General features: G+C 41.1%; 1 protein-coding gene and 1 long non-coding RNA gene across 3 annotated transcripts in view; both read left to right on the forward strand.

Annotated features, from left to right (window-relative positions):
* Positions 1 to 11,351, forward strand: part of LOC308672276 — a 21,143-nt gene extending 9,792 nt beyond the window's left edge. Inside the window, exons 3-7 of one of the 2 annotated variants that reach the window (XR_014027382.1) lie at positions 2,346 to 2,400; positions 3,237 to 3,319; positions 7,115 to 7,174; positions 10,244 to 10,355; positions 11,140 to 11,351. This is a non-coding gene — a long non-coding RNA (uncharacterized lncRNA). Of the gene's footprint in view, positions 1 to 2,345; positions 2,401 to 3,236; positions 3,320 to 7,114; positions 7,175 to 7,840; positions 8,294 to 10,243; positions 10,356 to 11,139 lie in introns of those variants that run through there. The other variant, XR_014027383.1, reaches the window with a different exon arrangement.
* A 10,234-nt stretch (positions 11,352 to 21,585) lies between these two features.
* Positions 21,586 to 54,706, forward strand: LIN28A (lin-28 homolog A; the record flags this gene model as incomplete). The annotated part of the gene is made up of 4 exons (XM_081335045.1): positions 21,586 to 21,616; positions 22,792 to 22,982; positions 50,739 to 50,923; positions 54,493 to 54,706. The coding sequence occupies 4 exons, from the start codon at positions 21,586 to 21,588 to the stop codon at positions 54,704 to 54,706; spliced, it is 621 nt and encodes a 206-aa protein (XP_081191171.1).
* Between the last annotated feature and the right edge of the window lie 17,383 nt (positions 54,707 to 72,089).

The raw sequence follows: 72,089 nt of genomic DNA on the forward strand, positions 1-72,089 counted from the left end.
GATCACTGCAGATGGGGACTGTAGCCAAGAAATTAAAAGACGCTTGCTCCTGGGGAGGAAAGCCATGGCAAATCTAGACAGCACACTAAAAAGCAGAGACATCACCCTGTCAACAAAAGTGCGTATAGTCAAGGCTATGGTCTTCCCAGTTGCAATGTATGGCAGTGAAAGTTGGACCATAAGAAAGGCTGAGCGCCAAAGAATTGAGGCCTTTGAACTCTGGTTATGGAGAAGACTCCTGTGAGTCCCTTGGACTGCAAAGTGATCAAACCGGTCAGTCCTAGAGGAGATCAACCCTGACTGCTCTTTAGAAGGCCAGATCCTGAAGTTGAAACTCAAATACTTTGGCCACCTAATGAGAAGGAAGGACTCACTGGAGAAGAGCCTAATGCTGGGAAAGATTGAGGGCAAGAGAAGAAGGGGACGACAGAGAATGAGGTGGCTGGATGGAGTCACTGAAGCAGTAGGCGTGAGCTTAAATGGACTCCAGAAGATGGTAGAGGACAGGAAGGCCTGGAGGAACGTCGTCCATGGGGTCGCGATGGGTCGGACACGACTTCGCAGCTTACAACAACAAAAACCTTCCTTTCCTAGTCCCTTCCATAGACATATATGATAGGGAATATGAGAGTTGAATCTCAACATTTCTTGAGGGTATCAGGTGAGGGAAAACTTTTTTAAGCCTTTGAGGATTATCATCTGCAAATATTTATGTGCTAGCAAGACATTTTCTGTTGAGTAAACCCTATTAAGCTTAATGGAATTGGACTGTTGTATTAAGCCAATCAAAACAATACAAACAGAACCTGGCACTATATTTTTTGTATAAGTTTTGGTTTGAAACTTAGAGGAAACAAAGAGTTGTGATTTTGAATGCAGCATAAGACTTGATTACATATTAAGGAACTCAAGTTGAAGAATGACTTCATCTCAAAGGGACTGTATATGTGTGTTAAGGAGAGGGGAGATAACAAGATTGATCAATTTCAGTTGTGCATTTGGTACTTTCAGTGAGGGTTAATTGTGATTTAGTTCATCTTCAGGGAACCAGAGACAACATCACAGTTGAGATTGGTGCCCAAAAGCTAGCACTGGACACCGAACTTCCCCAGATAAAAGAGGAGGCACGATAAAGGAGGAGGCATGATCTCCAGATGGAAGTTCCCTGTGAGTTGACTGCAAAAATGGAACCTTTTGTGGTTTGCTTGCAAGTTGAGTCACTGGGAAGCACAGGATTCTATCTTCATTCAAGGCTGTGGTGCAACCAATACATACACTAGAATCAACCAATCCTCATTTCTTAAACACATTTGTATATACTGTAATTATTCTTTCACCTGATGGCGATTTTCTTTTGCTACAGATAAATAGATGGAACTTGATCATATGAAAATTTCTGTAAAACAAATGACTGGAATATAAATTAATGGACATTTTAGGAGAGTAAATAGAATGGACATTTTAAGTTAGGGATAGAAAATTGGAGAGAGAGATGGATAATGTAGCTTTGCTGCAACTCATAAAGAAGATACTCTGTTTGAAATTTAGAAGTATTCCAGAAAGTTCTGATGAAGATATTAGACTAAATGTCTAATTTAAAAGAGATTTGGAAGAGGTTCAAATGGAGGCTGACTGCTCCAAAAATGTAACAGCTATAAAAGGAGTCTGAAAAAAAATAGTTCTGAATTGGGTGCAACAGGCACTGATTTTCTAATCTATTGGCCTAATTATGGATTATAAATATTTAATGTGAAATATAAATAGAGCAAGTGCTCCTCAGAAGGAAAAGCTGGGTGTTTTTTTTTTAAGCCCGGGTTGGGTTAAGTGGTAGCAAGGGAATGAAGGAATGAAAATAGGAAGCCTCTTGTATTTCTTCCCATTTCTTTCATCAGTTCTCTCCAAAATTGGTGTTTTTCAGTAGCTTGATCTGAGCCTTTCCTATAGCATGGGGAAGTTAGAGGTGGAAAGAGCGATCTCAGACACCTCCTCACTCTCCTATGGAAAAAGAACAAATGCCCCGAATGTACAACTGAACGTTAGCCATTTTGCTGTTGAATCAGGCCTGCAAGTGGGGTGTTAAGAAATGTTTTGTCTAATTTATAGTCTAATTTCTTTTTAAGGCTGCCCAAATTGGGTGCCACTACAGTGCGTAAATCAGCTATGAAAAGGAGGAAAGGTGGCAGTGAACCCTTTTGCAAAACTCACCTTGAAGCTGGATTCCAGGTGGAAAGTTTACTTAAGGGACTTTTTGTCCTTTTGTGAGCAAGCCTAAGGCAGAAATCCAGTAGAACATTTTGCATAGTGCAGATATTCTGTGTGAGTAATCTATATCCATTTTGTTCAAGGGTTTGGGAGCGAGGCCCTGCCAGGAAACTTTTTAGCAACATGAGGAAGAAGAAGGTTCTCTGCCCTTTTCTTATAAACTACACATTCTATCTTTATTTATTGTCTCCTCTACTACTCCTTAACATCTGCCCTCAGTGCCTTTGCCCACAGCCACATTGACAGGAAAAGCAGAAGTAAAGCCCTCCCAGCAGCAAAATAACCCATAGTGAGAAACCACAATAATTCAGAGCAGAATAGTGAAAGATCAGAAATCTTGCAAGCAAATGTGTCCAGAGCTCCTTACTATACCAGTTTTACTAAAAGAGATGTACCTAAGCAATGTGCAACCTTCCGTGCTAGCTTCTGCATTGACTTTTTCCCTTCCACCATTTTTTAACCACCCCTGGTAATTCTGTTGACTTGTTTAGGTACGTTAATATCTCCAAAATGTTGACACAACTGAAATGATGATTCGGTGGCCCATGGGTTGTGTAGTAATTTATAAAATATGTCTATCTAATTTTAATATTCACTCTGCATGCTTAACCACATCACTTACAAATTTAGCACCTACACCTACATATATCACATGCAAAGCTTTTAACTTTGATTAGTTTTTTGGAGTCTTAGTATATATGAACTAAGCCAAAGTAATGAGCTTACAGTTCAGTATATTATACAAACCCACAAAAACAGATTAGTTCAGGTTAATTAGGTTAATTAAATGAAAATCACATCCCCTGTCTGTCCATTCTGTCAAAGCCTGAACTTTTATTCTTCTACTTTTGAGTGGGTACAACTGTCTCTAAAATACCTGAATGCTTACTTCATTGTTATAAGTGTGAAGTTTCACAGCAGATATTTATCTTTTTTTCCCTAATCAATTTCCCTTTTGATGTTTTTGCTCTTAGGTTAACACCTTAGAGCATCATCTGGTCATGATAGAAGATACAGGTTCCAATTGAATCATGAATCATGAACCGGATGTATGAAGGTAACACAGCAAAGATAGTTGTGGTACAGTGGTATCTCATTGTGGTCTTGCTTTGCAAAGTTGCAATATCTCAACAACAAAAAAAGCACACACAAAACTAAGCTATCTAAACTATGCAAACTTTGAGGGTGGAAGTTCATTCTCCGAGCTTGTGGGTTGGTTTCCAAACATTTCCCTTACCAGGTTAGGAAACATCTTCAGTGGAGTTTAGGGGCTGTTTTTTCTGTTTTTCTGTTCATAAAGACTTTGTGTGGTCAGCAGGTCTTGTGATGAGTCAGGTTTGGGTGTGTCAAGGGAGGGTCTTGTGATGGGGAGCTCAGGTCAGGTGAGGTTCAATGGGAGGTGAAGTGCTGATGGGGAGGGTTGGGTGGGTTGGTTGAGGGTCAATGTCATCGCTGGTTGTGTGGCTGATTTGAATTCTGAGGGGTTCATAGGTTGGTTTTAGGTTGATGTGTCTGTTGAAAGTGCAAACTTTGCTGCTTGGCCTCCCATCACCAGTGCAGCTTTTTTACGAAATAGTGTAAGCCAATAAATCCATAATCCAAAACTGTTTCCACCACAAGTTTTATAGGTAGATGTGTACACGATTTGTGGTTGTTTTATCTTACTTTGGAGTTTTATGTTACCTTTCACTGACTGTGGTCGCCAGGCCCATTGAACACAATGATTTTCTGGATTCACATATCCATTGAGCAATAAATTACCCAAGCAAGTTGAATCCACACACACAAAAAAAGATTCAAAGAGCTACAGACCCAACCAAGTTTAAACAATCTAAACTTTATCCATTGGCTCATGGTTCCTTCATGAAGAGCAGGTGGAAGTGATGGTGAAAAGGGGCTTCTGCACAACTTCACCTTGTGTGCTAGTTGCAGTCGTATCTTGATAGGGAGCCCTGCTCATAGTCAGTCATGCCTTGATCACCTCCTACTTGGACTATTGTAATGCACTCTAAATGGGTGCAGACCATCTGGAAACTACAGTTGGTCCAAAATCTTATAGTGTGGATAGTAATGGGCATATCCTGATACACTCATGTAACACCATTATTTTACTGCACTAATTTCCTGTAAATTTTGGCTGTGCTCCAGAGTGCTGGTTACTACGTATAAAGCCAGTTTTGAGTGGGTTAGTGATTCTCAACCTTTTCTTCATCACATACCCCCTTTAACTACATTTTGTTGCCAGGAACCCCCCAAGATGTAACTCAAAATTTAAATCATAACATTTCTTCAAGCCTTTGCAGACCCCCTGGGACAACATTGCAGCCCTCCCAGGGGTCTGCAGCCACAGGTTGAGAGCCACTGGATAGGTTACTTCCCAAGGTTTGGCCCCAAGCTTCTTGGCTTGCTTTCAATTCCTAATTTTCTCTCAGGTACTGGACTAGGACTTTAGATGAGTTTGACTGTTAAATGATTTTGTATTGTGAGTATGTTATCATTGGTGTTGTGCTTAAATAAACAACAATGCTCATGCATCTGGTAAGTCTTTAACTGATTTGGATGTGTTTCTGCAGACATAATAATTATGTTTACGGTACATGTATTTATGGTGTTTTTTAAAAATCATTTGTGAATGCGCCAGGAAATTTATATCATTACCCAAAATTAAGACTGTTGTTTATTTATTTACTATTACATTTCTGTCCCTCTGCAATTTGAAGTTCTCTCAGTAACTGATCAAGTCTTCACAAATTGAGTTGTCCAAGACAGAATGCTCTGTGTCTTTTAAGGCTTCAGAACATTTTCGTCTGGCAAAATATAGTAAGCTAGTTCTACTTCATTTAAACACCCTCTGGTTCATTTCTGCTCTCTGAGCCTTCCTGTGAGGAGCTGCAGCCAAGTCTTTTCCTTATGGCAGCAGCAACTATCATCCAGGTTGCAGATTTTTCTGTGTCTTTTCCTCTGATTTACATATTGATAGCTTTAATTTAAATAAATAGCTTCTTTTCTTTGTAAGTGCTGTACTACTATAGTAGTACTTTTACTTTAGTGCCAAAAGTTTTATGCCTTTTAGAATCAGGTGTAATGGCTTATTTTAATGTTAATGTCACAGTAGTTAGTAGGGACGTCTTCAAAGCATAGTAAGAAAACAAGATGCCTGTTTTGGCAGGGAAGTCAAAGCTCTGTCTGTTTTAGTGTGATTTTTTGACCACGCCTTATGGACACTTCTGTGGCAACGTTTAGCTAACCATTGTTGTTCTCAACCACCACCCCCCACAACCCATTTGTTATGTATTGGGGTTGTGGTGTTAAACCGCGTGCGTTGCTGGAGAGCTAACGGCTCTCCAGCAACCCAGACAGGCTGTCTCCGGTCCTGCAATTGGTTAGCCCCAGGCGGCAAGCATGGGTTCAAACCTATTGGCTGCCACCTTAGGGCTAGGCTATATATTGTGGCTGGGTGCGGCCCAAGCTCAAGTACAGTTCCAGCAAGAATAAAAGAATGAGTTTCTCTGTACTCAGCCTTGTGTCATCATTCCTGCTCACCAGAGCCCACGACTTAACACCATTAATCATGATTTGTTAATTAGTACTTGTACGATTAACTCCCAGGAAATGCCAGGCTATAGGCTAGGCCTGAACTTGAAGAAATATAGTTAAGGAAGGTAATGGTTAACCACTTCCATAATCTTGTCAAGAAAACTACTGTATATGGATATTTCTACTTAATCACCAGGAAAAAAGGTTCATTCAAACAAATCTTCATTTTTTATTTGGAAAGAAGGCACTTGAGCTACATAAGGAATAAGCTTATGAATGCTTACTATATCTACCTACTTTTAGTAGTCAGCTATTTAAAATTATTTTGTCTTGAATATATTTAAATGTTTATATTGATTGTATTGGCAAATGACTACGCTATGGTTGTCATGGTAGCCACATGGCTGGCTCTTTGTAATAACCAGAAGCCAAACTAAGGGAATCTTTATTTTTAAATTTAGGTTTTCTTAGGTTTGTTTTTTGTTACATCTAACCAGTACTGGGATACAAAGAAAAATCCTGTGTGGCTCCTAGGCTTGGCAGACAAAGGATAAAATATCAGAAAGATTAATTGGAGACACTGAAGAATTGTAATTTGGTTGGACAATAATCAACAATAAATCATAACTCAGTCTAATATCCAATCCCAGCTACAGGGACTTCAAATTAAACTTTCCTGATATGATTAGATATTTGAAGTTCCATATTTCTGCACATAATCTTCATATATTTTTACAGTATTTTTTTAAGGAGAAAAAGTCAGAACAGTGGAATGTTATTTTACTAACAAGTCTAAGAGCTGTCTATCATTGCAGACTGGAATTTTCAGGACATCGGATTGGCTTGTTTTGGATTTCGACTCCCCAAGTAGATGAAACCGTGATCTGAACAAGCTGGGTTATCTTTTTGTTATCTGGTAGTTCTCTATAGTAGGAATTGAGTAATCTGTGACCCATGGATTACAAACCTCTTTCTTGCAATGGTGAACCCTGCTGAATTTCAGTGAAAACTGTGAGATGCAGAGGTTCCTGCTGCTTTACCAAACAAACAAACAAAAAGGGTGGGGCAGGGTGAGGGAAGATGCCCAAGCCTTTGTCCAAGCCTCAGTACCCTAAAACAAAAAGAAACTAAAAATTGTAAATCCCAGCTCTGCTTTGATCTCTGATTTCACTGTCTCACATTTTAAAGTGTTACTCAAAAAAGACTGACCTACTTATTTATTTCCAGCCTGTATTATTTTTATGAATAACTCAACGTGGCAAACATACCTAATACTCTTTACTCCTCTTATTTTCTCCACAACAACCCTCTGAAGTGATTTGGGCTGAGAGAGAGGGACAGGCCTAAAGTCACCCAGCCAGCTTCCATGCCTAAGGTGAGATTAGAGCTTACCATTTCTTAGGTTCCAGATGGGTGCCTTAACCACAAAGTGAGCATTCTGCAAATCAGTCGAACAGTGATAAGCATTTAGCACTGGTAGGTGATTCTCCTTTAGATTTGGGATATGTTAAGGCACATGGCTGCATTTACACAATGCCACTTGATCATTGAATTGACCTATGTTCTGTATATGAACATATTGTAAGAATGCAACTACTACGTCTTTACCTCACCTGAAGTGTTCTATGGTATGAACAAAGTACAAGCAATGTTTTTCTCAACTGTTAGCATATTGACCTAATGAAATAGCATAGCGTGATATGAATATATATATATATGCAAGATCAGAGCAGTACCTAAAGGAGGACAGCTTTCCTTCCACCTTCCCCACACCCATCCTGTAATCATGTGAATGTAAAATATTAAATAGCCAAATGGAGGAAGTGATATCTGAATTAATTATATTCCATATTGTAAGTTTGGGGCTAAAATGGTAACCAAATGCTACAGTCAGGAGATTCTATGAAAACCCACTTCTGTTTTTGCTGAATCAATATATCCAGAGCAGGCCATATCCTCAGTGATTGGAGTGGACAGCTGCCTGACAGCTCCTCAATCACTTTTTGGGAATCATTATAGATACTGACCAGTGCAGTGGTCACTGAGGAACCCCAAGAGGTGGGGGGGAGTATTAGACCCTGACCTCCAATATTGATTTTTGCCCTTAGGCAAAGGTCATTGATGTGCAAATAAAGAGCAGCAGAGAAGACAGCAGCCTGGAACTGCACATCAATGATGAGGGGGCCAGAGTTTAAAGTTTCTGTGGAGCTGAATTAAAATTTGTTTGTTTATGTTAGATTTTCTTTAACCCTCCTTTATTATTTTTTATAAACTCAAATTGTGATGATAGTAGTAGATGTTTTTGGTATAGTGGATCTTCAGCCTACCACATCATGGATGGCCAGCTGTGCTTTGTCAGAGGTCTTTTGTTTTCCAGGCAGAAATCCTTAAAAGTGTTTCATCACACACTGAAGCATCAAGAGGAATCAAGAGCCATAATGAAGTTGGTTTGCTTATCAGCAAAGGCTTCACTGTCATGAAACACATGACTTAGGTGTAGTATGACATACAAATGACTTTTTTAGAAGGGCTTTATTCAAAAAGATAATAACATTTAAAATCCAGCAAATCATCCAAATCAAAACCAACAATGTATTGTAGGTCTGCAAGGTTTTTCCCCCAACAAGATAGTAATTGATGCTCATTTGTTTTCTCAGTTGATAAAACTTTTCTAAAATTTGTTGCAGCAGAAAATTGATTGTGACTGAAATTAATTAATTGTGACTGAAATTATTAATTAAAACAGTTATGGTTATAAAACCAATAATAAAAAAATGAATCTATTGGCTTCCACATCAGAGATTCCCATGAGCATGTTAAAATATATTAAAAGTCCAATAAAACGAACTTAATAACTCAATAACACTGTATATGTCAATTGGGGGAGATGCATACAACTGTCATTATAATGTGTTACTGATCTTTACTGGATTTTATTAATTTGTAACCAATCTTTGATTTGTACAAGCAGTTGATCACATTTCTCACTTTTATGACAGTTCTGCTTCTTTGTTTATTGTTTGTTTAATTAATTAATTAATTAATGCATGCTTTTGAATCAGTATTGTCCCTTGGTGACTGCCTGGAAGAGACCCTGCACTTTTCTTGGCAAGATTTTGCCATATGATAGGACAATGTATTCAATGAGCCACCAAGAAAGCAATGAAGCGTGAAGCTGGCATGCCTCAAAAAAAAACATTAAATCCAAAGCAAAGGATGGAGAAATGTATTTATTTGCATTTTCTCCACATTATTTTGGACAGTAGAGTGAAAGAGTCACTTTTCTCTGTTTTATGAAACTTCATCTTGAGAGAAGCTTCCTACACCTTAAAAGCAGACATGTCAAACTCGTGACGTCATGTGATGTCACGCAACATATCGGGATAGTTTTGCCATTGCCGGCAATGGGGTGGGTGCAGCTTCCGTGTCATGTGTCCAGCCCGTGGGCCAGCAGTTTGACACCCTTGCCTTAAAGCAATGATGAATCCAACCAACACAAAGTCCACTACTGATGTTAAACTGCTGATGTTGCCTAATTACAGGGATGGTCCAATGTAGCACAGCATGATGTCCTTCATGGTTATATTTTGAAGCATTGTTGGATATAGAATGCACACCTCCATTCCTCATGTTGCAGCACATACCTGGGGGAAATGGGAGGACTGGGACAGAAGATTTACAGGCTGTCAACAGCAGGGCAGAAGGTCATCAAGGGTCAGAAAGTCCATTTTAGAAAGATCACCATCCACTTCTTTCTAATGAAGCCATGATTTGAGCAAGTGACCACCATGCAAACCAACTATCATTAAAGGAACAGGGAAAACTATATTTCTTTGACATTGCCTGGATAGGACTGAGAAATGCAGACTGATGATCTCTACCAAATGCTCCTGGGCTGCTGTTGGCACATTACAAAAGCAAATTGCATAGGAACCGCTAACCTTATTGATGATTAATATCCTACCTTTCTTTGTGAAACTTAAGTATGGCTTCCAGTTTGTTCATATTTATTTATTTATAAGCCATGGTTTATGTAATAATGATTAAATAGTAGAGGTTTGATTAATATAGCATGCAAAACCATAAACTATGTTGTAGTTACAAATCATAAATGTTGGGTGCACACAATGGAGCCAAGGATGAATAAACTACATTATTCCTCCTTAATATGATGTGTAAAACAGATAATCACTTATGAAGCAACCATCCTTAAAGCTGGTGGGAGTCTCCTGTCAATATTTCTTTTTATGATCAGTAGGGGGTGCAAAACAGTTTCGCTTTGGAAGAATCTTGAATTTAAATATTTGGGAAATATTGTATTAAATCTGCAAGCATTTTGAGAAATTCAAAGTACAGAGATCAATTTTCAAAAAAGTCTTTAGAGATAGAGAGGAATGCAAACATTTGTTCTGTAAAATTGTAATGTTGCTGCCTTTCAACACAGATCCGAAGCACAGTCTTCCAAGGTGCTTGGTGAAACAGCAGCTTATTCTCTGGAATTACCATCTATTTTTCATCTATTGTATGACACATATGAAGACCACTCATCAAAACAGGTAAAAGGGATAAATGTATCCATTGTAAGTGGATCTTCATTTTCCTATTGCTTAGAATCTCTTGCTTTAAGTGGGAACAGTCAACTTCTTGAGGTCAGACGCTGTAGCCTTCTAATTTGAGGGGTTGTCTAAGGGCAATTTGGAGCAGGATAGCATTGCAATGATCTCACTGGAGTGGACAGACTTATTTATCCTGCTATATATATTTTTTGAGCCAGAAAGAATCTGGGCAGCTTAGAGCTACTGGATCTAGCAAAAATACAAACAACCACTAGATGTCATCAAGACTTTTGAAGCTCAGATCTAGTAGCTCTACAGCAGCCCAACTTGCTGGCCAGGAGTGGAGGCATTTCATGGCTACAATTGTATAGTACAACACATTTACAGTGGAATTGCTGAATTAAGCCATTTTGTAGGTTTTTACAATGCACAGAAGTGGAAACTAACCAAATGATCTGGATTTATATAATATGCAACCTTCACAGACATTACACAAAAATTCAAAGATTGACTATCACTTATTAAATCGATCTGCTGTCCATCTTGCTATTCAAAGCAACTCTGAGCAGCTTACAATATAGTAAAAATAGAGATCCAAAAGCAATTATGAATATAAAAACAGATTAAAATTGTAAAAGATTAAATACAAACTAAAATAAATGTTTAAATAAATACATTGTTAAATATAACATGGTTAAACCTAATAAGCTTAGCACCTTACTCCTATTTAAGCATGTTCTGTACTAACAGCCTATTTCTTGTCTTCCTTCCTTCCCTTACGAAGTCACAGCTGCAAACGAAGTTGCTGTCTTGCATTAAAATGTTACACTTAAGGTGAAGTGATATTATACCCATAAACGTAATAATTTTCTTCCTTCATCACATTAATGTTACAATTTTAAAATTGGAATTCTGGGCTGTATCTTGTAATAAACCCAACAAATGCTGCCCAGAGTCACTTGTTGAGATGGGCAGTTATAGAAATCAAATAAATAAATGTAATTCAAATAAACAAACAGCTTTGTTGGATTGCTAATCCATCAGAAGTGCCTGTGGAAGCATCTTGTCAACACCTTTTTCCACTCAGCTCCGTTCTTCTTCAGTGAGACAGTCAGCATAAATCCTTAGGTCAGTCTGGTTGGAGTTGAGAGCCGGTACCCAATCACTGGGTTTGCTTGGGAATTGAATCACATAATCAGATTTCATTTTTCAGTGTATGAAGGACTAATTTCTACTCAGCAAAGTGTGTTGTGCAAAAATAGCCAGTGTGCTTTCTGTATTGCACAAACCTAGGCAATTAAGATTTACTCAAAGAACTATGGTTGAGCACACCATGATCAAGGCGATGTGCAAACTCAGCCACACGTTGTTTTTATTAATCTTTTACATTTCTCAGAAACCATTCTGGCTGAAATGCGTGATGCAAATGCTTTAAAGCAAAACCAAGCAACATTCCTTGTAGGCAGCTTTATAGCCCTTTTAATGCAATCGCTAAGCCTTTTGGAGAATTAATGCCCAGTTATTGTTTTTAAGAATAGTTCAAAAATTCCAGTGCAATAGTTTTAGAGGTATGATTATATGACTTTGGGTGGTTAAGGGATGTAGACAATTACAGAGATTATTTTGGAGAAGGAACGTAACAATTAGCAAGGGAGGAGAACATTAGAAAGCAGCTTAAGCTTAACGCATTCACTCTCTTTGTTACAAGAAGGGAAAAGAGAAAATGTCAGACTTTTAAGATTCTGTACGGTTGAAGGAGAAAAAGGCTGAAAATGAAGGGTCTGGAATGCTTTAGGGCCACAGATTGTCCACTCCAAACTGACACAGGCAGATGGTGTGAGTACGCTCAAATGTCCTTTCTATTCTTTCCAAACCGAAAGGAAGTTGGGAAAAAAAATCTAATGAGGTTGGACTAAAAGACCTCCAAGGTCCCCTTCCAACTCAGTTATTCTGTTATTCTATTATTTTAATGGTGTGAGATACTGTCTATCAGCTGGAGAATGCTCAGAAAACTGAACAGAGTGGGACCAAATTGACTAAACTGGGAGAGAAAAGATTTGGCTTGAAAATGCACAGGATCCAATTAGGGACCATAAAGAACAGGATAACATCAATCCCCCCCTCCCGCCTTGGGGGCAGTGCATCCCAAGGATTCAGAATGCTGCTGACTCCTTCAATCCAAGCTCCTCCCTCTGGTCACATGACTCAGAGCAGTATTTCTGCAATGTGCTCTGTGCTTCCTAGTGTGCAAAATATACTGAGAGCTTCAAAACAAGGGGAGAACAAAAACATACAAAGGCAACCCATATGAATCCACCTGGATTAGACCCTCAATGACACACACACACACAGGAACACAGACCCTGATTAGTTCCTGGAGAGAAAGAGCACACACAGATGCAACATGCAGCCCAGAAGAAAATACAGACATACTTCTATATCCCTGCTGTTAAAGGAATTAGAAAACCCATGCTCTGTGTGATTTCCCTAACTTGTTTCTATTGCAGTTCCACCAGTTTCTGCTAAAGTAATAGTTGCGCTGGTCTGTCTGTTCCTAGAGTAGCTAACATGTACACCTGCGAAAGAAAAAGAATAAATGTAATTATTCCAATCTCAGACCAAACCAAATAGATGGGGAACATGGTTAAAGTCTATGCTGAAGATCATCATTCTAATCTCTCCTGAAATTTCAAACCCACCAAGAAATACCTTGCATAGCTGGCTTGCAAGGGTGCAGTGGAAAGAAGGTAGATCAGATCTGGATCAATTAACTAGGAAAAAGGAGATTGCTGTGAAAGGATCTTTAAAAGAAACCAGGAGTGGTTTTTGTTTCCAGAACCTGATGGTGTTTCTGGCATGAATTTCTAGTTAAAATGTGTTCAGAGAAACCCTTCTTAATTCCCAGTATAGCTGAGTTCTTGCTTTATAGACATATTTTATTGGCCAGCAACTCTGGGCAGTATACAGTTAAAAAGCACAACATGACTGGCCCAAAGACAAACTTTGGAATTTTAAAAAAAACACTCATGTGAGAGGCTCAGCCTTCCACCCTACAAAACTACGCAAACTATAACATGGCTTATTTGGTTAAGACATGTGTGAGTTGTCGGAATGAAATGTGTAACCTCGGTTTACCGTCTGGTGCAAAGTTTCCTAGAATGCTTTGTATTAGAATAGAAATCCAAACCTAGTTCTCTCCAATTCTAATCCATTGTTCTCACTGGTAGGCTGCACCAAGAAAGTTTCCAAAATCTGGTCGCTTTTGCTTTAGGTATCTAGTTGCAGAGCAGCATTTCAAAAATGAAACTGGAGATTTTCAGCTCTTCAAAATCGGTATCAGATGTTCCTGAATTTGGAACTCAGAGTAAATTTATAAGAGATTTTCATGACAATCCCCTCTTCATTCCCCTCCCCTCATTTATTAAACATGTTGGTCTATGAAGAATGAGATTAGGTACTTTCTCTTTTAGGATGTTGGCCATTGGCTGCAGTTTAGTAGCTCTATTTGCACAAAATTCTAAGTATGCCCAGGGTTCTGAATGAAGAAGTATTAGTGTCTATTTATTAAATTTCTATGCCTCCCATCTCATTATTGCTCGACTAATAATTTTCACTTGGCTATGAATGCTTTTATTCATGAGGAGTATCTGTTATGGGTTTTAAAAGCGTTTTTTTGCATTCAGTTTTGTGGGGATTTTCTGCAGTACAGGATCACCAATAAGATTTTAAAAAGTGACTCAAAGAAGCCATATTGTATTATCAGTTAAAAGGCCACTTTGGTAACCTTGCAAAGAGACCCAGTCTATGTCCTGCAGGCTTAATCTAGAAAAGGGGAAGTAAGGTTTCACTCCAAGGCTCTTCCACTTACCTATGAGAGCAGGCTTCATTTGCATCTATCTCTCCAGCATTTATCTATACCTTTTCCAGCTATATAGGAAAAGCTATACAGGAAAAGCTAATAAAAATAATATTGATTTATCTTTTTTTTATCCAGACACTTTAAAAATGGTTTAGCATAGGGGGCAATTTTTCCTCCAGAGCCCAAGTCCTTCGTAGAAGTACAGAATTAGTTGGGAAAAGTGAGTGTCAGTTGCCTGCTAATGAGAGATGGAGAATTTCACCTCTAGGTCGCCAGTTCACACTGAGCCTAGGTCAGAAGTCACAAATGACCTGCTGGCCATAGTATTTACAAGTCCTGGAATTTTGCCTGGGCTCTTAAGGAACAAGGCTACACATCACACATGAGAACTTTTCATTACAATTGTCATTAATTACCATACTTGTCAGTGGTTACATCAGGAAAATGAGAGAGTGAATTTGTTAAGAGACAAACCCCATATTTCTATAATTGCAAGGGGTACCTTTGCTTTCCCCCAGAATTTGCCCTTGCAAAATGACATTGACTTGAGAAAAGGATGAGCAAGATCAGGCAGAGTCTCTGTGTGCAAATGCACTGGAAGACCAGGAAGCAAGGTCTATGTCTACCTAGGAAGATTGTCTCACAAGAAGGAGCCATTCGTCAGTTGTTTCATGCCCTCTGCCAGAACTACCATGGGTTTGAAGAGCTGTAATGTAACAATTGGTGACTAAACTTTCACAAACCATAGCTAGGTTCATAATCTTGCTATGCCATGGTTTGCTTATAAATCACCACAGCTGCGATCATGTAGTTCATGAAGCCATTAGCCAACCAAAACACATAATGGCTTAACACAATGTGTGAACTCAACTTTTATATAGCTTTGCAGTCTGTTGTGAGCCATCTTGAAGATTATTCAGTTGGAAAAATCAGCTGCAATTCTTCTAAATAAATGTTTGACTATCACATGATTTTGACTTATGTCTCTGTTTATACAACAAAGGATTGTACTGGCTTTTTGGCTGCTGCCACACACCGCTAACTCATGTTTTAGTGTTCATCCACTAGGACTCCAAGGTCCCTCTCACTGTTACTGTTTTTGAGCCAGGTTTTGCCTGATCTGTACTTGTGCCTTTGGTTTTTCTTACCTAAGTATAAAACTGCTTTTCTCCATATTAAATTTCATTTTGTTGGATAGGGCCCATTGTTCAAGTCTGTCAAGATCCTTTTGGATCCTGAGCTTGTCTTCTTGTGTGTTGGCTATTCTTGCCAGTTTAGTATCATCTGCAAATTTGATGAATTCCCCTTCTATTCCCTCATCTAAGTCATTTATGAACAGTACTGGGCCTAAGACAGAACCTTGTGGTTTACCCGACTGCTTCCTTCCTTCCATGTAATTGTAGTACCATTAAGGACTACTCATTGAGTATGGTTTGTCAGCCAGTTATGAATCCATGTGGTGGTGATGCTGTCTATCCCACATTTTTCTAGCTTACCAAGAAGTAGGTTGTAGTCTAGTTTGTTGAATGCCTTACTGAAATCTAAGTATACTATGTCCACAGGATTTCACTGGTCTAATTTAGTCATTAAAGAATGAAATAAGATTGGTTTGGCATGATCTGTTTTTAACAAGCCCGTGGTTGCTTCTAGTTTTAATTATTTTTTTCTAGATGTGTGCAGATCTGTTTTTTGATTATCTTTTCCAGTATTTTTGGTCTATAGTTTCCTGGGTTTGTTTCTTATTGTCCTTTTTTTGAAGATGGGAACCACATCAGGTCTTTTCCAATCCTCAGGTTTTTCCCTGGTGTTCCAGGATTTTTGAAAGATATGGTACAATGGTTCTGAGATAACATCTGCCAGCTCCTTCAGAACTCTGCAATCTGTCAAGTTCCGGTGATTTATATTGGTCAAGTCAGATAGGCTTTCTCTTACCATTTTCTTGTTTGTTTTAATTTTTATTTCTATCTTTTACGGTTATGTTTTTGGTAGGTTGGGCTATAGTTTCTTTTTGCATGAAGACTGATGGAAAGAATACGTTAAGCAGTTCAGTTTATTTCAGAAAGCTGAAATGGTGCCTGATTGTTCCTTTCCATTTTTCAGAGCTAAATAATTTTACTAGTGTGGATGCAGGAATATTGAAAACAAAAGTCACGACTAAAGACAAAAGCGAGTCTTAACAGATTTTGTTGTGATTTCATTTTATTCTTCCAAATCCCCTCTCAGAACCCTGGACAGTGTGTAACCATAGTATATTTCAGCACCCTGGAGAGCACAAGAGCATCATGAGCGAGCAGATCAGCACCTTGGAGAGAGCGTGAGATTTCAAGGGAGTCCTTCATCTATTTTTTTTCCCCATCCTTACTCAAAATGCAACTCTCTTCGTTTTTTCACATACACACACAAGCAGGGCTACAAGAAAATATAGAAACTGGAATGACTTCAAGACATAGTTTGAGTATTATAGATATAATGCAGTTTAAAACTGGTTCTCTCTACACTGTTCACTGACCATACTTAATGAAATAGGATTTATTGATGAGTATTGCATTTACACTGTCAATCCCATTTAATACCGATTTTCTTAACTGCCAGCACTTGTATTCTGTGAATTGCTTTTCAAAGAGGATGGCTTTCCCTTTAAATTCCCACAGCATCTTTTCTATTTTCAGGATGAACCCCAGTGAGAAAAAGTGAAGATTAAATAAACCCAACCAAATAAAAATAAAATATGAATGCAGAACCTTCAATACTGGGCAGCAGCCCTCTTGGGTTCTTTGTTTAACCATTAGTTATTGGTAGAGATGAGTAGATTAGTCTAGCTTTTATCAAGCTGTCCAGCATCTCTACTAGGCAGCACTTCCAAAAGACTCGAATCTATATGATGATTTTTGAAACTGATAATAATCTGTGAGTTTTAATTAGAACAGAGGTAGGATGGTGCTAGAGGCCAGGACATTTTAACTGTAATCTTCCTTATGTGAAATGTTAATAGGGAAAAAAACATTTTCTTTTATTAATGTCACCAGACAGGCCAATCCAATGTATATCCTTTGGGATGTAAATTCTACTGAGTTCAGTCAACAATTAGTATATAGGATTGGTGCCTACATGGACATTTGAACAGCTACAAGAAAGTCTAACATGACATTCTTTGTTAATAAGATTGCAAATAGAGCATATGATTATAATAGAAGTCGATAAGTTTCTGTGTCCATATATATTACATGATAGGGAAATATCTTATAAGCTTTATTAAATGCATCTGGCTATATTAATGTTTTGTTTTCATATGCTCAAATTTCTTCCCACCGATCTTGCAAATTTCTGAAATTCTAACTGCAGACGTGTGTTCTTTTTTTTTAAGTGTTCTTCAGATTACTTAATATGTGAAAGTTATTCATATCAAATTTCTGATAACATTAAATTCAGGAAAAAAACTGAATGGAAATTTGGTAAGTGAGCAAGAGAGCAAAAAAAAGGTTTTTTAGTTAATAAATAAAAATGAAGTAAGAGCAACAGATATTTTAGGGTTTGCAGGCTTCAAAACATGTGACCGAGCTGTGGTAATCAGCTCTAAAAATTATGCCCTCGTGTCATTTTCAGAAACATAGTGAGAGCAAGATTAAACCAGAAAGAATGTATCTGAAATACAGATGCAACTGTGTTATTGAGCTGAACAACACACATGTATGAGAACTTTATACACATACACACTTTGATCAATTTCTTTTCCAAAAGCTGTTTTGAGTACCATGATGTATAAACTACATATTTGTACTAGATATAATAATAATAATAATAACAATAACAATAATAATAATAATAATAATAATAATAATAATAATAATAATAATAATAATAATAATAATAATAATAATAATAATAATAATAATAATAATAATAATAATAAAGTTGGAAGGGACCTTAGAGGTCATCTAGCTGTGATTGGAATAGATGTTGAGTATTCTTACTCTCAGTGCCTCTCCCTCAACTATTTCATGCAAATACCCAGATTTTGGGCACCCATGCTAACATTATAAGAGTCTTCTAAGTTTACAGTCAGTACATCCAAGTCAATGCCCCTTCATTTCTTTGGCAAACACCAGTCTCTTTGCATGATGCTTTGTGTGACCACTTAACCATCCCCTCCCCAGGCTTGTTTTAAGCATCCAACGTGCAAAGGGTCTTATGCATATTGATAAATTATTTTTACTTCCAGCTCTGCTACCAGTATTTAAGTAAAATTTAAAGAGAAGAGACGAGGGTGAATGGGAAAGTTTCTCAAAACGAAGTTGCTGTCCCTTTAAAGAGTTCAGCCTTGCTTCAGGGAAATAGCTGGCTGTTATTGTCCAGTTTGAACTGAGCACCGGAAATGGAGAGGCTATTTGCCCTCCCGAGTTCGTACTGGTCACTCCGGCCATTGTCCTCGGCCAGCCGTGAAATCTCCCCCAGTCCCCAAAAAGGAGGGGGAGGGGTTGAGGGGAGGGAGGCAAACTGGGAAGCTCCCCCTTCCTTCTCTTTCTGCCCCCAGACCACAAGATGCCTCACAAAAATCAGGCATGACCTCTCCCCGCCCCATCTGCAACCCCTCCACTGGCAGACTCAAGATGGGAGGGGGGCGGGGAAGATGATGAGGAAGAAGGAACTTTAGACCTTCGGCTCTTTTCCCCTCCAGGATCATCAAATGGGCCATTTCCGCTCAAAAATATGTAAAGCTAAATGTAAATCGGTTTGGAATGGGGTGGGGTGGGGGGTGGGGGGGTTGGAATAGGAAAGGGACAGGAGCGCGCAGGGAGCGCAAATAGCTCCAGAGCTCTGGTGAGCTAAAGGCAGAATCCCCTTCCCCTCCCTCAATTTGGGGGAAGGCAAGAAACCAAATCGTTTCAGATAAGAGCGCCCCCCCCTTCCCAAGAATGTGCCCGCGCATCTTTCCCGTCCCTCGTGCCCGCGTTTCGGGGGAGTTTCCTCCCCTTCATCGATCATCGCCTTTTGGTGCTCTGATCGCCTCTCATTTTAGCCGATTGTCTTTTAAGCAGCCACCGGGCCCCGCCCAATCCAATCCATCAATCCTGGAGCTGCGGCGAGATAATATAGACATCAGGATACATCCACCAGCGCCCCTGCCTGCAAAGGAGTCTCAGCCCAGGAGTGTGCTCCAATCGCCTTGACCACCTCTCCCCTCCCGCCCAGGATTTGATTAAAACCGGGTTGTGCCCTGCAAAGCCAAGATCTGTAATGAACGTAAACAAACTTGGTTAACTCCGCCAAGGATTTTATTGGGGGGGGGGAAAGCAAATAGTCTCTTCTTCCGATAACTTTTCAAACTAACTGACCGATGTGAATACCGCGAATATCCTTTCCATATTATTTTATAATTCGTTGATTTTTTTTTAAATGACCAGCCTCTTCCTTGTAAAACAGGAGTATTTGCGATTACACAGCTTCAGAGTGCATATTAAAATGTAATACCTTAATCATTTCAAAGTTTTCACTTGATTTAAGACCTTAGACCTTTCATTAGCTCGATCCAAATTATTTAAAAACATTCTCCCGTGGAGAGTAAAAGCTTAGAAAACAAAATAGATTGGTTTCCCAATTACCGCCTTAAATCTCGCAATATCCGACTTTCTCAGTTTCTGCTGTAGAGGTTTTACGAAGTATATTTGTAGTAAAAAATAAGTCTTGTTTACGCATTGACATCTCTTCTTTATAGCAGGAGGTGGAGAGAATTCATCTAATGTTTTAAATAAATGTTCTATTTGCAAAGAAAATTTAAAAATGAGAGATTATTTTTCCTAAATAAGCAGGACTTTCACATTTTCAACCACAGCCTGAATTTCCTTAGGATTCCCATTAATGATCTTTCTTTCCTTTTGAAATATCTATCAATCATATACATATGCACAGAGACAATATAAAATGCATTCATACTCCCAAACAGCCTGTTTTCCCTCTGCCCCTAGTTTGAGGAATACACCGGGGTAAATCGGAGATCATTCTAACTTACCTACTAAAGAAAATATAGGGATTTTTTTTAAAAAAATAAATCACTTGCGATCTTATTTCTCTCCCGAAACGCTGGAGGATGACATAAAAAGGGAAATTTAGGGACCAGATTAGCCTTCCTCCTCGTCCTCCTCCCTCCATTCCCAAAACCAACCAGAGGAGATTCCCAAAAAGAATGGCGGGCCTGGCAATCAAGGCCATTCATCTAAGAAAGAGGCTTAACTTGCTAAAGTAGCAAAGAATGGAGAGGGAAGGAGTGGGAGGGGCCTCTCTTTTTAAACAGGTCGTTTAGGATCAAGCTGATTCGATCCTAACCCAAAGGGCTAGGCAGGCAATAGGCGCGTGTGTCTCTCTGGGTGTCAAATTATTAGAAACTCCCTTCTCTTGGCAATAGCAGAAACGAGTCCGGATGGGAAGAAGGCGCTCCTTACCTTCCCCGGCAGGTAAACCCGCCCCTCCCCTCTAGTTTACCAATTCGGGAAAAATTCCGCCCGCCCCCCCCTCCCCAAATGGCTAAAGTTGATGGGTGCGATCGTCACGTGGGAAAAGTGTGTGTGTGTGTGTGCGTGCGCGCCCTCCCGCTGCGCGTGGCCAGCTTCTCCCCACCTCGTGATCCCGAACCCAACAGAACCCCCGAACCTGACCGCCCAGCGGGCTCCCCATTTATTTATTTATTTATTTATTTATTTATTTATTTATTTATTTATTTATTTATTTGATTTGTACACCGCCCTTCTCCCCAAGGACTCAGGGCGGTGAACAGTGACATAAACATTCATCTTCCAAAGGCGGCAAGGCTGATAATGTGTGAAAACGAAAGTTGAAGAGATTGAGGGGTGGGGGTGGGGGGGAGGGAAATGTTGGGTTAGCGTGCGTGATTTTAAAAGTTTTGACACTAACCAGGATTTCTGCCGCCCCCCGTCCCCCCCGCCCCCTTTTTCCAGGCTCCAGCCTGCCGGACAGGCGGCAGAAGGTTACATTTTTTGGTCTCCAGAGAGAGAAGAGCGCAGAGCTGGGGGGGGGGAGAGGGGGGGGGAGAGGAGGCGGGGAAGGGAGATCTCGCAAGGTTTGGCGTTGGGGGAAATTCTATTGTCTCTCCGAAATTTGGGAAGCCATAGGAGGCCTCGGGCCCTCCCACCGCTATTGTTGCCGCGAAGATGTAGCAAACCTTTGGGCTGGCTTTTTCGTCCCTCCTCTTGTTTTGAATCTTCCCCCACCCCCTCCTGTCCTCTCCCCCCCTCCCCTCCCCTCTCTCTGTTTTTTGGGGGCTGGGGAACTGCGGTGACACCCTCTCCGAAGCAGGCAGGCAGAGAGGAGGGGAAGCGGCTCCTGCTAAGAATCCACCATTTCCATCAGGGGTGCAGAATGGGGTCTGTTTCTAACCAGCAGTTTGCAGGTTAAGTGAAATTTTTCCTATCCAATTTTACCTCTTGTAAAATGTAGGCCTTTCTCCCTCGCCTCTCTTTCGTCTTTTTTTTTCCTTTTCCTTCACCGTCTGTCCATCCTTAGTTTGAAGAGGGAGGGGAAAAAAAAACTTGCGCTCGAGATATTTCTGGTTTCTTCTGATACCGAATCCTGCCCCCTTGGCGTTAAAGGACTTGCCCGTTTCTACCTCGCTTTCTTTCTTTTTTTCTTCCTTTTTCTGACTTTTTTTGAAGGAAGGGGCAGTATATCCTCTTCCTTGGCTTGCCATGTGCTTTTTCTTTTGGGAAAGGAGGTGGATGAGAGAGCCCGAAAACTTTATGCAGTATTTGGCAGCTGGAGATATATTATTTTTTTTTTAAAAAAAAGAGGGATTGGGTTTTGGTGTTTCCTCCCCCCCCCTTTTTTTTTTTAAAAGGCGCGTGTACAGATTTCCAAATGGTTTACGAGAGGAAAACATTGCCCTTTCTGGCTTGCATTGTTTTCCCTTCAGTCTGCATTTTGCATTAGACTTCTTCACTAGTCTTTCCAACTTTGAGGAGAACTTCGAAATGCACCAGGACCAGGAGCTTTATGGGTTTCCTTCCCCCCCCTCCCTCCCTCCCCACACACCCCATCCCTAAAAATATCCACCGGCTTCGCTCTTCCCTTCTTTCCTAGCGTTGCGAAGTTCGAAAGGAAAACGCAACAACTATAGTTTCATACATTTAATATGTTGCCACCCTACGGGGGTTTGGACGAGCGAAGGGAGTTTTCCCTTCCTCCACTCCCGGGATTGTATCTTGTTCAGGGATTCCTCCCCGGGGATACCACGGAGGGACGATGAAAGGGGGTGGCTTTCCCCCTGCGCCTATCCCCAAAGAAGCCAAGGCTGCCAAGGGCGCCCGTTCGCCCAACCGCTCGTGAGGATCCGAGGATGCCTCGGCTGGGCTGGGATTCCAAGCTGCTCTCCGGCCGAGCGGGGAATGGCGGGGCGAAGGTGTCGCGGGGCTGACCCGACAGACCAGCCGGTTTCCCCCACCCGCCCCGCGGGCGTCGCGTGGTTGGGCGCCCGCCCCCCCCCCCTCCTCGCCCGCCGGCAATAGGAAAGCGAAGGGAGCGGGGCTTCCTGGACTCGCCTCGACTGATGAACCGCGTGTATGCTCCTAGGTGGCTGCGCCAAGGCGGGCGAGGAAGAGCCCAGCGGGGATTCGCCCAGGCCGGACGAGGAAAACCAGCCCCTCTCGCATGGCGCCGGGATCTGTAAATGGTTCAACGTGCGGATGGGCTTCGGCTTCCTCTCGATGACCACCAAGGAAGGCATCGCCCTCGATTCCCCGGTGGACGTTTTCGTGCATCAGGTAAGCGGGGGAAAGGAGCCGGAGCGGAAAGCTGGGATCAGGAAAGGTGGGTCGGTTGGGAGCGCGCTTCCTCCAGGAGCTCGGGAGACCGCTTGGGGCCTAAGAAGCCGGCCAGCGTGGGCCTTCGGTGCTGGGCGCAGCCTGGAGAGAGTTGGCGTCGACGCGCAAAGTTTAGGAATTGCGCCTTGGGGCGGATCGGCGAGAGGGCGTGAAGCAGCGCTGGGCGGGCGGGAGGCTTTTTTTTTTGCGGAAAGAGGCTCTCCGGAGCGCTGCCGGTTGCCACCTTCTCCTTAGAGCAGCGTTTCCCAACCTTAGGAACTTGAAGATGCGTGGACTTCAACTCCCAGAATTCCCCAGCCAGCATAGCTGGCTGGGGAATTCTGGGAGTTGAAGTCCACGCATCTTCAAGTTCCTAAGGTTGGGAAACGCTGCCTTAGAGGCGCGGGAGGCAAAGGAAGGTCTCCGCTTTCTCTCCTTCGCCCAAAAAAAGCCTCGGCGGAGCGCGTTTGGTGGCTGCGCGAATTCGGCTTCCACGCGCGGTTTTTGCTTTTGGGGGCGTGTGGGCCTTTTCTACGCCTCCCCGCCCGGGCTTCTTTCCTCTCTCGAAGGCAGAAGGACACCCCCCCCCCGTTCCTGGGGCTCCTTTGCTTTCCTTCACGGTTAGGGTTGAAGGGGTAGCTTGCTGTAAAGTGGTATCTGCTTGATAATCAATTTCATTTTTTTGTTTCCTTCCCTCTTTTTGTCTAAACGGGCCGCTTGGGAGTTTGCCTTGTAAAAATGGGAAGGGGAGCCGGAAGAACCGCGGCGTTAAAAGCGAGCCGTCGTGGTCACTAATCACGATTGCAATGATGGGAGGGGAAGAAGCAGTTGCAAAAATCTCCGCAGGGACTTATTAAGAGGGTAAAATCTTCCTTTCACAAATGGAAGAGGAAAATATGGATAAGAAGAAAAGGCCTTATTGGCTTTGATTTCCATGGGTTGGAGAAACAAGGAAGAGGGTTGCGTGCAACAGTAGAGAACTAAGGTGTCATAACTAAATCAAATATCTTAGTTTGTTCACTTAGCTTGTTAACACTGTATGTTTGGTTTGGCATGGCAATTCAAATACACTAGGTTGGCTTGTACAACATCCTGTTACAAATCATGGTTTAAAAGAACAAATGCTGCGTTCACACAATCCACTAAGCTAAAAGCAAACTTAACTGGGTTTACAAAGCATTGCTTTGCACACTCTCTAAAACATAGTTGGTGAAATTGCCAGCATCCTGCCTAAAAAGAGGGTAGAGGACTACTGGTCCTCCAAATGTTGCTTAATGTTGCTGGACTCTCAGGAGTCCCAGCCAGCATGAGGGGGGAATGCTGGGAATTGTAGTTCAGCATCTGGAAGGCCATCCTTTCCTCACTTATGAAAGGTTAAAGCTTTTGTGCAATGTTTATAATAAGACATTTTACTAAGAAAGGCCTTGCTGGCACAATGTTTCTTGGCTTGCAATCGTCCAGTAGGCATAACAGTTTCTATGCCACTGATGGGATGATCTGCCTCTGGTTAATACATAGTGATTGACATGCTTCCAAACGTTGCTTGAAGCCACTGCAGTCTAGTCTATTTGAGAGTAATTGCTTTCCAGATGTATGTGTGTGTGAGAGCATCCTGTATATACCTAAGGTTCAGATGGCTGTAATCAGTACCAAGAATTCTGGGACAAGGAATCAGTACATTTTTGTGAATGAAAGCTTAACCATAATTATCAGGCAGAATAATCTCAGGTACTGTGCTACCATCTCCTATATTCTGAGAATTCAGGGAAAGGCTGCCCTAGGGCAGGGGTCCCTAACCCCCCCCCCCCTCTGTAGACAGGGCACAGGGGCCGTAGCATGCCAAAAACCAGACCATGCAAACAAGCAAAGCCCCATCCTCACGATGCAGGCAGCATTCGAAACCACACCCCCTCTGGTCCACAAAAAACCTCTCTCCACAGAACTGGTCCCTAGTGCCCAAAAGGTTGGGGGCCTCTGCCCTAGGGGATTATTCAAAACCATAGGAATTACCAAGACTCAACTGGCCTTTAATTAGATCCTGCAATGCTGTTATGTTATTAATACAATTTTATGAAAGACTTCCAGAGGAAACAGTGACCAAAAATGGGTGTAGTATGAGTGGTACAAGGAAAATTGTCTATAGATGCAGGATTTTTTGTTTTACCACAGAAGTGTAACAAAACTCTGGATTTAAAACCAGACCTCACAATGAGGATAATTTCACAAATGATTTTAAGGGTAAGAATTTCATGGAAGTTGGACATAAGTGTTTAGAATCCATTATCAAGTTTTATCACCTTCCTTGCTTAGTTTATTTGGTATCACCAAGATGGCTTTTAGGTATCAGAACAAAATGGAGCTTCCTGTTCAAAGATGGTCTTCTAGATTCTTGTAGAAATGCCACACAATATTCTATGTCCATGAGTGTCAGAGTTGCTGGCCACAGCAGGGAATGGACAGGAGATAGGTAAATGTTATTGAATGTGTAAAGTAAATATTTGTGTCCCATACTGAGGAAAGAGAAATTTACATTAAAAAATTGCTTCATGTTGAATTTGAAATACAAGGTACTTTTGTTTTCTTTACCCAAAGTTCATATCAGCTGACAATAAAATGGCTGCATTTTATATTTTATCCCAAAATGGAGGAAACATTGTTTCCTTGCCCCAGCTGCAGCCCAAATTTTTATAGTACATTACTTAATAGAGCCTTCTTGACTGATGCTGGCTTTGAATGCAGTGGGACTTCTTTCAGAGTATTCCTGTACTGTAAGTCTTTCCACATTTTAAGAATGATTGACTAGGTTTTTTGGTCTCAAAATCAAGCTTCCCATTTTCTCATTCCTGTTTTCCAAATCTCCCTCCCCTTCCCATTCAGCCTATTGAATAATCCTAGTGAACTCAAAAGTTTGCTCATTATTTTGGCTGATCCTGTTAAGAGCTATCAGCCAGCTGTGGATTTTACTTTTTCTCTAAATGTACCACATGTCTTCCTTTGCTTCTTGAAGGTAAATAATTTGTGAAAAGTAGCACCTTTTGATTTTAATTCCCTTGCAAGGGCAGGATAGCCACATTCCTCATTAGGCAGTTTTCTTCACTTTAATCATGTTTGCTCTTACTACATCAGATAAAATACTGCTGCACAATTTCTGGCTGGTACTTATTTTCTTTGGGGCCATGCCATTCTTGATGGTATTATGCTATCATTCACGTGAAACCTCTTTCTGTTTACAGAGGAAAGATAAGCAAAAAGAAGTTCTGATTGTAGATGATTTTGTTTATACAGGTTAAGGAACTATAGTGCAACATGGGTGCTGTAATAGTAGATTTGAATTTAGTGGTACAAGGTCTAAATTATAATAAATGTATATGCATGCTCCTGATTCAGATGGAGAACTGAATGTTAAGATTTGATCATGAGTAACCCTTTTGAAACAAAACAACTGTTCAGAAGAAAGCGTAATTTAAGACAGAAGAAAATAATTAGACTGTAACAACTAATTGGAAGAAGCTTCAAGTTATCTTTGCTTGGAAACAACCTTTCCTGGTCCTAAATGACTTTAGTACTGAAGTGTGCATAATGCAATCTTTGGGTAGAGGTACAGCCTTTGTGCAACAATCCTCAATACATAGACTCAGAAAAAAGCCCCATTAATTTCACTGAGGAATAATTAGGTGGCCAAACTACAAACAAGATTATTCAGAAGAAAAGGTATGTTGACTTAGAAGCAAACTACTGTCCTCAACAAATTGGAATCCATAGCAGATATCTCAATGCTGTAGTATCACACATATTTACCTTGCTAAGTTGAAAGGACTTTGCTTTGAAGAATGCATATGGGATTGCATTTTCAATGGTGCTAGTTCATATGGCTAAATGCAGACTGTCCTCTTTTCTTGAAACACTGAAATGATTGTGGGTTTGATAAGGCTGTGGGGTTTTGAATGTAGGATTGTGTGTGTAAAGTATTTCGTGATTCACATTTGCTGGCTTTTTTTGATACAGAATTGTATTTTATAATGTCTGTTCATTATATAACAGGAAAGGTAGATGGGAACCCCAAACCACTTATTTTCAATTCTTCTTAGATTAAGTTGGTTGACCCATGTAGAATTCATACATACAAACAAATACACAGACACGTATTAACACATATAGCCACTTTGGATAATTCTTTGGAACTTTCGTGAAGTTTCATTCACACCCAGGCACGTGATAAATCTATGAAAGAAATGAATGCAACTCCTGATTTCTGTATTTTATTGACCCTCCACTCCTTCTCAGGGAATGGTTTCTCCAGGTAAAGGCCTAGATGAATTGATGGAAAGGCCCAAAGGGAATAAACCTGGAATGCTGATTCCCCTGTTTTCTTTGGAGAAATGTACATGGAGGGACATTATCTTTGTTTTAGCCATCTTGTCAGTTGCTTGGAATGTGACTGAAATTTAGAGCTTTGGGAGATCTTTGCAAACCATCCCCATCAGTTGGAAGGCGAAACAAACATTTGGGGTCAATTTTGCATCTGATTGTAGGCATTAATAGTAGTCTTGCACAAAAAAGGGAGTCCAGATGTTTTTGGCTATTGTAATGATTTTGCTAGGGACGCGGTGGCTCAGTGGGTTAGGACACTGAGCTTGTTGATCAGAAGGTCAGCAGTTTGGCGGGTCGAATCCCGAGTGCCGTGTAAGAGAGTGACCGCCTGTTACTCGTCCCAGCTTCTGCCAACCTAGCAGTTCGAAAGCACGTAAAAATGCAAGTAGAAAAATAGGGACCACTACGGTGGGAAGGTAACAGCGTTCCGTGCACCTTTGGCGTCTAGTCATGCCGGCCACATGACCACGGAGACGTCCTCGGACAAGCGCTGGCTCTTCGGCTTTGAAACGGAGATGAGCACCGGCCCCTAGAGTTGGAAACGACTAGCACGCATGTGCGGGGGAACCTTTACCTTTACCTAATGATTTTGCTATACTCCTTATAGAAATATGAATACTACTGTTTCCTTAATTTGTTTGAAATACGTGTGTTTGGAGTATAGGAGGGCAAGGAAGCTCTCAGCATCAAGCTAGTATCTTCCTCTTTAGATTGACTAACCTGCAAACTCCAGGCTGAATGTTTTTTTAACTTTCATCCTTCCTTTCCCCATTTATTTTTTTGGTTGTTGATATAAGATTTGTCGGGAAGAATGCTGGTGATCTTAAAATTTTAACGTATCCTATTTTTTGGGGGTTAGCCCTGATAAAGGAATGGCCCAGCTGTTGATTCTGATTCTTCACCCTCTGCCTTGTTTCTTTATTCTTTTAAACACCCAGGCATGCTTTTGTAGCCACGGTTTCAGTACATGGTGTGCTACTGTACTGTCAAAATCTTGGGGAGCTTCTTACACATTGTGTGTTACATTGTGTGTGTTACACATTGTTTTATTTAAATCCCTAGTATTTTAGCTTTCATAATGATTATGGCATAATGATTATTAGGACAGGTGGACTCAGGTGGTACATTGAATTCAGATATAAGGGGCCAGCCTTTCCTTTAGGTGAAGAGTCTCAATCTTAGGTCCCAGGGCCACAAAAGATCTCTAAAAAGCTTTGAATGTCCCCCCCCCCCAAAAGAAAACCCTGACTACTAAATTTTAGTGCAACGGAAGGGAAAATCATGAACTATGTGTGGGAGGGTCCTATTTAATATTTGACCTGCTTACTTTTAGGAGTATTGCCTCTAGCATATTATCATAGCATATCATTATCAAAATCAGTCACAGCATGTTGCCAAAATTAGCAATGACTATTGCCCCAGAGAAGAAGTATGGGGGGAACAAACTAAAAAGCTTTTTTTTCTGCCTATGGTGGCAGGTGCTGTGGGATAGGCAGTAAAAACAAAGGGAATTGCTTTATTTCCACCTCAAGTTGACAAAGTTACACATCTCTGCTTTAGGCGATGGAAAGTACCCAAATGGCTGAAGGATGCTATGTTTAAGATTTCCTGGAAAGTTGCAGTCTATCTAGCAGTGTTGAGCAAAGTATCTTAGTATATACAGTGTCATTTGAATTTCACATTCATAACCCATATTTCTAACATGATATATTTGCAATAATTCTGTAAGGAAAGGTAAGCTAGTTTATTATACTGTATCTCCATCACCAAATGAGTTTCACGGTTGATCATGGATATTCCCAGCTTTAGAACAATAGAGCAATATTCCTAACATCGGTTTGCATTTAAGCGACTTAGGGCACCAGGGAAGATGAAAATTACAGTAAAGCATCAATCCAAAATCACCAGAGAAGATCGTAATGCGGACTCTTTTTTGGCCTGGTCCAAAAAATAAGTATATCTTTACAGAGATTTCCAGATTCCCTGGCATTAATTCTATATCAAGATGCAGGAAGAAGCATCTGTAAAAAGAGGTAGAAATGGCTGATGTTGGAGAGGATGGAATTGTCTTGGTTTCCGATGGGGAAATCCATAAGCCTTGAGGATAAGTATTCTGTAGCTTGTTGGACTACAGATTTATCTGGGACAGACCACACTGGTGATTGATGGCGTTGTCATTTCTCTGCTGATACATTGCTGACAAGAGCAGGCTTCAGACTCTCCCACGAAAATGGTTGGAAACTGTTACGAACAGTTACTGTGGATTTCCTGTACCGGTAGAAGAAAATATAATTGGATCAAAAGTGATTTCTTTTTCCTTAACCAACACAAGGAAATAATGCAATTTGAGTGACATTGGTTCTTGCTGTTTTATGAGAGCAAATGACCAAAGCTGTTTCTTCTAAGTTGTTTTTTAAATATTACGGTCTTGAATCTGGCCTTAGAGTGGGTGGTTGACATATATCAGTTTTCTCAAGCGCTATTCAACAATTGCAAATATGGAACTTCAGATGGCATGTCATACTAGTCTTCTTCCAATTTCCCTGTGCTGATGGGGGAAAAATGAGGAGAAATTATAGTTTTATAATAATTTTTAACCTAATTTTCATTAAAACTAATACCATAAAGGGGGAACCTATAAACCCATATGAATTTATTAAACTGTAATTCACACAAAATTCCACAAGTTAAAGCTGTACATCATGACAACACTAGCAGAACAAATCTAAAATATGACATAGTGTAAGTTTAGTCAGAGCTTGGACAAGCAGGTAGATCTGTAATTGATTCTAAAAGCTCAGCATCAATTTATTTATTTATTATTTTATTTTATTATTTGGATTTATATACCGCCCCTCGCCTGAAGGTGTTCTCTTACAGAATGCCATAATTCAGACACCTATATACATTATAACTTAAAATCAGGGTATTCTAATGGATGATACTGGTTTCCTAGTCATAGTGGTCTGCAGAGAGCATAAGTAAAGTAAAGGTAAAGGTTCCCCCACACATGCGTGCTAGTCGTTTCCAACTCTAGGGGCCGGTGCTCATCTCCGTTTCAAAGCTGAAGAGCCAGCGCTTGTCCGAGGACGTCTCCGTGGTCATGTGGCCGGCATGACTAGACGCCAAAGGCGCACGGAACGCTGTTACCTTCCCACCGTAGTGGTTCCTATTTTTCTACTTGCATTTTTACTTGCTTTCGAACTGCTAGATTGGCAGAAGCTGGGACGAGTAACAGGCGCTCACTCTGTTATGCGGCACTTGGGATTCGACCCGCCAAACTGCCGACCATCTGAGCAAATTTGTCAACTGGGCCACAAAAATCCAAATGACCACTAGATAGCAGCAAAGGAGATCATATTCTTTGCTGCCAACTATTGGTGATCTGAATTTTTTTAGAGCCCAGGTATGCTAGTCTACAAAAGGGACGCGGTGGCTCAGTGGGTTAGGACACTGAGCTTGTCGATCAGAAGGTCGGCAGTTTGGCAGGTCGAATCCTGAGTGCCGCGTAACAGAGTGAGCGCCTGTTACTCGTCCCAGCTTTTGCCAACCTAGCAGTTCGAAAGCATGTGAAAATGCAAGTAGAAAAATAGGGACCACTCCGGTGGGAAGGTAACAGCGTTCCCTGCGCCTTTGGCGTCCAGTCATGCCAGCCACATGACCACGGAGACGTCCTCGGACAAGCGCTGGCTCTTCGGCTTTGAAACGGAGATGAGCACCGGCCCCTAGAGTCGGAAACGACTAGCACGCACGTGCGGGGGAACCTTTACCTTTACCTATGCTAGTCTACTCCATATAATTAGCTTTGTTAAGGAATGGAGCAAGTAACAAATAGCAAAGGGGAGCTTTATATCTCTTTTCAAGTCACTTAAAAGCGGAAGCTGGACAACTCCATTTCAGATATTGCTTTAACTATGGCCTATGATACTTAGCAGATTGCAGAATGGAGCTACTATATTGTCGCATTTATGTGTCCTGGGGATTGAGAAGTTCCAGCTCAAATAAATTCATAGATATATTAAAGAGAATGATATTGAAGTGCTTTGACCCCTAAACTCTTGCATCAAATGCTTTTTAATGTGTCACTATTTTGTTTTTGTTATTTCTCAAATTGTTTGCCCATATTGCATGATATAGGAAGATGGGCCACAAATGAGAACTGGACATGAGTTAACAGATGACCAAACTGTTCGGAAACCATCACAGGAAAAGAATACAAATCTGGCTTCTTTATCTATGCATTGTGTCCTCAAAAAACCAGATGGGGGATTTCTTTAATTGCATGAGGGTCAGAGATAACCCGCTCCTGGTCATTTACATATGTGAATGATAACCCACAGGAAGTAACTGTGGAAGAAAGAAGGGAATTGGCCTCTTTAGATCTATTAAATCACTTTATTACAGGAACCAGGTTTGAATAGCCTTTCTCAGCAGGGGGTTAGTTTCCATCTCTTTTTTTCCCCCTCCTCTCTCCAATCATCCCCTCCCAGTTGTCTCATCTGATAACAAAGCAATCAAATTTTTGGTAAAATGGAGAACAGATTGACTTGTCTTCTGTTTTCTCACCTGGCTTTGCAGTCTGAGCAGATAACATCCAGTGGTCCAGTACGTGAAAGGCCACTTTTAGATAATCATCCATTATGCTGTTGGCAGCCATTTTGCCTCATGTGGTTTTCAAATCTGGTTGACTTGGTGTTCGGTTAACAGTTGGTGAAGTGTTGAGTTGTTTTAGAGTTTCTGTTTGGGGAAAATATTTTTCACGGGCATATTTTGCTGGTCAGTGGATCCGTAAGGCTCAGTAGCAGCCTCAGGCAATGATTTTCCTTCCCCCAGTGCCTAAATTCAAGCAATTAGCAATGTGTGTGGGGGTAGAATTTCTCTATCTTCCCCTGTAGCTGGAAAGGTCCTGTTGTTGCACTGAATTGATCCATGTGTGCATGTTTGCTCTCTCAACTTAGTAGACCTAATCAAGAATTCTTTTGTGGGCATTCCTCTTAGGAATTGAGAAATATATGAGAATATTTCAGGGCTATCTTTTTCTTTTATTAGTTAATATACAATATATTTACATTGGGAACCACTCAGTCCACAAAACTGGTAACACAGAGAGACCTTCCTGTCTGTATGAATCAGGTTTGCACATTAATTTTGACAGCACTAAACCAATCAGGTGGGACAAGTATAGCTCATTCAAACATCCTGTCCAACTCCATGTTTCAGTCAAGTAAGGACAATTATCTCAGTCAGCTTGTCTTGAGGTCTCTCTTCTTCCAGGTATAATCAGACTTCAAATTTGCAGGATCCAAGGTGTGTGTGTGTGTGTGTGTGTGTGTGTGCGTGTGCGCACACACACACATACACAGACATATATACACACACACACACACACACGCTAAGGTTGAGAAACATTGTTCTGCCAGCATTTTAGCTTCAACCTAGCAGCCCCGAGATAATCCCCCCTATGCTTCACCCATTACTATTATTTTTGTTACCAGATTCAGCCTTTTTTTGAATCCTCTTGATAACTCTTGAGTCATTAACTAAATGGAGTAGGTTTACATATAGGACAATAGTTCTCCTCGAAAACCTAGCCATGGTTACAGTTTGAAAAAGTTGGTATGCTGAGTGAATCTAAAAGTGGAGACCTTGAATTCAAATCACCCAATGGTTCATTTAGATTCCAACTCAGTTGCCTCTGGTCCAAATTCCTGGATTTAAAATTCTAATCTCCCTCCAATTACGGATGTTGTGGCTGATTGGTATTGTAGTCCAGCACCTCCAAATGATGGCATACCAGAGAGGGTTGCTTTAATAATTAGGCCCCACCATCTAGGGCTTCTTAAGGGATGATTGAGGCACCCACAAGTTAAATGTCTTGCATTAGGAATGGAGCTACACATCAGAGATGCTGGATGAAAAAGAGGCAGTCAATCGGGAGAGAAAGGTCTGCCTTGCTGGCCAGCATTTGCCTCCAGGGTGAATGTGTGCGCTCAGGTCTCTTAAGGGCAAATGGAGCCAGGCGGCACCTTTTTTTGAAAGGGCACTGCGGGAAGAAAATGCTGAGATAATCAGGCCATTGTCTGCAAGCCGCTTCTCTCTCTGGGATTGCTAAATTCCTGGGAAAGGCCACCGTCTTACTAGGGAAGAATTCATTTGAGGATGGATTTGCCTTGGAGACGTTCAATTCCTTGGGGTTTTTTTCTTCTTCTTTTCTTGACCTGGAACTGCTTCCAGTTCAACAGAGCAAAAGTTTGACCAATCCTACAGAAATCCCCAAATCAGAAATGAATTGGGTAGATGCCGCAGAATTCAATATTAAGAAACCTAGATCAGAGTAGTTTAAATTAATTAGGGGACATCTAAAATGCAGTGTTTCTCATCTGTCAAAATCAATGCTTTTCTTTTAGCTGGGAATAATTGATGTTGCAGTTGCATCTGGAGTGTCCCAAGTTAAAGGAGGACATTTATTAATGTATCTAGATTGGTTCTTGCTTTCTTTAAGGCTTCATTTCTTTTCATTCAGCTAGGAGGCAGCAGGGATTTGCAGAAAGTAGATTGGAAAATGCAGGGGAATGCTTGGATCCTGGCTAAATATTGGTGAGGAGAGCAGTTGAAAAAGTGTTCTGTGCACTGTTGAATTAAGGTACTGTTGTGGCAAGAGGATAGTTACCTTGAAAATCAGGTATACAGTTTGGAAGTAAGCCTAGTTAGTCTGGTCCAGTCAACTTTTCCCATCTGAACCTCCAGATTATAAAAGTCATCTTCCAGAATGCTCAGCAATGGCCAGCCACACTGGAGAATTCTGGGAGTTGACGTTCATGCATCAAATTACTGGAATTTTGTAACGTAATCCCAAACTCTACTTGGAAACCTTTAGGAAGAAAATACCACCAGTTCATCAGTAATTTTATATGGAACATTTTTTGCTTGCTGATAATGTTAAGCTGAAATCTACAGTATTTTGTCTTTCTGTTCAAGTTGGATAACAATAGTCCAAAAGATAAATAAAATAACACACACACATAAAGTACAATAAAAAAACATAGACATATTTTAAAGTGCTTCTTTCCCAGAGTTTCTCTGAGGAGAAATAGAAACATCATTAGACTAGGGTAGATTCCTGTTCTGGATCCTCCAAAATATTTCCCTGCTATGTATACAATCAATATCTTCCACTCTCTTGGTCTCTATGCATTTATAACATATCCTATAAATAGAACTATCCTTGAATGAAACTTGCGTAAGGCATTTTATATAAATTTTTAAAAGGAATTCCTTGACTGCTTATTAGTTCTAAACCTGGTTTAAATCCCTAAATGGTTCAGGAGCCAGTCCTAACAGATTGTGTTGACTTTGCTTTGAGATTTTTGCTGAAAGCCTTTTTCACCAGCTCAAGTCAGTCATTTCAAAGAGGAGGGAAGGTGCTGTAGAATCATTTAAAACCAGTTCTTCTCTTTGAACTATCATTCCTAGTGCAACTTCTATCCTTAACTGCAATATAATAAGTCTACATGACTCCCTGTGAAACATGGATCAATAACTGTACTCTCCTTGAACCAAATCATGACTACAGAGTTATATGCTGCAATGGACTAGTCAGATTTTTCCATCACAAAGATTTCCCATAGCCAAAGTCGCTGGTGGATATTGTATGCATGCTCAATAATGAGACAAGAGCCACATCTCTACCGGATGTGATCCTTTGGTGCACATTCCATCTGGGAAAAACTTGATTTAATAGAAAAGAACATTTGTAGCTCAGGGTTGAACTGTGGGGTTCTTGGTGCTTTCTGAGTTTGCTTTGAGCAAACCTCACTCCTTTCTAGCACTGATGGTGTTGCCTAGTTGGGTAATGAAATGTCTGCAGGAAAACAACCAAACTCTTGAGAGCACCAAGGACCCCACAAAGCTTGATTTAGTTTACTTGTGTGAGCTTAGCTTAGGCTGCAATTGTATATTTAATGAAGCTTACTTTTATGTAAGTATGTGTGGCACTACATTATCAGTGTAAGGCAGGGGTATCAAACTGCCGGCCCATGGGCCAGTTGCATCATGCAGAGGCCGCGCCTACCCCAACTCTGGCAATGTGAAAAAAGTCGTGATATGTCATGACACATCACGTGACGTGGCGAGTTTGACACCCGTGGTGTAAGGTCTAGTAGTGAACAAAGATACGATGTAAATTTCTTTAACTATACAAGAAAGTCGGTCATCTTGAACAACAATTATGTGAATGCCCCCAGTGAAGGGGCAATTAACAATTGTCAGAAACAATAAGCACGATATACGTAGTGCCATCTTACATCCACCTATAGTTCAACAAGATAATGGATATAGACTGGTAAAAACTAAAACTTTCCCTGTTGCAAAAGCAAACAAAGCAGAGTCACTCACACAAATTGCTTTGGTTTGATCTGATAGATGGGAAAAAGCCACATCACATCTACTTAGCTTATTATTTATTCATTTTTACTACAATAGGGTTTTAAAAGAATGAATGTTTCTACAAAATAACTATGGTTCACTGATTTGCAAGAAGAAATGAGGATTAGCCCTTTGCCTCTTACATGCTATTTCGTTCTGACCTCATTTAATATAGATAAACTTCTCCTGTAGTATAAAGTTGTATATATCTGAAGAAGGGGATACTAATCTGCCAAATAAAATTCCATCTAACATTTACAACAGTTCTTGGCGGATTTGTGACCTGCAGTAATTTTTTTTAAAAAAAGAAATATATATAGCAATTAAAGGCCCTTTTAAACCATTAACAAATTCTTAAAATTCTGAAATATCTAGGTCAAATCTTAAATTGTAACAGAAGAGGACCTGATTGACCTCTAGCCATATTATTTTATATTATAAGGCTCTGTTATGGAAAAAGTGTTAGGCTAGAATCCATTTGTTAAGTCTTTAGGTCCTGCAAGGGACTTGATTGTTTTTTTTTTAAAATTGTGATAGCATCTGCTAGGGACCAGACAAACTTTAGTTCATTTTCAAAAATACAGGAAGTTGAATTGATTATTTGCTTGATGTCATTAGCATTTCACATCTTTTGCTCTTACTGACTCTAACATTGTCATCCCATGCTGTTTTAAAATGTTTTGCACCCTGTAGCAATTGCAGGATGTATGACTAAAAGCAATGTTTGGAATGTTTTCAATTGGTTGATCAATCCTATGAAAGACATCTCACCCCCAAATAGTTACTTTCTGGGTCTACATCTGGATTGTGTGAGTGTCTTAGAGGTTATCAGGCAAGGCAGGTTTCTAGATAGCTGTCATTTCCCCAAGTACGGGGTAGAAAGATGGTGAGAGAGATGGTGGTAGACTTCCTGATTCAGGCTTTAAAAATTATGGCCTTGGAGCTGAAGAACAATATAGGTAACAAAGTCCAATTAAGCTTTGGTTTTGTGAAATGGGCTTGTTTTCTGGACAATATTGTTTTATTTGAATTATGACACAATGTTATGGCTTTTGTGCTTATGGTGAGATCCCCTGGTTGTGATAGCCCAATCTCTTAAATAAGGCTGACATGTTAAGTCATAGTTTGTGTAACATGATTTGTTTACTAAGCACAGTTATCTAGATTTGCACATTGCATTAAAATGGAGTATGGTTGAATCTATGTTTCCGTAATAGCTTGTTAGGTTTTTGAAATAAAGAGAAACAAAAGAACAAAGGGAAGTGAGTGATCGTTCTACATAAAATCTTATTTTGGAGTATGTGAGTAAATTTTATATATATAATTTATACACTTAGATCAGAAAAAAATGGCAAAAGCTCATTTTATACCCACACCCACATCCCAATGTGAGTAAATGTGAGTAGCAAATATGCTGTCTTGGCTTTTCAAAGGTGGGATACAGATTTTGTTTAATTAATTGATGCAGAGTTTGGACTTGTGGATTAAATAAGTTTGTTGTTATAGTAATGGCTACTATATAGTACTATGTAAAAGTAAAAACTATATTATCTTGTTCTATGTTGAAAAGAGTTGGTAATCAATGCTTTTCTTTTTCTCATTTCCCCCTACACTTTCCTCTCTTCCCTTTTCCTGCCCCTACTTTCCCACTATTTTCATTTTCCTTTGTATTTTATATTCTAAACTACTAAAATTCTTTAAAAAGAGAATGACAGCTATAGAAATCAAATAAGTAAAATAAGCAAGCTTCTGCGGAACAATAAAACTTTCATTCCCATTCAATAATATTTTTAATAAGTCACAATCTTAAGTTCTGAAATTTTTCCAAGTTTTATCATTTCAAACTTTTCTTTGCCAAAGTAGGGATTAGAAATCTTAAGTGAAGTTTTCTGTGGAGAGAGAATGAGACAGAGAAAGAGAGAATGAATTGCCATTCAGGAATATAAAATATCTTTGGTACAACATTTATGTGCATGGTTTATTCTGGATTCTGATTCATAGTCCATTTCCATGAATTGAAAGAATATGTAAAAAGAGATGCTCTTTTCCTCTGTCTACTGATAGAGCCAAGAATCACTTCATGCCAGACCAGCTAGAATAAAAACAAAGATATTGCAATTTTGCTCCTATAGGTTAAAATAAATTCCACCTTAGAAATGGTGATAAAGGAAATATAGTGAAAAATGCTCAGTCCAAATTACAAATAAATCAATCAAATTTGGCGTTCTGCCCTTCTTTGATATTCCTAATAGGAAACTGTTGAGAAAAGGCAAAGAAATGCATCATTAAATCAAGAATGTGTCTTATGGTTTCATCCATGTAACAGAACTGTATATACCTCTTAGCTGGCCCAGGAATTAGCAGCCCATCTCTATCACTCGTCAGTGACCTTAAGCCAAAACAGTAATCTGGGCTGATAATTTAACGTGGTTATCTGAATATGTACGATACATTGAACCATAAACAAAGTAAACAAGCTGAGTTGGTACATCAGGCCAAACCATTAAAAATGCAAAAATTGAGAACACCAGTTAGATTTAACATTTGGAGCTAGTTAAGTGTATGGTGTGAACACAGCATTTTCAGAATCTAGTTTATAAACTAAATTTTTATAAAAGGAGGATCTATATGCAAATCCTCACGTGCGCCCCTTTCTGTATTTACTCTAATGCTGATGTGGGCATTTGGGACAAAGAACAGCAGAGCATTGGGTAGCCATTTAGATAACCAGTGGGCAACTAACTCTGAAAGGATCTTTTTAGGCTCTTATTAAACATTATTATTTTTTCAGTAAAGTACTGTACAGTCAGGCAGAACAGGGAACAGGGCAGATACCATATAGGCAAGAAAGACATTAGAATCGGGAACATATGAGAAATTTACATGGATGTGGCTGAAGACTGCATTTAACACATGTGTGATGCTAAAGGACAACAGTAGACACTACCATTGTGCAAAACAAATTGAATTTTACTTGTGGATCTTTTAAGGAGAGTTTTGTTGGACATCTCCTCTCTTCCCCATCAGCATAATTATCTAAAATATATCTTGCTGCCTACACTACAGCTGTCTGTTTTCAGTAACAACCATCAGGGTGCTTCCAAGGAATACCAAAAAAAACCAGGCTGGAGGGCTGAGAATGCCCAGCTCTGATCTGGGTGTATGTTGGTATGGTGGGAATAAACATTCCCGGAATCAATGAATAAAGCTGGAGATGATCATTTATATCCTTCTTTGGGACTGGTGAGGAAAAAGGAAGCTGTGCAGCCACCTCTTGTAAATGCTTTTGCCTTGTTCAGATTTCAGCAGGAGTGTAATGGCTTGCTTATTTATAATCTCCAGTGGCAGAATTTATGGTGGGAAGTTTATTTCTGCTGTGGCCATTTATCTGTTTGCACGATGGTAGAATATTGCATTTGGGTGTTGTGTTTGTTTAGCCCCGTTTTTTAACAAAGGGAGTTTCGCTGAGATTCATGAAGGCAGCAGAAGAGAACAGTAAGGGTGGGTGGTCAATATCATTCAGTTTGTTCAGATCTGAAAATGGCTGCTGGGTGACTCCTTCCCCAACTTTTAATCACTCTATGCTTTCTGTTTCGGATGTTGGTCCTACCCTCTCCCCTGTGGTCCCTGCAGATGTAGGGTACTTTCATCAGCCAGTGCAATTGCAACAGATCCTTGATTATGTTGCTACGTCCCATGGCTGCAAATGCACCACTGCTGCTGGAATAGAGCACTTGTATTTTATGATTAAAACCCTGTTTATAAAATTGGACTGAATCGCCACCGAACGTACTTTTTTTGTTGTCTTGGCATGGTTGGAGAATCCTGTGTTGGGTTTTTTTAAAAAGAGGACGGCAGTTCTGCTGGTATGGGGACAGATCTGGGAGGGCTGCCGACTCCCTTCCACCAAGTATTCAGGGCTTCGGGAATCCCCCCTCCGCCCCGCCACAAGGACAACTTTTGTCTTCTCCTCCTTCTCCTTTTCTTTTTCCTTCTTCTTCTCCTCCTCCTCCTCTCATTTTTTTTGGAGATGGCCTGGGAATTTTCCTGCTTTGTGTGTGGTGTGCCGGGATGAGGGGCTTTGGGCCTCTTCCTTTCAGATGCAAGGGGGCTATTTGACTAATTCAATGGGGCTTCAGTTTGATTACCTATCTGATAACAGAGGAATTCGAACAATGTGTGTGTTTTGGGAAGGAGGGGGAGGGCCCAGGATGTTCTGAAGACCACCAGCTTCTTTTGCAGGTCACTTCAAAAGACCCAGGGCAAGAGGGAGGGGGGGCCCGGGGAGGGGGACGGAGCCTTCCTTGCAATTTTCTCTCCCTTGTTCCCCAAGGGAAGACAAGATTGCTTTTGAGGGTGGGTTGGGGGTTGACCAATCTCTCAAGCACTCCTCAAAATAAACAGCAGTATTTCACATTTCACTCAGCTAAGAGAGAGGCAGGCGCTGGTGTAAGCGGGTGGCTGGCTGATGTTAACTCCCCCCAATTATCCCTGAACTCCTCCCAATTATCTATATTTATCAGAAACGTGTTGGTGTCAGACCTCCATGTGTAAATGGCTATTTGGAAGATACTTTGTGGACAAGTCCATACGTAGAATCTCGGTTTGAGCTGGATTGTCGGATGCCTCATAATACTTTTGCTTGTCTCTTTCAATACTATCCAGATTTAGATCACTGTGGTAAACCCAGGCTGTGGAACCAGCAGCCAATTTTGACTCCCAAAATAGAACTTTCTGAGTTGTGGTTCTCCCTGTTTTGAAACTTCCCAGGGAAAATCTCACCGGATCTCACAAAACTAAAACCGAAGCAACGGCAGCTGACATGAGGAGGAAACCGGTGTTCTGAGGTTACACGAAAACCTGTTGAAAGCTGCATTTTGCTCCAAAACATTGTATGGTATTTCTGTTGTTTTTACAGGTGGTCCTTGACTTATGGCCGCAGTTGCGCCCAAAACTTTCGTTGCTAACCAAGGCAGTTTTTAAGGGAGTTGTGTGCCCCATTTGACGACCTTTTTTTGTCACGGTTAAGCAAATCACTGCAGTTGTTAAACGAATCATGTCATTAAGCAAATCTGCCTTCCAACATTGACTTGGCTTGTCCAAAGCCTGCTGGGAAGGTTATGAATGATTATCACATGACCCCTGGGGCATCAGAGCACATTGTCAAACGCCCAAATTTTGATCATGGGATCCCAGGGATGCTGCAACGGTCAGAAATATGAAAAATGGTTGTAAGTCACTTTTTTCAGTGCTCTTGTAACTTTGAACAGTCATTAAATGAATGGTTGTAAGTTGAGGACTACCTGTAATTGTCTGCTTTTATGCCTGACGGTTTTACTTTTGATTTTTATATTGAATTGATTTTGTTGCCAGTTATTTTTGAACATCCCTTTGCACTCTTTTTTCAAGAAAAAGCAGAGTGATCATGGTGGGTGTGACTTGTTTATAAAGGTACTGTGGGAAGATCTTGAGAAGCTTCTCCAGGTTTTTTCAAAAGGAAATTTCTTCGTAGTGGACAGGATGGAGTAATTTAAAATAGTACCAGTTTTATTTCATTTTTCTAGGTCAGTTTTCAAACTTGGGAACTTTAAGATGTCTGGATTTTAATTCCCAAAATTCCCCAATTAGTATGTTGGCTGGGGAATTTTGGGAGTTGAAGTCCAGACCTCTTAGAGTTGCCAAGCTTGAGAGAAACTGTTCTAGATGGTAGGCATAATAAGTCAATGTGGGAAAAGAGATTCTCTTAACGACCACATAATTCACTTAACAGTTGTGGCAAAAAGTTTATAAAATTGGGCACGACCCACTTAACTGCCTTGCTTAGCAATGGAAAAGTTGGGCTCAATTGAGGTTATAAATTGAAGACTGCCTGTAGCTGGCTTTGTAAAACATGCTATGCTAAATAATTTGTCACTCAGCAGAATCTGGGCATGCTGTCATCTTCCATTATAATGTGGTTTGTTTGGGGATGATAATATATGGAAATACAATTGATGTTTTGTACACCAAGATTTAAGATTTAGTATGTTGTGTGAATCCAGCTTTTTGTAAAAGTGGAAGCCAGTTTTGGCAGAAAGGCAGGATAATGACCTGCTAAAAAGAATTTACCAAGGAAACACTCTCCTGGTATGCAATGCAGCTCTAATGGATTAAGAAAGTTTAGTCTCCTGGAAGATACTCTGTGGGAAAAGCTGATTTGTGGGAAACATTTTTTCCCCTCTGTGATTAAAAGCAAATTGATTTAGATTGTAGGAGGTGTAGCAGCAATATGGCGGAGGAGACCAGACTATCTTTTTGAATTATTTGGGATTGGAGGTCTAGAGCAGAGGTCTCCAACCTTTGGCCACTTTAGGACTTGTGGACTTCAACTCCCAGAATTCTGGGAGTTGAAGTCCACAAGTCCTAAAGTGGCCAAGGTTGGAGACCTCTGGTCTAGAGGTCTATTAAGCCTGTTGGAGAATTCACAAACTGATTTGCTTTTTGCCACACTTGTGCACATGCATACACACACATGAATATATCTACCAAAATTGCTCAGCAACCAATTTGGTGGATGTACTATATATTTGGCAAAAATCTAATCTATGGGTGAATTCTTTTCCAGGCATTGTATTCCAGGTGGGATGTGGCTGTCTTAAAGAGCATTTGAATGAGTGTTAGCCAACTTCACCTGATTTTGAAAAAGCTAGGAAATGTAGCTAGATTGGGAGCTGAAAAACATCCTGGAAGAATGTAATAAGAAAAAAAACTAAAGGAGCATATGCATGAAATTATTAAATGTCGGTATTAATATAGTATATTACCTTCTTCACAGCCAGCAGATAAAATTATCTTAACAGTGTGCAATAATAGTATGCGTGCAAGGCAAGCAACATTGATGTGTAAATGGTGATGTTTGCAGACAAAGGCATCATGTCTGTTTTCTACCACAAAATAGTACACAACATAATTTTTCACAGCTTTCCCCAAACTGGTACCCTTCCCGTGAATGGGCTGGGAATTGAGTTATCCCAATATACCTAGAAGGTGCAAGTGTAGGAAAAACTTACTATGCTAACTAAAATAATGGGAGTCATAATTATTTGCAAGCTTGATTCAAAGGCTTATTTTCTTTTTGTTGGATGTTGGGGTTCCTTGTAACTATTGTTTAGTCAAAATTGTAAGGAGAATGGTTTTCAGCATTCTTAGAGGCTGCTTATTGAGGCCACCTACCCATCTCTATTTAAATGTGTGTGTGTGTGTGTGTGTGTGTGTGTGTGTGTGTGTAAACTTTGCCTAGTTCATGTTTAGGCTCACATGTTGTTTAAAGAGAGAGGGTGTTGCCTAAATAAACTGATTAGCTGATGCACCAAGGTCAGCTGTCCGATAATTATTTGAAAAGTGTGATTCACAGGGTTTGCTCCTTTCTTTTGCAGCATGTAAATAACCCCCAAACCCACCACTTTTGAGTTACAGCAGAACTCTCCAAACTTGGCAACTGTAAGACATATGGACTTCAGCTCCCAGAAGTGAGAAATTCTGGGAGTTGAAGTCCACAAATCTTACAATTGCCAAGTTTGGAGACTCCTGAATTAGAGCAAAGTGGAAGGCTCAAAAAGTACACATACCTAGGGTTTTTTGTGGGTGCGCACACACACCCCCACCCACCAAAAAAAAAAGGAATGAAGAGCCAGAAAAGAGGTTGTTTAGCCCTTCCTCATTTATTTCCCCTCCTCCCTAATTTCTCCTGCCTTTTTCCAGCTAGGAGTTGCAATTGTCCTTTTATTAATGGCCATCATGGAGAAAAGGGTTTTGGGGAGTGGGTGATAGAAGGAAAGAGGAAAACAGACTCCTTTCAACATCTTCACTTGTGACTAATCTCTAGCCTGGCCTTGGCAAAGATATCTAACTACACACAATAGTTGGGATTATGCAGTATCCTATATGAAGCCAAGATGGGGTTGGTAGTTAGTGAATCAGTGTGTTTGTGTTACTGTAGCCATTATCTTAGCAGGCAGTGTGAACCAGGCCACCACATTAACTTTTTAGTTTAGGCATTATATATTATGTGACTGCAGCAGCAGTGTTTTGTTAACCCAGATTTAATACATTGTATAAAGCAAGGCAATATGCACATGTCAAAACTGAGATTGGAATGTAGCAACCTAAGTGTTGGCCCACTCAGTTTCTTGCCATAGAGTTGTGTGGATAGTATGGGAAGCAAGAGTGGTACATACAGGTAGTCCTTGACTTACAGTCGTTCGTTTAGTGACCATTTGAAGTTACAACAGAACTGGGAAAAGTGATTTATGACTGTTTTTGTCTTACAACTGTTGCAGTGTCCCTTTAATCATGTGATCAAAATTCGGGCACTTGGCAACTGGCATGTATTTATGACAGTTGCACTATCTCAAGGTCATGTAATCACCAATTGCGACTTTACAAGTAAAATCAGTGTGGGGGAGCGAGATTTGCTTAGCAACTGTATGATTCACTTAACAACTGGCAAAAAGTTCATAAAATGGGGCACAATTTACTTAACAATTGCCTTGCTCCACAATAGAAATTGTGGGCTCAGATGCAGTTGTAAGTCAAGGATTAGCTGTGTGCAGCCTTGAATTCATGAAGGGAAGGAAGGGTATAAATCTAATTGATGGATTGTTCAGTATTGTGTTGATGTTATTTACAAAGAAGGCATGTAAACACTCCAGGGCAGTGACAATTGGAGTGGCTATAAGCTTAGAAAATGAAGTGAAATAAAATGAATGTAATTTTTTGCTTTGCACACCAAATACTTGAATAGGGCCAAGGCAAGTAGAATGGGCTAGGATAAAATCTAATCTAACCTAACCTAAATCCAGTTTAATTCAGGTTGAATTACAATGAATATGATTATTCCTCTACATTATTAGCATGACGTGTTTACCCAGGTCAGTTAAAAAAATCTAACAAGTCTGGCTGTACAATAATGTAAGCTTGATCATTGCTGACTTTGGGACTGACATTTTGGTATGAATCCGGTTTGTTTGGCGAGTCTGGTTCATGATATGGTTGAAATGCTTAGAAGGTGAACTAAGGTGACTAGATTATGTAATTCACATATTTCTCCCCTTTCCTCCCCTCACAACAATTTGCTTCATTAAAAGTTACAACTCGCTGGGAAATTTTAGAGGGTGCCTGATGGCACTTTTTGGATATTATATTTATTTATTTATTTATTTATATCAAATTTTTAAAAACCGTTCACAGAGAGACTCTGGGAAGTGAACAAATTAATGCCCATTGCAGTTGAGGGCATCCATTTGGGAAGTGCCAAACTAGTATAGTTCAGGTAGTGTAGTACTACAGAACTGCTTTTCAGCATTCTTAAATATGAAGTTGCTTACCCTTGAGTCCCCAGGGAAGTGCCATCATCTGACCTGTGTTACTGAACAACTCACGAATGAGGAGTTTGCTCCATTCATTAAAGGGAAAAACAATGAAAGACAGGAGGAAAGGAAAGAAAAGGCTTGCTCTTCTCTCTTGTGCTTGGCAGATGGCCCACAGACCCAGAAGGGGACAGGCTGAACCAGCTCGAAAATGGTTCAGGCAAGAGCAGCATGGACAGATTATTAATTCTGCTATTCCCCTCCCCTCCCCCTCCCCAAAAGAGCTCATTTTAATAGTAAGCGAGTGTTTTGAGAGTGTCAGCTGAGAGTGTAAATTGGCCTGCTGGTAGGAGATTTATGTGAGTTTGTGGCCTAGCCAAACCAGGGGAAACTTGCAGTGAAACAACCAAAATTAAATATTGTGGCATCGACGTTTGGGAAAGATAATCCCCTTTCACTGGGATTTTGACCCGTAATTGTGAACTGACTTCGATGTGCTATAAATTTTGGGGAAATGAAGCATTTAATTCTATCTCTGAACACTTTTTCTCACCCTCAGCACTGTTTTTAATTTGGAGCAAGTGCTTTGTTTGTTGCACTTTTGAACAGTGTCACACAGTGTGTGGTGTAGTTGGTTCACATGGTGTGGTGGGATGGAGGGTTTGTTGTCACTGTGTGTTGGGGGGAGAGAGCACGGGGGGAGGCTCAGCTAATCTCAATGTACACATGTTGTACTTTGACAATAAAGGTTTATTTATTTATTTATGTGCTGCTCACACTGGTTACGTTCAAAAGTCACAACTGGCTAGGTTCATCCCAGATAAGGTAAAGGTAAAGGTTCCCCCGCACATGCATGCTAGTCGTTTCCGACTCTAGGGGCCAGTGCTCATCTCTGTTTCAAAGCCGAAGAGCCAGCGCTTGTCCGAGGACGTCTCCGTGGTCATGTGGCCGGCATGACTAGACGCCAAAGGCGCACGGAACGCTGTTACCTTCCCACCGGAGTGGTCCCTATTTTCCTACTTGCATTTTTTACGTGCTTTCGAACTGCTAGGTTGGCAGAAGCTGGGACGAGTAACAGGTGCTCACTCTGTTACGCGGCACTCGGGATTCGACCCGCCAAACTGCCAATCAAGCTCAGCGTCCTAACCCACTGAGCCACCGCGTCCCAGATACTAAATTGTAAATTATGATTTACATACAGGCCACTGTAGTTGAGTTTGTATATATAAAATAGGCCAAGCCAAAAGAGAGGGGTGTTCTTTTGTGCGTATTGTGCATTTCTAGTCAAAATGTATAAGATGTGCTGGGGTGTTTTGTTTTTTTAGGAAAACTTTTAAAAAAAGAAACTAGCTCTTCCAGCAGACCCTGGGCCCTAGTGACTTGTGAATTTGCACAGGATATTTTAATTCTTTTTCGTTTCCCTGATGCAGTGTATCTATGTATGTTATTGTTATTTGTTTGTTTCTTTATTATTTGACTTTAGTACAGTTCAGGGACATCCAACCCTGATAACTTTTAAGATGTGTAGACTTCAACTCCCAGAATTCGCCAGCCAGCACACTTAAAGTTGCCATGGGTGGACACCCCTGTTTTTAGTAGGATTGTTGAAGATAAGGGGTGGGGGGTGGGGCTGGAATCAGGCAAATCTCCTGGTTTAATTCAACTTTCTGCAAAGAAAATGACCCTGGGTTAAAACACTGCCCTGAGAGCAAGTAGGCTTCCCCACTATGGACTATAAACTCTCTTTAAAACGGGAGCTGAAATGAAATAGGGATTTGGGGCATTCCAAGCATATGGTTTCTATTAAACTATGTGCTTCACTTCCTGGGGTAAGGTGTGATCTGGAATAATGTAAGATAATTTGCATAACTGGCCTCAAGTACGAGTATGACACTTATCATTGGGGAGGGAAGGACTACAGATTTAGTGGGGGATTATACTTAATATTGGTGAGGGAAGGACTACAGTTTTAGTGGGGGATTATATAAAGTGAGCAGGGTTATGTTATGTATATAGAATTCCCCCTGCTTTTTTTCAAGGGGTTGGTTATATGGAGGGGGACTCTCTACATGGAAGTTTCTTTAACTGATACGAGTTAGCTGAAGTTGGAGTTTAAAAACTTTTTTTTTGCTTGTGAACTGTACTAATTGAGACAATGTATTATCTGACATGGTATCAATTCCAGCAAAAATCATTGCTATGTGTTGGTCCTTATTTCTACCTAAGAAATATTGGAAACCTGTACCTGCTATTTTATTTTATTTTTATTTATTTTTTTGCAAACTTATGTAGCCGCTAATGAAACTCTGGACAGTGAACACCACCAAAAAAAGCATAACACAGGAATTAATTATATCAGTGATCAAATTTGTATGAGAAACTAGCTCTTGCTTTATCATTTCACTTTCATACTTGACCAGCATACATAAATAAACATTTCTTTGTAAAAGTTGAGATGAAATTGTTGTGGAATTCAGAAATGAAACAAGTAGTTTAAGAAGAAGCTCCCATAATGGGTGACTTGAGGGAAGAAGACCTGAGAGTGGTAAGGCAAGAGCTCCTGGGACTACAGAACAAGACAGAGCAATAATTGATCTATTCTTATAGCTGAGAATGAATTAGGAAAAGTGTAAGGAGGTGGTCTTTAGAGACCTGATCTGCGGTTCAAACAAATGGGGGGGGGGGTTCAAAGGAGGCTTCCAATCAAGCTGATTAAGTTTTGATTGGTTAGAGTCTGTGGACATCCATACTGTTTCTGATTGTTTCAATTTCTGCAGATGTGATTTTACATCGAATTACTCCTGAGTAATGACCGTAAGGCTAAGAGAATGACCTTATTGACTGTTTTAATAAAATCTGAACAAAGGTGCCATGCAGCGCTTTTGAAAGTAAAAAAAGTGTTTTCAGAAACACGGGGACATCTAGGTAGCACTGGTCTGTAACTCTGGATGTCAGATATTTTCCCAGGATTATGCTGAAGCAGCAGAGGGAAAAATGCAGCATAGAACATAGAATCATAGGATTGGGAGGGACCTTGGAGGTCATCTCGTCCCTGCTCAATGCAGGAGGCCTTATACCATTCCAGTCAAATAGTTGTCCAGTCTTATTCTCAAAAACCTCCAGGGATGAAGTATACACAACTTTGGGAGGCAGGCTGTTGCATCGATTAATTGTTCTCACTGTCAGGAAAATTCTCCTTAGTTCTAGTTTGTCGGATCTCTATTAAATAAGCTTCCACCCATTACTTCATTCTGGCGCTTTGGAGCAGGGCTCCCCAACCCCAAGTCTGTGGTCTAGTACCAGGCGAGAGCCTATTCAGAACTGGACCACGGAAGTGGTGGGCAAGCATGTGCATGCAAAGCTGCATTTGTGAAAATGGTGGGCATATGTGCAAAACCATCCTTCCCCCCCCCCCCGTCTCCGCTGGGCCGCCGACTGGAAAGGTTGGGTAGAATAAATCAATCCCCTCTTCTGGGACAGCCCCTAGAGTTATTGGAAAGCAGCTATCATGTCACCTCTAATCCTTCCTTTGAATAGGCTAGATCAGGGGTAGGCAACCTTGGCTCTTTTATGACTCGTGGACTTATAACTCCCAGAATTCCTGAGCCAGCTATACTGGCTGAGGAATTCTGGGAGTTGAAGTCCATGAGTCATAAAAGAGCCAAGGTTGCCTACCCCTGGGCTAGATACACCTAGGTCCCTTAACCGTTCCTCATATAATTTAACCACCAGACTAAATTATCTTTGTTGCTCTTCTCTGCACACTTTCAGCATCGTTTCTGTATTATAATGGCCAGAACTGGATGCAGTATTCTTAAGTGTGGAGTCAACCAGTGCAATTTAAAGTGATATTATTTTGGTACTATCCCTCTGTTGAGGCAGCCCAGGATTGTATTGACTTTTTTGGCAGCTGCAGCACACTATTGGCTCACACTTAAGTGGTGGTCCACCAAGAAACCTAGATCTATCTCACAGTTAGTACTGTTGATCCAACTATCTCCTATTCTATATTTATGCATTTGGTTTTTCCTGCATAAATGCTGGTCCTTACTTTTCTCACCATTGAACTGCATCTTGTTGGATAGGGCCCAATATTCAACTTCTGTCAAAATCCTTCTGAATTTTTGAATATCAAGTGTTGGCTGCTTGAAGGAGTTGCTGACAATTCTCCCTTGTGTTTCAAAGCCTTTTTGCCTTGAATCCAAAGCTGATAACCTAGAGAAGTTTTGAGTGGAATATAAAGTGGGGGGAGGGGGAAAGATAAGGATCACAGTGGGGAGGTGATGACAAAAATTGACCAAATAGTACTAACTAGGACTACTGTGGATTTCCTTTGGAGACTGGGGTCAGTTCAGTGGGGGTAAACAGATCTCCAGGGACTATAAATTTCTCATCCTCTATGAAAAATGAAAATATTATAATTGCTGTCCTATAACTAATTCTGTGGGGTTACGCTACATTGAATTCCTCTCCAGTGTTGGTCTGACTATTCCTAGAATATTGCATTCAGCTTGGGGCACCACCTTTTAGGGAAGACATTGACAAAGTGGAACATGTCTAGAGAAGAACAGCCAAGCTGATAAGGATGCTGGAAGGGAGGAATGGTGGGAGGTGTTGGGTATGTTTAGCCAGGAGAAAGGTTAGGTCATTGTCTTTGAATATCTGAAAAGCTGCTTTGTAGATGCTGGGGGGGGGGAGCATTTCTGAAGAGTTGATGCAGAAACACAACAAATATGTGTTTAAATTGAAAGGAAATACACTTTGGTTGGGTGTCAGGAACAATTGCTTATAATACAAGTATTCAGCAATGGATTCCTTCAGTGATGGAGTCACTTTTTTACTGGAACTGTTTAATCAGAGGCTTGATAGCCATCTGCATTTCTTGCATTTTAGAGAGACTGGGCTGAATCAATGTTTCTCAGCCTTGACAACTTAATGTGTGGACTTTTAACTCCCAGAATTCCTCAGGCAGCTAACTAGTGGAGGGGAATTCTAGGAGTTGAAGTCCAAAACATTGGGTAATAGATAATCTTGATACCTGACTTGATCCAGAAGAAATTCAATGGGGGCTATTATATTACATAGTTCTCATAGCTGGATTGTTTATAGTGATATTGGAAGAATGTTGTTTTGAAGCTTGTGTTATTGGTCTTTCAGAGTTAAGTGTTGTTCTCTACATTTTCAACTAGCTTAAAATAGCCCCAGGAATGTTCTGAATTCAGAATTAAACATACTGTGTTCAGATTTATTAATCAAAAGACATAAATAAATAACAATGAATATGAACATATATAGAAGCAAGTAGCCCAGCATACCAACTATGTTCCTTTCTGGGCAGAGAAAGTTGTGTAACTTGTATTTTATGTCAGTATTATTCCGATTCATGGCATACGGAGCTGCCTTTGCATGTGATCCCAAGAGTTAATTAAATTAAACATCTACAAATTTGTGGATGGATATGTGTATCACTTTTTTTTCCAGTGCACAATATATTCTCTGCCTTGCAGTCAATATTTTATAATTTCCTCCAAATCGCTGAACTGGTCTTCCTGCTCTTTTTTTTTCTGGGCTCCAGAGCAAACTCCACATGGACGGTTTCCGCAGCTTGAAAGAAGGAGAAGCAGTTGAATTCACTTTCAAGAAATCCTCTAAAGGTTTGGAGTCCATCCGAGTCACTGGCCCTGGAGGGGTTTCCTGCATTGGTAGTGAAAGGAGACCGAAGGGAAAAAACCTTCAGAAACGCAGGTCGAAAGGAGATCGGTAAGGCTTGATTCAAGGACCTATTCAGTGATTCCAGAAACCTCTTGACTTAACAACAAAATTTCAAATATTGAAAAAGCAAAGGATGTTCTGTGTATTGGAGGTATAGAAATAAAGAAGTTGGTTTTGTGAGAGGGTTGGGTTTTTTTGCTAGAAAAAGAAACAACAATCAAGTTAAATTAAGTTTGGAACTTTCTTTTCCAGCAGTTTGGCATATAACAACAACAACAACAGTAATAATGTTGGAAGGGAGCTTGGAGGTCATCTAGTCCAACCCCCTGCTCAGGCAGGAAACCCTATACCATTTCAGACAAATGGCAGTCCAGCCTCTTTTTAAATACTTCCAGTGTTGGAGCATTCACAGCTTCTGGAGGCAGGTTGTTCCACTGATTAATTGTCCTAACAGTCAGGAAATTTCCCCTTAGTTCTAGGTTGCTTCTCTTTTTGGTTAGTTTCCATCCGTTGCTTCCTGTCCTGCCTTCAGCCGCTTTGGAGAACAGCTTGACTCCCCCTTTCTTTGTGGCAGCCCCTGAATACTGCTATCATGTCACCTTTCTTCCTGGATATTACACATCCAGCATTCTTAATTTATTTCACTATTTTGATTCTTTCTTACCCACTGAGTACTCAAGATAGTTAATAACAATAAAACCTTGTTTGGCCTTCTAAATCCTTCTAAATTGTTCATTTTTCACCATCATCATGAGAGCTAGAAACTTGTATAATGCTAGTAGGAAGAAACACTGACGTCTAACATTCCCACCAAGATAAAGATAATAACAAAAAGATAATTTAGGCAGTTGGTCTTAGTACAGGGGTAGGCAACCTTGGCTCTTTTATGACTCATGGACTTCAACTCCCAGAATTCCTGAGCCAGAATTCCATGAATCATAAAAGAGCCAAGGTTGCCTACCCCTGGTCTAGTAGTTAAGATGCTGTCCTAGGAACCAGGAAAAGACCGTGAGTTCTAGTGCCTCCTTAACCATGAAAGCTGATAGGATGATCTCAGGTCAGTCACTCTCTCTCAGTCCATCTCAGCTCACATGATTGCTTTGGGGAAAATAATAAGAGGAAGAAACATTAGGTATGTTCACTGTAACCTTGAGCTATTATGGAAATAAAGGTGGGGTAAAACCAAATAAGTAATTTCAGTTGCCAGATGTCTTCTGGTATAATGGGAATGGCAAATAGGCATGTAGGCACACCAGTGGAGGCCTAGGAGAAGAGATGTCTGTTTTAAAGGAGTGGCAGACAGTGCTCTGGATGTGTTGCCCTGCCTCTGGAACCCTTTTCACTTTCAGATCCAGCATGATAGCAATAGACTTGTATACCACTTCATAATGCTTTACAGCACTCTCTAAGCAGTTTACAGAGTCAGCCTATTGCCCCCAACAATCTCAGTCCTCATTTTAACAACCTCAAAAGGCTGGAAGGCTGAGTCAACCTGGAGCCAGTCAGGATTGTACTGCTGGCAGTTGGTAGAATTAGCCTGCAATACTGCATTCTAACCACTGCACCACCACACCTCTGCTATATGTGGCTATGCATACATGCCTACATAAAGAGCACCACTTTGCTTAAATTAGTGGCCTTAATTTAGCTTCTCTCAATCCGGTGCTCTCTGGAAGTGTTTGACTACATCATTCCCAGCCATTCCTTTGGTGGAGGCTTGGCCAGCAGTTGTCCCCTCCTTCTACATAAGATGCTTCCTTTTGACTTTTTAATGAGTGTCAGATGCAGATTTCTAGGAGAAGGGCAACAAAGGAAAAGCTCAGAGTTCTCTCTCTCTCTCTCTCTCTCTCTCTCACACACACACACACACACACACACACACACGCATACACAGAGCAGCTGAATAGAAATAGGCTAATGTCCCCATTCATGTATTTGCAGTATGTTGCTACATGGGCAATGGCTCATCCTTTGGGCAACCTAGGAAGAAAGGGAACATCAGGCAGACTTCTCATAGCAATACATGGAAAAATATGACTTATATCACTTGTCCTAAGCCACGTGCCCTCCATATATTCTAAAGATCCTAGTGGCTGTGGGAGTTGCATTGTTGACACATCTGGAAGGCACCAGATTATCTTACACTGGCTGTATTCCTACAACAGTTAACTGGCTGATACAGATCTAGCCATTTGGCACAGCATACTAAGTGGTTTAGGCCTTTTTGCTGTCAGCCTGGATGAACTCAGCCCACTTGCTCATTTAATAGTTCAATGTATGCACAAACCCATGAGAAGGGGTGATTTGGGAACTCTGTAAGCCTTACTGATTGAAACACAAGCCTTTAGGCTAAACCCTTGGTTGATTCAGGGTCATCTATGCTTTCTGGCCCTGTAATATCTTAAATGGGCCCCAGACTATTTAAGAATCCACTTATTCTACTAACATAATACAGTTGGGAGGATGGATGCATGGAATGCTTTTATTGCTGAGTTTTATTGCCCATTTGCTGAGAAATGTCCCAACACACCTGAAGGCCATCAAAAACCTCTTGGCTGTCTGGTTGGGAATCCAGATGTTCTTAACATGTTTTCAGATAACTTTCCCATCCATTGCAAGCTGCAAAACCAAAACTGAAAGGTTATGATGGGCATAGTCATAGTCCAAAACATCTGGAGGGCATGAGGCTGCCGCATGTCATATCTTTGCTTTCCCACAATTTTGAAAAAAAGTCTTCATTAATAGCAATGGTGGAGGTTCCCCCTAGTGGTTAAAAAGACTTGTGCATTCTTTTAATTCATCCAATTTTTGAAGGTCTCACTGGGAAAGTTGCTGGATCTCCCTTTACTACAACTAGTCCTCGACTTACAACCACAACGGAGCCCAAAATTTCTGTTGTTAAGTGAGGCATTTGTGAAGTGAGTTTTGCCCCATTTCTGACCTTTCTTGCCACAGTTGAGTAAATGACGGCAGTTGATAATTTAGTAACCCCGTTGTTAAGTGAATCTGGTTTCCCTATTGACTTTGCTTGTCAGAAGGTCACAAAAGGTACGTCACATGACACGGGGATACAGCAACAACAGTCATATAAATATGAACCAGTTGCCAAGTATTGGAATTTTGATCACATGAATATGGGGATGCTGCAAAGTTCGTAACTGTAAAAAACCGCCAGTCACTTTTTCAGTGCCATTGTAACTTTGAATGGTCACTAAATGAAATGTTGTAAGTCGAAGACTACCTGTACTCTTCTTCAAGGGAGCAATTGATTCATACCACACTGAAGCAGGGTGTGTGTGTCTCTCTGTGTGTATGTGGTGAGAAAGAGAGAGAATTTGAAAAACAATGGGAGTGTTGTTGATATTTCTTTGACTTCCCAATCTAGCTATAGCTATGAGGTTTCCCAGTGAGGTCCTGACTCAGTGTAATCAGATTGATTTTATTTAGGTTTTATTTATATCAGCCAAGGTCATTATAGGGTTCTGCTACCTAGGTTTAACGCAGATGATATAATTCTTCTTTTATTTTGGCTGGGTTATGATAATACAGACAGCTATGGCTTTCCCGGAATAACTTTCCTGATTTCCCCTTCATCTCATTTTCCTCTTTTTTCCCAGATGCTACAACTGTGGTGGCCTGGATCATCATGCCAAAGAATGCAAGCTCCCTCCGCAGCCTAAGAAATGCCACTTCTGCCAAAGCATTGCCCACATGGTGGCCAACTGCCCTATCAAAACGCAGCAGTCACCCAGTTCTCAGGGAAAGCCCACATACCTCCGGGAGGAGGAAGAAATGCACAGCTCACCCTTTCTTCCTGAAACCAGGGAATGATCTCTGGAAATCAGTAGGAAATCTGCCCAGTTGACCGGCTTCAGGGCATCAAGTCAGCCAAAAATGGGAGCAGAGAAACGGCATTGGCTCCAAGCTGTGGGTGAACAAGCACTGGGCAGGAGAGCAGCAGCTTTTATCTTTAGCAAAGGCAAAAAACTGAGTGGGAGAGGAAACCCTTTCCTCCTTTTAGTGGGTATGGAATCCGGGAATCCCTTTCCCTTTGTGAAATTGGAAGCAAAGAGCCAAAGGTACCTTCGTGAGCTTGGCTTACTTCACCAATCCAAGTGAAGATCAGGAAAATGCAAAAACCAAAACCTGAAATTATGGATCTCAGGACGTGTTTGTACTTGAGTTAACAGTGTGTGTGTGTGTGTGTGAGACACAAGAGAGATTGAGATTGAGATTTCCTCACATTGACAAGACTACTGGAATACAAATGGAAATAACTTTCTAAGACAATCCGAGGCTCAAGGAAGGACGAGTCCCACTTTAGAATGTCAACTGCATTGCAGGCCTTTAGGGACACAGACTCCCCAAACTTCCTGTTCTGTTATTTTCTTAACAGAAAATAACTGAATCCCCTCCATTTTCATATCTGCCCTGGGATTCTTTCGTCATTAGGGAAAAGTAAGAACCCCATGCTTTTAGATGTTTGTGGGACCTGAAGGAGCATTGGTAAGCTCAGGAGTCTTGATTTCTGCCAAAACAAACTCGGAGAGTTAGATCTGTTAATCTACTGTGCCATGCAGTGGTATAGCCATGCTCCTTCCTGCATGTGTTTGGCTAATTCAGATGTTTAAAACACACCACCACCACCACCCCCTACACACAAACACGATACCCAGACACAGACCTAGAAATGCAAATTTGGCATTACATTTGATATTGCCGTGCATGCAACTACCATATTTTTCGTTCTCTAAATGGGTACAAGGGTTCTGAGTTTAAAAATATGTGTTTACTTGGCAAGCCCACTTATCAGATGAAAACTGCTGCTCCGTTGCCCAGCTTAACTTCTGTAGCTCTGCCTTTAATTTATTTTGTTCCCGCGGACAGCTGGACTTGCCGTGTGAAAAGCGGGAGGGTGGGTGGACCACCCTCTGCTCTGAAGCCGTGATGTGAAACCTGCACTACGATGTGCGTGTGTGAATGATGCATCTTTGGGTTTGTTGGGGGTGGGGTGGGGGGGTTGCTTTTCTTTGGGAGGAAATGTTCCCTTGTTTTAAAAGTATAAATATTCCATTTTGTATTTTTGTATATTTTAAACTTTTTTAAGAGGGGAAAAAAGGAAGAAAAAAAAACGACAGGATTCTGCAATTTATTCTCAGGTATTCTCAGACATCTCAGGGATGGAAGAATCTCGGCAGCTCTGGGGCTGAATGGATCAGCGTTGAACAGCACAAAGAATAAGAAAGCCTCTGTTCTTTAAAAGTTTTTTAGCTCTATCTTACAGTCTCTGTGTGTATGAGTGGATTGATGTTTCTAAATGCTGTATTTTAGTAGATTTCTTCTTTTCCCTTTTCTGGATACAAGTGAAGGTAAAATGATTTGTGGCACAGTTCAGAGGAAAGTGCTCCACGTAGACGCTTCTGTGGGGCTTCCCTCCTTTCCTCCTCAAAACTAAAGGTTTCTCCAAGGACTGCCTGTGGATCAACAAGCCAAAGGGAACGATATCCCCCAGCTGTGCAAAATATTGGTGATGCTATATGTACCCTAGGATAGTTTTGGTGTCTGATAGGATCTCCTTCTCTGTTCCACCTGTCCTTAAACCTTTTGACTCGACCATTTCTGCATCTCATCTCTAGCAGAATTTCTTATTCATGCATTTTAGAATCCAGATCCGTATTATCCTTCACCTATTGGCGTTTCATCTAATGTTCAGATTCTGCAAGTCTAGAAGCTGGGATAGGAATGGGAGAGAATCTGCAAATCGATCAGAAACCTTCGACACCTCTGGACATTAAGAGAAATGTACTTGCTGTGTTAGGCCTATCAGCAGACATTCCCACTCATCCAGGTCAGGATGTCTTATATTCCAAGCCTCATGAAGTATTTGTGATAGACCAAACATCCATCTCTCCTTTTCATTTTTTTTGTCAGGAAAGGAAAAAAGAGAAATTCTATTTCATCTGCTGCCCTCTCGGTCTGTCCCAAACCCCCAGATTAAGGATGTCACCTCAGTCTCCTGAATAGTAAGACTTGCCTGCTGGTGGTGACATTGAAAGCAGGAAGGGATGTGCAAAGATGGAGAATTAGGTTGGTTAGGGCATGTAACACTGCAGACGTTGATAAATTATAGCTGCCAGCATTTTGGCTATTAGCTATTAATGGCACTGAATTGTAATTTGAAACAGTCAAGTTCCTAGATTTCTTCTCTGCTCAACTTAGGAATTTGTGTAGGATCTGGTGCTTGGTAACAGTTTTCTCACAGCTTTTAAGGGTGAATTTAGCATGCAGCATTCTTAAAAACATCTTAAGTGAAACAAGAGAAAACCCAAAACGTGTTTTGGGGACTTACAGAGCTGTTCCATATAATTCCTCCTCCTCTGTCTCGCCCATCACAAAAATAGTGGCAATGACATGATGAGAAATATGCAGCTGGTTAATTTTGATACATTGCTGTGAAGAAACTACCGTTATCTACCTCAGGATTATTTTTGATGTCAATAGGTGTCAAATACAATAGAACCAATTAGGTTAGTTATCTTGCTCTAGATTGGTCAAAGAAGGAATGCTTCCCTAGACTGTGCCCAAAGTTTAGATTGTGGCACCTTGTAGTTTTGTATCTGATTTTTATTAAGAAGAAAAAGGTTAACTGACACTGTTCCTCTTTCTAGATGTTTAGTCTGTGTAAATATCTCATGTAAAGTTGTCTGATTTCTTCCCAATTTCTTCTTGGATTATTGTTTACAAACGTAAGAAAAATAGCCAAAGCAGGGGGTTGTATTTGCACCAGAGATATGGGGGTAGGATTCCCTCTTTGTACTTTATTGTAATTCTGCCAAGTGAGAGCTGGTGAAGTCCCCTCTCCCCATCTCTCTTGTAACTGCTGAGATCATTGGATTTATGGATGACGGTGATTTATCTGTTAAGAGCATTGAATGGAAAGGAAAATCATGTTTTGAAACTCATTGTAGTGAGGTTGGATAGCATCAGCGGTAGCTTTTAGTCGCTCTCATTTTCAAAAATGGGAAGGTGTGAGATTTTAGAGGTTGAAAGAAATATCTTAAAAGTCCTTTGGTCTGGTCTTACAAATAAATTGCTGTCTGGCTTAGGGAATGAGAGTACAATTTTGACAGTGGTGGACACTATGCATAAAGAGTAAATGGTGTGAATGGCAGGCAGGGTAAAGCCATGTCCGCACTCAGGGTCATTGTGGTGTGGGGGAATTTGAATGTACTGGGGCTTGGGTGGGTGGGTAACCATTTCTTGCATGGCTCCATGTTTGTGTCCTGTGAGACAAAACGAATGTAACTCCATGTTTACTGCTAGTAACCAAAGCTTGTTTTGTGTTAAATTCTTGAATTTTAATTAAGTGGATAGGTGGGTGGGAGGGAAGGGGTGGCAATAACAGGGCGATTGTTGGGTTCTTTGGGGGGGGTAATGTCTTGGCTGCAGGACTTTGTCCAAACAAGCAGCTTTCCTGCTGATTTATGTCTTGCAGTGACATCGGAAATTCCCAACACTGCATCTTTCTCTCTCCCCCGTTCCCATTTTTATACCAGTTATGGAAAATGTTGGAAATGAATAAAGTTGATGGATAACAATGTACTGTGCTTCTCTTCTTTTCAGCAAACAAAATCTTCCTTTGGGTCAGAACAGTGTTCTTATTTATAGGGCATACAGGTAATCCTCAACTTGCAACTGTTCATTTAGTGACTGTTCAAAGTTACAACGGCGCTGAAATAAGTGACTTATGACCGTTTTTCAGTTACAACTTTTGCAGCATCACCATAATCATGTGATCAAAATTCAGACGCTTGGCAACTGGCTCGTATTTATGACCATTGCTATGTCCCAAGGTCATATGATCCTCTTTTGCAACCTTGTGACAAGCAAAGTCAGTGAGGAAGCCAGATTCAGTTCACAACTGGGTTACTAATCAACAACAGTGATTCACTTAACAACTGTGGCAAGAAAGATCATAAAATGGGGCAAAACTCACTTAACAAATGTCTCACTTAACAACAGAAATTTTGGGCTCAATTGTGGTAAGTCGAGGACTACCTGTATTTAAATGGATAAGCTGGGATGGAGAGAAACTAAACTTCTTGTGTGAATTCCAAAATTAATGAATTTACAAAATTTATATATACCCACTCACCTTAAATACATAGCTTGGATAAGCCCACAAGCTATAAAATATGTATTTAAAAAAAAAACAACACAAAAAACACAAGCATAATTACATCAAGGCATCACAAAAGAATGCAATGTAAAAATTATTGAAGGGCTACTCTTAAGTCGCAAGCAATCTCACATCATTAGGGAATTCAATGAACTCCCTCCTGTATTCTCAGTTAACATCTGAGAAGATTGACAAAAATCCTTATGACATTTAACGGCAGCAAAATATAAAAAGACTTTCACTTGGCAGCCACCTAAGTCACTTACTCAGTGTCTTTGAAATGTATAGACACTTAATGCCCAGAATTCCCCAGCCATTTTAAAAGAAACGCCCAGCCTTTGCAGCTCTGGAGGACTAACAAAATGGCTGGCAACTGCGCTCGCTCTCTCTCTCTCTCTCTCTCTCTCTCTCTCTCTCTCTCTCTCTCTCTCTCTCTCTCTCTCTCTCTCTCACGCACACACACACACACAGAGAGAGAGAACAAAAGAAACAGTTGTCATCTCTTCCCCCCCCCCCCCAAAAAAAAAAATCTAGGCCACCCTGAGCAGCGCACTCAGGGACAGCACCAAGGCTGGGCCTAAAGTAGAGGACCTGTTTTGCTCCGATTCCCAGTGTGGGCAGCTGTAAAAGAAAGGAGGATTACCTTAGCAGCGATAGACTAGATCTGCTAGCAAAATGACATGGGGGAAACATGGCATAAGTCCAAAATAAGAAGGCGTGCACAAAGCAACTCAGACACCTCCCTAATTTACATGAGTATAAGGGTGAGGGTGGGGATGGAATTAAAGCACAGTTGAACTTGCAAAATTCTGTTTCTATAGCGAATAACTAGTACGTTTTGAGCCTTCCTTTGGAGTTGATATCATGAATTGATCTATATAATGAAGTGACAGCAGCAAAAACAGTTGAAATGTCTTGCTGGTCCTAAAGGATCAGGTTAGCTTCCTTCCCCAAACAATACCTCTAGATGCCAACAGCCCTCAGTGAGGCAGTAGAGCCTTTATTTACTCTTTAGGTGTTCAGCTTCCTCCTGCAACTGTTGCTGCTTGAACCCATAAGCTTTTCCCTTTGATTTTATCAGTATGTCATTGTAACTGCACTCCCCTTTCCCATTCTCAGTTGCGCCCCTAGCCCATAACTCCTCCCCATTAGAAGCTCTCACACTGGCTGTCTTTGAGGAACATAAAATTAGTTTTCTGGTGAGACTTCCAATGACCGACAATTCAGCTGCTGGCCAGGGTCCCAGAGTGACACACCTGGGAACTGTCAACAGCTGTCACACCTTTGCAACCGGATCCGTTTCAGCAGCTGGGAAGCAAAGGAAGAGAAGGTAAACGCCAATACTTTGCTACAGGAATGAAGCAGTGAGGTTCACCTTGGTCAACAGGCTCTGATTGTGAAGCGTGGCAGCTTCAGCTCATTTCTTTTTCGTTGATTCTTTCCAATGACCTCTGGATGGAGAGCCAGGCACCACTTTTACCCACATTTGCCTCACGGACTAAGAAGGTGGGCTTAAGGAGACAGCTGTCTGGCCTCTGGTCAAGAAGTGAACTCAGCCTCAAAGAACTTCATAACTCAAGACATGAGGATAAAAACGGTCCCAGTTTGGTGGGGAAAACCCTCCATCAGACCCACAGCATGGACAAAAGAAGGAAGGAACACAGGAAGCAAAAAATCCCTGAAGGGTGAGTGTTCAGGAAAGGCCCTGAGATGCCTCTGGGGGTCTGCATAAAATTCTCTAACCTACCTCCTATCTGTTGGACTACGAATCTTTCTTCCCCACTCAGCATGGCCCAGGCCAGGGATATGGGGAGTATTATTCAACTTCTGAAAGGCAACAGTCTGGGGATCCTATTGACTTGGTTTGAGTTTTTTTCCAACATTGTATTTGCAAAAGATTTTTAATTAATGATTGAACTGACCCATGTCCTGCAACTGCAATGTAGATAGTCCTTGAATTACAACAGTTCATTTAGCAATTGTTTGAAGTTACAACGGCACTGAAAAAAGTGACTTATGGCTTTTTCACACTTAAGAATGTTACAGCAGGAGTCCCCAACCCGCAGTCCGTGGACCGGTACGGGTCTGTGGCATGCCAGCAACCGGTCCGCACAAACAAGCAAAGCCCCATCCATAAGATGCAGGCAGCACACAAAACCACGCCCCCTCCGGTCTGCAGAAAAACCTCTCTCCACGGAACCGGTCCCTGGTGCCCAAAAGTTTGGGGACCTCTGTGTTACAGTATCTCCAGGGTCATGTGATCAAAATTCAGACGCTTAGCAACTGACCTGTTTATGACGGTTGCCGTATCCCAGGGTCATGCGATCCTCTTTTGCAACTTTTTAACAAGCAAAGTTAATTGGGAAGCCAGATTCACTCAACTGTTGCAGGAAAGGTCATAAAATGGGGCAAAACCCATGTAACAAATGTCTCCTTAACCCAAATTTTGGGGTCAACTCTGGTCGTAGGCCAAGGACTACCTGTATATATTCCACTAAAACTAACCTAGTTTTACATGACAGTAAGTCACCAACATCTCCCCCTCTCTCCCCCTCCCACATACATATCTCATGTCTAGGATGCTATGCAGATGCAGCCTCTACTATATTATATCCTTAAACAGAATGTATAAAAATGGTGTACTGTGCTTCAAATGTATGTTGGAAATGTGTCCAGCAAAAAGGGACATTTTTCTCTATCATGCTTGGTGGACATGTAAAAAAGCTAGAAAAATCTGGATTCAAGTACATATACTGATTCAGAGGATTTTAGAGATCAACATATAATTCAGATCAGACCTCTTTTGGGATTGATGGACAAGTAGTTGGAAAAAAGTAATAGAAAGGAAATTTGTTTTTATGTATAATATCTGCAGTGAGATTACTCTATGCAGAAAGATGGAAACACTTGTCCCTACCACAATAGAGGAATGGTTGGTGAAGGTGATGGGACTTGCTCAATAACTTGACATTATTGGAACTTGATTCCTGGCTTGTCAGTTCTCAGACACCCAGGAATCCCAAAGCTCTGGCTTTGGATGTGTTATTGTCTGAATGGCAAAGAAGGACAAATTCTGATGGTAATTCTTGAATACACAACACCTGAACAGTGGCTCCAAGTCAGGCATATATTTGTTCGTGAGCATTAAGCTCGAATCTCCTTTGATTGATTGATTGATTGATTGATTGAATGTATTCAAGATATCGCTTTATTTTATAAAAAGAATAGGAAATGCCATAATTAAAGCCCCCTTTTTTGTTGGCCCATTGTTCCTTAGACTTGTTGTGTTGTTTTTCATTGCTTTCACTGTCCCATCATCTTGATGGTGTGAGGCCAAGCCGGGCATGGCATCATCGCAGAGATAATGCTTTATAATATAATGACCAGCTGATATGGGAGGAGACATTAGGAGTGGTGGAACTGAACTCTCTGCTGTCTATTTGAACTCTAGTTTGCAGGCCTTATTTGGATTACTCATTCTTTTTAAAAAAAAAACAAGATTATTCATGTAATAAAGAGCATTGCCTGTTCCAAAAATATATATACACTGAGCACACGCGTTTTCTTACAATTTTTTGCCACCTTCTTCATTTTATCATAAAAGAACATGGCAGGTTCCAATTCTGTGAAAGATGTGAAGAAACACATACTACTTTGACCTCAAGGAAAGTACAGGCAGTCCTCGTCTTACAGCCATTCATTTGTTTAGTGACTATTCAAACAACACTGAAAAAGTGACTTACAACCAACAACAACTTTATTATCACTTTGAATGTACATCAATCGGCATACATCAAAAGGAAATTTCATTGCAAACAGCTCTCAAAGGGTCACCACCTCCAATATACACTCTTTGTTCGTGGCCAGCTCAAGTTTCAGATCGTCCATTTTATTCTCTAGGGAGCGAAGGATGGCGCAAACAGGACGGATGGAAACGGAGCTCCACGTGGATTAGCTTGTATTCCTGCACGACAACCTTGCCTTCTTTCCTTTTTCTGATAATGTCTCTTCCACCTTTTCCTTAAAGGTGCCTCGCTCCTTTTCGGCCCTGGAGCATGCTGCCACCACCACCAACTCCTCCAAATGCCTCCCTCTCTTCCTCTGGGCCTGCTGACAGCCTTCCTTCCATAAACCCCAGGACCTCTCCTCCTCTGCTTCCTTTGGAAACAGCCCTGATTTGCGTTAGAATCCGTCGCTGTACCAGCAGTACTCGCACTTACAACCAACATGGTGTCTCTATGGTCATGTGATCATAATTGGGGTGCTTGGCAATCAGTATGTATTTACAACAACAGTTGCAGTGTCCCATCTGCCTTCTGGCCAGGAAAGTGAATGGGGGAAGCTGGACTTAATGACTGCATGGTTCACTTAACAGCTGCAGTGATTCTCTTAACAACCATGGCAAAAAGTCATAAAATTGGGAATGACTTACTTAAAAACTACTTCATTTAACATTTAACAACAACAATTCTGGTCTCAATTGTCATAAGTCAAGGACTATTTGTACTGCATCGCAAAGCGATGAGTGCATTTCTTCTTTGAAAAAAGGGAGCTTTCACTAGAAAAAGTAAACAGATCAACTCCAAACTCCTTTTGAATAATAATGCTTTAAATAATTGCCATCATCTTGCTTTTCAATATATGTAACCTCTGGAACATTTTAGGCATCCATTTATTTTTCCAAACTGATATTCTGGAACAGTTTCCTAGTTTTTTTTTTTTATTCCATTTATATCCCGCCCTTCTCTGAAGACTCAGGGCAGCTTACAAGCTTAGCAGTAGCCTTCATTCTATGTATATGCCTGCTTATTAGGGCTTTCACACACACCCCAAGCGGCATTATTACAAAGTCAGCTTATTGCCCCCAACAATCTGGGTCCTCATTTTACCTACCTCAGAAGGATGGAAGGCTGAGTCAACCTTGAGCCTGGTGGGACGCGAACCTGCACTAATTGCAGGCAGCTGGTGTTACTTAAGGAGGCATTAGCCCACTGCTCCACCAAGGCTCTAGTTAAACACCACTGGGTGGCTTCCACATTTCAGAAGGGAATTGAAATTCAGGGACAAATTCATGGTGGATGAAGGGAAGGAACAAAATAGTTCATTAGTTGCTGACTCTTGTTCTAAACAAGCCTGATAATTACCAAATAGCCAAAGGCCTGCATCTGATGACAAATGTAGATTTGATTCAGAATCTGTGACAAAGTAAATGTCAGCCAATTTGTCTGTAAGAGTTCAGCTACTTTTATTGCTCTCCTTTCCTCTTTAAAAATGCTAACAATGCACCACTGGCCATGTTGACAGGGCATTATGGGCCTTGGAATCTGAGATGCCCAGAGGCTATTAAGTTCCGAAAAGTTGGTGTAAGCACGTTTTTTTTTATTGTTTCAGGAAACAAGCAGCAGCTGAGTCACTGCATGGATCTTAGAGGGATCATCTTTCAGATTCTATTTTGATTTCTACCCCAAGGCATTTTGTTGGTGCTGTTTTATTTCCCTTTTTGCCTGTGAGCAGCTTTACACTGCACTTTGGCTGGCTTCTGCAATGGTTTGGAATCCATTCGGTCACCATTCAGTCTGAGAATTTCAGAATTTTGAGCTCAAAATGTATTTAAATTATTTGCAAACCCAGCTTGTCTATCCTGTCCCAACAGTGGAGGATTCTCATTTGAAACCACAAAGATGAAAGCCTGTGATGAAAATGAAGAGAGCAAAATAAGCATGAATTAAATGCACACCCAACAAACAGCAAATAATAAAAGCAATAGAATTAATAATATGACCTTATTTAAAATATGTGTGATGGAATGGGGGAAATAAAAGAGGCTTTTTCTGCAGGAAGGAAGGCTACTGCTAAGCTTGTAAGCCGCCCTGAGTCTTCGGAGAAGGGCGGGATATAAATGTAATAAAAATAAATAAATAAATAATAAAATGGTGTGGGAGACCGAATTCTAGCTTAGGCATGAAAACTAGTGTGCAGCTAGTCTTCAACTTACAATGATGTTAGTGAGTATTTGAAGTCACAATGTGTTGTGATTCAGGGTCAGCCTGTGGGTTTGGCAGTTGGGTCGGACGAATCAGAGGAGGAGGGGGGTGTTGAAGACCTTGCTGAGGGGGTTGAAGATCTTGCTGATGATAGCCCTCAGGCAGGCCCCTCCCACTTGGTCACCATGGAGACCCAGCTGTGTGAGCCTGACAGTGTGGATGAAGATGACCCACAGCTGGCCCTGTTCAAGGACGCCCAACGCAGGAGGCAGTCAAGTAGGAGTAAACAGAGGAAGGCTGTGGGGCTTCTCGGAAGGAGGCAGAGAGAGGCCACGCCCTGAACTCTTTATAAAGGGAATGTTTGGGGAGGGCTGGTTTGCTGAAAGCAACCGCTCAGATAGTGTTTCAAAGCTCCTGCATCTTGGTTCGTGTCTTGTTTGTTTTTTGTAGTAATAAATTCCAGCCTCTTGCCGTTTATAAAGGGGTTGCCTTTTCTGCAGGGCCGGTAGCAGGCTGGTACAGAACACAATGGCACTGAAAAAACTGACTTATGACTGTTTTTTATACAACCGTTGTAACGCCCTCATGGGCATGTGGTTAACATTTGGATGCTTGGCAAAAGACAGCTTGAAAAAAAATTGCAGGCCCATGGGCTGCCTTCTTGCCCTCCCCTTTGAGCCTTTCCCCCAGCATCAGCAGGGAAGGGTTGCCAATCAAGCTGCAACCTTGAGACAGATATTGGAGGAGAATGGAGGAAACCTATCTTCTTGAACTCTGCAAGGAATAGAACAGAACAGAACAGAATAGAAATAACTTCATTGTCACTTTAAATGCACACTAATCAGCATACATTAAAATTTTTTTGTTGCATTCAGCTCTGAGTACTTAGACAATTTGTTTAATAACCATTTAAAGTCCTTGACTAACAGCCATTTAAAGGCACTGGAAAAAAAGATTTATGGCAGTTTTTCACACCTAGGACCATTGTAGCATCCCCATGGTCACGTGATCAAAATTTGCACACTTGGCAAGTGGCATGTATTTATTTATGACGGATACAGTGTCCTGGGTGTCATGAGATCACCTTTTCCGATCTTCTCAGAAGCAAAGTCAATGGGGAAGCCAGATTCACTTAACAACCGTGTTACTAACTTAACCACTGCAGTAATTCACTTAACAACTTTGGCAAGAAAGGTTGTAAAAATGGGGAAATGTTGGGCTAAGTGGTGGTCATAAGTCAAGGACCACCTGTAATGGTTTATGGAAATGGTCTTGGGAGACAGGAGGAAGAGCCACAGATTGGACAACCAGTGTGTAAAAGATAGGTCAATTAACAGAAGGAGGGAAGGCATGGGAAGCATCTCACACAGACCCTCTCCATTTTTCCGGAGAGTAAATGAAAAGAGGGGGAAAAAATATGTTCAGACTTGCAAGATTCAGTTAATGTAACTACAATAAAGGTAAAGCTAGTCTTCCTTTGCTGTCCTTTTTGTCTGGACTACTTCACAGGCTGAGTGACTTTGTCATACTTTAATCATAGAGGGGAGGAAGTAGTAGCGTTCGAAGTAGGAGCTCTTTGCTGTTGATGTACTGCAACGTGTACATGAACACACATGGATGAAGGAAAGTCACCATTGGCTGGGCTCATTACATATGCCCTGAACCTGTGTGGCTGGCTTCAGCAAGCCAAACCAGCCACATTCATTCTTAGTCTACTCTACTGGTCTAGGAGAGAGGGGGGAAAACAAACAAAGAAAAAAACCCTTGCCCTTGGCAGTCTGAAGCAAGAATTAATCCAGCTGATGCTGCCCAGAGCAACACAACCTACCATCCTTGTGCTGTATCCTTGCTGGAGCTATGTCTGCTAAGAGTGGAAACCTCAAATACCCAGAAAGCGCCAGGTTGACTGTCTCTAACTTGAAGAGGTATAAAGCAAACATTAATTACTGAGGTAACGCCATTGTGATCTCTCCTTTCCCTTTGAATTCAAGGCTTGTTTCAACATTTTTCCTCCAGAGCAAAGGAGAAGGATGCCTGTGGGAAGCATGTTGCTGCAGAATCCTCAGCCTCCAAGAAGCGGCGGAAGTCAGCGTTAAAGGTCAGCCTTACTGCTTTCCAAGGCAGATGCCACGGGAAATATTGTTGTCTTGGTGGGAAGAGGTGGCGGAGGTTGATGATCTATCATTCCAGTACAGTGTTTGTCAACCTCAGCAACTTTAAGGGATGAGAACTTCATGTCCCAGAATTTCCCAGCCAGCATGCTGGTTGGGGGATTCTGGGAATTGATGTCCAACAAATCTTAAAGATGCTGAAATGAAGAAACACTGCTCCAGCAACTGTAGAAGACGCCAGTTTGCTTCAGTTCTTCCCACCTAACTAGTGTCCTCTACATCTGCCAGGGTGCAATTTTTAAATTTTACTTTTTAAGAATTTTTAATTTTTTTTTAATTTTAATGTTTTAGGCTTCGGTTTTAGACCCCTCTAGACACATGTTCAGTTGTTATGTAGGTTTAGAAAAATTCAGAGATGTGTTACTTTCCCTGAACAAGAGTGTCCTCTACTGAGAGCAGAGTGTTACTGTACAGTGCTGGGTGTTTGACAATGTGCACACAGTACAGTACTTATCTTTTAGTATATTCTGTGATAGTATCTTAACCCATTGTTAGCAGTTGTTTATATTGATGCTTATAGTCAGAATGACGGATCTCTCTTCTTTCGATGCACATTTCATTCATTTATTATAAAAGTTTTGCTCTGCTTCTCTGGCCATTTGGCCATCTGTAAACCTAACTGAAGCATCATTAAACTGAATATTTGCTACAATACTTTTAAGACCATGGGACAGAAGTGAGCAGATGCACATTAATGCAGAAACTGGCTTCTCAGATGCATCACTGGGCTTCAGATTGTGATCCAGTAACTTGGAAATCACAGAGAGTAGGAAGGGAAGACTATCTGACAATACAGTATGTACTTTCACTGTAAGGTTTGGTCTGAAAGCTTTAATTTTAATGATTCAGAAGTCTTGCAAAGCGTGTCCTGCTTATCTTAAAAACAGTCTGTGGGTATACAAGGAGTGGTGCTCAAGCCTCTTTGATGTGCTCAACTAGCTCTTGCAAAGTTTGCAGAAATTTGGCTTCTGCGTAGATTCTTTTTGCTTTTCTTCAGCAGCATAAATGAGAAAACATCATCCAACACCTCCAAAGCAAAATGGGGGCTTTTGAGATATTCTTCCAACCAGGAGCAAAAACAGAGAAATTACAACAGCAACTGAAAATCAAGAGATTTGCAGAAGTGTTGTTGCAAAATCTTTAAGGAGGAAAAAAGAGATTGCTTAAAAATATCCTTGGAGGTTTTCAATACCCTAAAGAACCATTAAAAGGGTGAATAGGGTTGCCTTGGTCTATTTGTGGCACTTTCGGTGGCACTGCCAGTGTCAGACAGCAGCGGAACCTGTTGGGGTGGTTACAGAGCCTCTGAGTTCTCTTCCTTCCTCCCAAAGCTGTAGAAGGGTGTGTTACTAACTAATTCAGCTCAAAGTAATTTTAATGAAGCTCTCAAAAGGGTTAATAAATCTCCCTCTCCTTCCCTCATCACTCTGCTTTTATTAGAAGGAAGGGCATAGGTCTAAAAAATCTCAAGTTCTTGTAATTCTCGGCTTGTAGACATGGTTGCCAGTTTAGGGGAGAATCACCTGAGCTAAGTGAAGGCTACCTTATAGCTCAAGGAAGGAGCATATGTAGAAGGAAATTGGCTCTTTTATCTCAGAGCTGAGATAAAAGCTGGGAGAGGCAGTAACACTCAGGGCAGACAATGTGAGCTAGATCTATAAATATGTGTCTGTGTCATATCTGACTCAACACTCCCTGAATAAGGTGGGTTCTTCTGAGAGAAGACTTGGCAAGGGTTTTTTATATAGTGATCCAGTCCTCCACAACCTGTTGCACATTCAGTTTTCTGCATCCTCTAGAACAGTGATGACGAACCTTTTAGAGACCAGGTGCCCCAAAACTGGTCCGCCCCGCTCTGCCTGCCCCCCGCCCTGCTCCACCCTCAGGGCCATCCATAGCCCGCCACAGATCACCCAGGCGGCCCTGCAGCGCCATAGTGGCCACGCCCTCCACCCACACCCCGAAGCATCACCTGCTGCCCAGCTGCCATGTGCTTGGCTACGCTGCTCCGTGCGGGCCGCACCCAGGGGTGACTCTCCTCTGGGGGAGGCTGCTAGTGAGGGGGCTGCAGGGGGAGGAGGGGCTGGGGCGACGGCGTGCGTGCGTGCCTACAGAGAGGGCTTTGAGTGCCGCCTCTGACACTTGTGCCATAGGTTCACCACCATTGCTCTAGAAAGAACTTTATGGATTAGTCTTTTTAGATCTGAGATAATCAGTGCTGGCTCTAGCAATGTCCCCTTCATGGATTACTGCCTTGTCGTGGCGAAGGGGCTTGCGTAATTCAATGAAGCTATGAGCTATGCCGTGCAGGGCCACCCAAGACGGACAGGTCATAGCAGAGAGTTCTGACAAAACGTGATCCACTGGAGAAGGAAATGGCAACCCACTCCAGTATCTTTGCCATGAAAACCCTATGGACAGTACCAAAAGGCAAAACGATATGACGCTGGAAGATGAGCCCCTCAGGTCGGAAGGCGTCCAATATGCTACTGGGGAAGAGCAGAGGGCTAGTACTAGTAGCGCCAGAAAGAATGAAGCGACTGGGCCAAAGCCGAAAGGACGCTCAGCTGTGGATATGTCTGGTAGTGAAAGGAAAGTCCGATGCTGTAAAGATTTTTTCTCCATAGGAACCTGGAATGTAAGATCCATGAATCAAGGAAAGCTGGACGTGGTCAAACAAGAGATGACAAGACTGAACATTGACATCTTAGGTATCAGCGAACTAAAATGGACAGGAATGGGTGAATTTAATTCAGATGACCATCAGGTATACTACTGCGGGCAAGAATCCCTCAGAAGAAATGGAGTAGCCTTCATAGTCAATAAAACAGTAGGAAAAGCAATACTGGGATACAATCCTCAAAATGACAGAATAATCTCAGTTCGAATCCAAGGCAAACCATTCAATATCACAGTAGTCCAAGTCTATGCCCCAACCACCGGTGCTGAAGAGGATGAAATTGACCGGTTCTATGAAGCCCTACAGCACCTTATAGAACTAACACCAAAAAATGATGTCCTTATCATCATGGGGGATTGGAATGCTAAAGTAGGAAGCCAAAAGATAACCGGAATAACAGGCAAGTTTGGCCTTGGAGTACAAAATGAAGCAGGGCACAGGCTGATAGAATTTTGTCAAGAGAATACGATGGTCATAGCAAACACCCTTTTCCAACAACCCAAGAGACGGCTCTACACATGGACATCACCAGACGGTCAACACAGAAATCAGATTGACTATGTACTCTGCAGCCAAAGATGGAGAAGCTCTATACAGTCAATAAAAACAAGACCAGGAGCTGACTGTGGCTCAGACCATGAGCTTCTTGTTGCAAAGTTTAAGCTTAAACTGAAGAAAGTAGGGAAAAGCACTAGGCCAGTCAGGTATGAATTAAATCATATCCCTGTTGAATATACAGTAGAGGTGACAAATAGATTTAAGGAATTAGATCTGATAGACAGGGTGCCTGAAGAACTATGGACAGAGGTTCGCAACATTGTACAAGAGGTAGCAACCAAAACCATCCCAAAGAAAAAGAAATGCAAGAAAGCAAAATGGCTGTCTGAGGAAGCTTTGCAAATAGCTGAGGAAAGGAGGGAAGCAAAAGGCAAGGGAGAAAAAGAAAGATACGCCCAATTGAATGCAGAATTCCAGAGAATAGCTAGAAGAGATAAGAATGACTTCTTAAATGAACAGTGCAAAGAAATAGAAGAAAACAATAGAATAGGGAGGACCAGAGATCTTTTCAAGAAAATTGGAGAGATGAAGGGAACGTTCAATGCAAAAATGGGCATGATAAAGGACCAAAATGGCAGGGACCTAACAGAGGCAGAAGAGATTAAGAAGAGATGGCAAAATTACACAGAAGAACTATACAAGAATGAGTTTAACGTCCCTGATAATCACAATGAGGTGGTCACTGACCTCGAGCCAGACATCCTAGAATGTGAAGTGAAGTGGGCCTTAGAAAAGCTGAGCAACAACAAAGCTAGTGGAGGTGACAGTATTCCAGCTGAGCTATTCAAAATCTTAAAAGACGATGCAGTAAAAGTGCTACACTCAATTTGCCAGCAAATTTGGAAAACTCAACAGTGGCCACAGGATTGGAAAAGATCAGTTTACATTCCAATTCCAAAGAAAGGCAGTGCCAAAGAATGTTCAAACTATCGCACCATTGCACTCATTTCTCATGCTAGTAAAGTTATGCTTAAAATCCTACAAGCTAGACTTCAGCAGTATGTGGATCGAGAACTACCAGAAGTACAGGCAGGATTTCGAAGAGGCAGAGGAACTAGAGATCAAATTGCCAACATACGCTGGATCATGGAAAAAGCTAGAGAGTTCCAGAAAAACATCTACTTCTGCTTCATTGACTATGCTAAAGCCTTTGATTGTGTGGATCATAACAAACTGTGGCAAGTTCTTAAAGAGATGGGAGTACCAGAACATCTTATTTGTCTCTTGAGAAACCTATATGCGGGCCAAGAAGCAACAGTGAGAACTGGACACGGAACCACTGATTGGTTCAAAATTGGGAAAGGAGTCCGGCAAGGCTGTATACTGTCGCCTTGCCTATTTAACTTATATGCAGAGCACATCATGAGAAAGGCAGGGCTAGATGAATCAAAAGTTGGAATTAAGATTGCTGGAAGAAATATCAACAACCTAAGATATGCAGATGATACCACTCTAATGGCAGAAAGTGAAGAGGAACTGAAGAGTCTCTTGTTGCGAGTGAAGAAGGAGAGTGCAAAAGTTGGGTTGAAACTAAACATTAAGAAAACTAAGATCATGGCATCCGGCCCTCTTAATTCCTGGCAAATAGATGGGGAAGAAATGGAGGTAGTGACAGATTTTATTTTCCTGGGCTCCAAGATCA

The sequence above is a fragment of the Vipera berus genome (genome assembly GCF_964194415.1).
Source record: "Vipera berus genome assembly, chromosome: 9".
Classification (NCBI taxonomy): domain Eukaryota; kingdom Metazoa; phylum Chordata; class Lepidosauria; order Squamata; family Viperidae; genus Vipera; species Vipera berus.